This window comes from Cnephaeus nilssonii (assembly GCF_951640355.1).
Source record: "Cnephaeus nilssonii genome assembly, chromosome: 1".
In the NCBI taxonomy this organism is placed as follows: domain Eukaryota; kingdom Metazoa; phylum Chordata; class Mammalia; order Chiroptera; family Vespertilionidae; genus Cnephaeus; species Cnephaeus nilssonii.
This window is the reverse complement of record NC_137072.1, coordinates 38227537-38299625: the sequence shown is the minus strand read 5'-3', so window position 1 is coordinate 38299625 and position 72089 is coordinate 38227537.

The window sequence follows — 72089 nt, the reverse complement described above, 5'->3', positions numbered from 1 at the left end:
CAGTGTGGCTCAGTGGTTGAGTGTCAACCTAGAAACTACAGTTCAATTCCCAGTCAGGGCTCATGCCCAGGTTATGGGTTCAATCCTCGGGGGGCGGGGGTATTGAGTGGGGGAAAGATGGTGAAGGAAGCTAGCCAATCAATGATTCTCTCTTATTATTGACTAGAGGCCCATTGCATGAAGAGATTTGTGCAATAGGCCTTTCTTCCCTTGGCTTCCAGCACCGGTTTTCCTCTGGCACCCGGGACCCATGCCTTTGCTCCAGCCAGAGTCTGCCATCTTCGTCTTCACTGCAGACTGTGGAGTCTGCAGTCTTGTCTTCGCTGAGGCACTCCGCTCCTGTAGATCCCTTCGCCCCACCCCGCCCTCCCTCTCATAGCAGGCGTCCTGCTCTGCCTGGCCTCTCCATGCTTGGAGCAGCTGCGTGGCCACCATCTTTGGCCTTCTAATTTGCATACTCACTCTGATTGGCTGTGGGTATAGCGGAGGTACAGTCAATTTACATGTTTGTCTATTATTAGGTAAGATGTTTCTATCTCTCTTTCACTCTCCCTTCCTGTCTGAAATCAATAAAAAATATTTTTTAAAAATCATGCAAATTATTTTTTTTCACACACAATGAAATTAAACTAGAAGTCAATAAGGGAGAGGAGCTGGCAGATTTTCATATACTTGACAGTTTATAAAAAGACTTCTTAATAACCCATGAATCAAAGCTGAAATCTCAAAAGAAATAAAAAATACAATTTAATCTAAATAAGAATGAAAATAAAACTTATCTAAATTTGTGGTATGTAGTAAAAATGGTGGTTGGAAAGAAATTTATAGCATTGAATGCATATATTATAAAAGTATAAGGGTCTAAAATTAATAACCTAAGCTTTCATCTTGGGAAACTAGGGGAAGAAGAGCAATTTAAGCTTAAAGCAATCAGAACAAAATGTAATAAAACTGAGAACTGAAATCAATAAAATTAAAAATAGAAAAAGCATAAAGAATATCAATGAAAACAAAAGCTGGTTGTTTGAAAAGATCAATGAAATGAATAAACCTCTAACAAGGCTCCCTGGGAAGAAAGGGAGAAAATGTACAAATGCCTACTGTCATAAATAAACAAGGTCACCGCTACTTACTTCATGGACATTAAAAAAATAATAAAGGTAAACTACTAACAGTGTTATGCAACAATGTTGATAACATGCAAATTAAAATAGTTCCTTGAATGACACAAACTGCCAAAACTCACCAAAGAAAAACCAGATAATCCCAAGAAGCTGATATCTATTAACAAATTGAATTGATAACCTTCCAAAAAAGAAATCGCCAGGCCTGGCGGTTTCATTGGTGAATTTTACAAACATTCAAGGTAAAAAAGATACCAATTCTCCACAATTTCTTCCAGAAACTGGAAGCAGAAAGAACACTTCTTAACTCACTCTATGAGGCTAGAATTACCCTAATATCAAAATCAGATAAAGACATTGAAAGAAAAGAAAAATACAAACCAATACCACTTATGAACCAAATTTCTCAAAAAAAAATGTATTATCAAAATAAATCTAACAAAGTATAAAAATAATTACATGCCTTAAACAAGCAGGATTTTTCCAGGCATGTGAGGCAGTTTTGAAATTTGAAAATCAATCAATGTAATCTACCATATCAACCAGCTAAAGAAGAAAAATCCTATTTCTCAGTCACAGAAAGAGAGATACATCTTAAAATCCTCCATGACTATTAAAGTTGAGTTTCAAATTGATTTTGAGTTTCCAAGTTTCTAAAACAAAGGAATATGTACATATTTGATTCAGTATATGGTAGTCTTATGATATAAACAGAGCAGCAATATTTTTATCATTTTCAAAAATATTTTGCAATTAGACAAGGTTTGACATATATGTTTTATCACATTACAATTAGTTAAACTTTTGGTTAATATTATTTTTCAGTTAACTCAATATTACAGTTGATAAATAGAAGTCTGCAGAAGAAGAGACAACTGCAAATACTTTTTCAGGAATAATTATAATGACATTTTTTTTTAAAGCTTGAAGTAGCTTTCTTTATAAAACTATGCAAAAATGATATATAGCCATTATTTTAATTGTTATATATGTATATTAAACAGGGCCTTAGTGCTTGGAAAATAATTACTTATCCTCAGCAAATGGTGTGTCTCTATCTTATGACTAATGTGATCTGTGAGTATGACATTATTTTCTCTTCTTGGTTTCAGTCACTCAAAAACTCTGACTTTGTCCTAGCTGGTTTGGCTCAGTGGACAGAGTGTTGGTCTATGGACTGAAGGGTCCCCGGTTCGATTCTGGCCAAGGGCACATGCCATGGTTTCAGTCTCGATCCCCCCCCCGAGTGGGGGGCGTGCAGGAGGCAGCCAATCAATGATTCTCTCTCATCATTGATGTTTCTCTCTCTCTATCCTTCTCCCTTCCTCTCTGAAATCAATAAAAATACATTAAAAAAATAAAACTCAGACTTTATTTTGAAGTTCAACTTTGATAGCCATGGAAAACCTTGTGAGTTATTTTCATGACCAAACTTGTCCTTGAGTTTAATTTATTTTCTTGATTTTTTTAAGTTGTAGGTTTTTTTTTTAAATTCTTCCTTGTTTTTGGTTGTTGTTGCTTAGTAACAGTACAATATACATTTCTGCTAACATTAATTCATTATGTCATTTTTTTTATCTTCAAACCTTTTATTAGTTTTCCTCCCTTACTTCTCATCTCTCCCCCTGGCTTTTTTTTTTTAAGATTTTTTAGAGAAGTTTAGGTTGACAGAAAAATTAAAAATGTACAGAAATTTCCCATATACCTTCTGACCCTACACATGCACAGCCTCTCTTACTATCAGCATCCCCACCAAATGTTACATGTGTTACTATTGATGAACCTACAAGGACATGTCATCATTACCCAGTTGATAGGGTTTACTCTTGGTGTTCTACGTTCTATGAGTTTGAACAAATGTATAATAACATGTACCCATTATTATAGTGTCATACAGAGTATTTGCACTGCCCTAAAAATCCTCTGTGCCCTGTCACTTCACTATGCCTCCTACACACACACACACACTCATACACACACACACACACACACACACACACACATGCGTTATTTTACAAAGAAAAAAGCTGATGCCAAAAATTATTAAGTATTTTGCCCAAGGCCAAACAGATAATTAGTGGCTAATCTAGGACTATTGATTTCCAGCCTAAGAGGTTTTTTTTTCCTAATCAAATATTAATAATGAATAAAGGAATTACTCTTTACTTTCATATTATTATTGTGCTTAAACAAATTATTTCTCTTCTGATGTAACTAAATAAGTAATGATTTACTTTCAGATATTAAATCTTGGGGACAATTGTCAGTATCTACAATAGCTTCTTGAAATTCACCAACAATTCTTTTGAGCAGATATTGATATTTTGGCTTCATTAGCTCTTTGCCATCTGCTGCTTTGATGACTTGTCCATGGAGACCGAGCTATTTAGAGCATTTTCTGACAATCAAGGATTTCTTTACTATCTTCTTGCTAGTATATTCTGCTACTCCAGTGACACTGGCTCCTCTACTGATGGATCCCCACTTGTCTCACCCAATCAATCAAATCTCTCAGTCAAGGGTTTAGTACTAACCTCATGCATTTTTATTGTATGAGATCTTCCTGATTTTGGTACTCATTGTCTCTCCATTGTACCTCATGTCCCATGCATTTCCATAATGGTTCAGTGGGCACACTCAGGTGACCATTACATTTTGCAAACAGTCATTCTTTAACCTTTCCAGAGCCTGATTTATAGTTTTGTTCTCCATCAAAGTGAACACTGCTTTTCTTATAATGTTGAAGCATTTGCAATAGCCATTTGTTATTGATCTTCTATAATGTAAACACATGCCGCTTCTTGGTCCCAGACTTCCAACCTCCAGAACTGTAAGAAATGAATGTTTGTTTTTGATGCCCCCCAATCTGTGCTGTTCTGTTACAGTAGCCCCAGATGAGTGAGACACCCATCCACCCCCACAAATCCCTGGCTATCTTGTGATAGAAGCTAGAGATCAATGGCGAGGTGATGGTCGCAGGGCCTTGAAGGCCAATTCTTAGGCAGTACTGTCTCTCTTTAGACTATGAAGTCTCTAGTTACATCTTGTCTTCAACTTTGGTGACTAGCTGACATTTTGAAATAATTGGAAGTCACTTGAACACTGGTTATACCATTTTAAAAAGGAAAAAGCACTGACTTATTAGAGATGAAGAATTTGAAATATACTTTCTCCCGTACACAAATAAGAAGTGCTTTGAGAAGGTGCTCACTTGTGTTAGTAATGTTAGTTACCTTTCATGTAACTTTGTGTGGAAACAAATTAATTGAAAACAGAATCTCCTGCTGTTCATTAAACTTGAACCCCAAGTCTAATCCAGAAGAAAGACCAAAAGAAACCTAAGAGAAGAGTTTCATTTCTTTTTTCTATAAGGCTCTTTCCAACAATAGCACCAAAATTCAATGCTCAGTGGCATCGCTCTATAAGGATGAGAACTCTCAGAGCCAGGATGACGCAGAATCTCCTATTGGGTTCAACAAAATTGCAATGTTTCAGGTTTCCAGTTTTATCATTTTCCTCCTCACAGCTTTTCATCCCAGCTCCAATGTTTGACACTTTCATTTCTATAACTCATTAAATATTCAATGATTCATAATAACAATTTTCCATGTAATTTTATTGTCCCCATTCTGGCATCAGCTTCTTAACGAAAGTATAAATATCCACTTGAAATAAGGACATTTCAGCTTTCATTTTCATTGCATTAATATTGTCTAAGGAGCTTGGTGCAAAATACTTCCAAATATTACTGAGATGGCCTCACTATTATAACTCGGTGCAAATGGGGATTATGAAACAAAGAGCCAGAAAGGCAGGGAAAATTCAACCAATATCACACTAACTGGAGAGGAAGCTAAGAGAGTGTGAAATCAAAGAGTAATCAATTTCCTAAAGGAATAAGGTGCTGCTGCGTGTTATTACCGATTATCTCAAGGGCACGAGAAAGACGAAGACAGCTGAAAAGTTTGAACAAGAGTAACTTGGGGTAGCAAGTTAGGATTTTTTGCACTGGAAAAAAAAACAGTTACTGCCTTGCACTTAACATTTATAAAGAATTTCTACATTTTGACAGGATTATGCTGTCAGGCATCAAAAACAAACAAAAAAATAATTCCCACTTACTTCTGTTGGTACTTACTACATGAGGACATGATTTCATAAATAATAAAATAGTGTTTCATGAGGCACACACACATAGAAGACAGTTAGTTAATGTTTTACTCTAATATTTGAATTCTCTTTCAATGGTTTGAAGATCAGGGTTATTTTTTGTCTTCATTTTCTTCTTATCAGCTCAGCATTTAGGAACCCTCATTTCACAAGCAGGGTCTCTGGGTCTTCAAACCTCCTTGCTGCTCATTCTCACCCCCATATTGAGTAGCACACCAGCGAAATGGACCAAGGGTCTTCTCCCTTCCTGATTGCACTCAAGCAGCTCAAACTGTGGGGAGCAGTCTCACGCAGTAGACACCCTCTACCATTAATTCAAGCTCAAGGGCCTCAAATGAAACCCTATTGATGTAATGCTCATGCTGGACAGATGTCGTAGGCTCTCTGTTTATCTTAAAATATAAACTTCCAGCCTGTGCATATCTTGTCTCTATCTATATACACGTCTACCTTCACTGGATCTTGTCTACACAATCCTCTAACCTGGACTCAATTTGCAAATGCAAACCTCTTCTGGAATTATTGTCTGTGTCTTTGCTAGAAAAGCTTAAAACTTCTTGTTCCTCTTAGCATTATAAGAAAAATCCATTTTTTTATTTTAAAAATCGGTTTATTGATTTTTAGAAACAGAAGGAGGAAGAGGGAGAAAGAGAAAAACATTGATGTAAGAGTGAAACATAGATCAGCTGCATCCAGCATGCTCCCTACTGGATGGAGATCAGGCCCACAACCTGGGCATGTGCCCTGACTGGGAATCCAAGTGATAATTTTCCAATACATGGGACAATGCCCAACCAACTGAGCAACACTGGACAAGGCAAAAATCCATGAAATTTTAAACTGTAAAAAAAAAAAAGGCCAAAGTCAACACAACTATTTAAAATTCTAAACAAATATGTTCCTGTAGGGAAACTGAGGAATTAAATTTTTTCTAGTCCATACCTGAGATCTTTCCTGTTGTATGCAGCCTTGTCTACATCCATCTGCAGGCAGCCTTAATGCTTCAGATCTCAAAGATAATTCATTTGACATTATAACCAGGCCTTACAACATCTCCACGGATTCCCCAGTAGCAGGTTCTATAAGAAAATATATTCCTACTGATGTTTTATTTCTTCCATCAATTCCCTTTTGATTATTTTAATAAAAATCTCATCAATTTTACTATGAACATCTACAACAACAATACCCAGTGAACAGCTGTGAACCCAGGAGCACTGGTCCCCAAGCAGCACAAACACGCGCATTTAGAGGAGCTCTGCACCCTCTCATGGAAAGATTAGATTTTGTGGAGCAAAAGGAGAGAGAGAACTACATAACCAGACACCAGGAGAAGAGATATCATGGGGAGACAAAGAAACAGCCCACATATGAAAGAAAAGGAGGCATCAACAGAAAAGGAAGTAAATGAAATGGAGGCAAGCAATATGTCAGAGAAAGAATTCAGAGAAATGGTCATAAGGTGGCTGAAAAGAATGGAAGACAAATTCAACAATATGTGTAAGAACCAAGAGGAAATGAAGAAGAACCAAGAAAAAATGAAAAATGGCATCGCTGCAATAAAGAACTCAATAGAAAGCATCAACAGTAGACTAAAAGAAGCAGAGGACCGCATCAGTGAGCTAGAAGACAAGGTAGGAAAAATACCCAAGCAGAGCAGATTCTAAAAAAAAAAAAAATTAAAAAGCAGGAGGAGAGCCTAAGGGAACTTTGGGACAAAATGAAATGAAAATACATCCGCATAATAGGGGTTCCAGAAGGAGAGGAAACTGAGCAAGAAATAGAAAACATGTTTGAAGAAATAATGACAGAAAACTTCCCTGATATAGGGAAGAAAAAACTCACACAAATCCAAGAAGCTCACAGAGTCCCAAATAAAACAAACCCCAAAAGACCAAACCAAGACACATTATAATTAAATAGGCAAACACCAACGACAAAGTAAGAATCTTAAAAGCAGCCATAGAGAGACATAAACTTACCTACAAAGGATCCCCCATCAGACTATTGACTGTTTTCTCAACAGAAACACATCAGGCAAGAAGGGAATGGAATGAAATATACAAAGTCATGCAAAGGAAGGGTCTCAATCCAAGAATACTATACCCAGCAAGGTTATCAATCAAAATTGAGGGTGAAATCAGGAACTTCACAGACTAAAAAGGACTAAGGGAGTTTATTACCAAAAAACCAGCAATGCAAGAAATGCTAAAGGGTCTGCTGTAAAAAGAAGAAATAGGAAGGGAAGAAGGAACACAGGCATAAAGAATAAAAATGGTGACAAACAAGTACCTATCAATAACTTTAAATGTAAATGGATTAAATGACCCAATCAAAAGACATAGGGTAACTGAGTGGATAAGAAAACATGACCCATATATCTGCTGTCTATAGGAAACCCACCTCAGAAAAAAAGCACGCAGACTGGTGGTGAAGGGATGGAAAAAGGTTTTTCAGGTGAATGGAAATGAAAAAAAAGGCTGTGGTAGCAATACTTATATCTGACAAATTAGATCTCAACGTGAGGGACATAAAAAGAGATAAGAAAGGCCACTTCATAATACTAAAGGGAGCAATTCAACAAGAAGAAATAACTGGTAAACATATACGCACCCAATACAGGAGCACCCAAATACATAAAAAAACTCCTGGAAGATATCAAGGGAGAGATTAACAGCAATACAATCATAGTAAGGGACTTTAATACCCCACTATCACCATTGGACAAATCCTCTAAACAAAAATCAGCAAAGAAACATCAATCCTAAATGACTCACTAGATCAGATGGAATTAATTGATATCTTCAGAACATTTCACCCCAAACCCACAGAATATACATTCTTCTCAAGTACACATTGGTCGTTTTTATAGATAGACCATATGTTGGGTCATAGGTAAAGTCTTTTCAAATTCAAGAAGATAGAAATCATATCAAGCATCTTCTCAGATCACAATGGCATAAAACTGGAAATCAATGACAATAAAAACAATCCAAAAAAGTCAAACATCTGGTGACTAAATAGCATGCTATTAAACAATGACTGGGTTACCAGAGAGATCAAAGATGAAATAAAATACATCATGGCAACAAATAACAATGAAAACACAATAATCCAAAATCTATTGGACACAGCAAAAGCAGTCTTGAGAGGGAAGGTCATAGCTCTACAAGCCTACTGCAAAAAACAAGAAAAAATGGTAATAAATTACCTAACCATACAACTCAAAGAGAGCAATAAGAAAAGCCCAGTGTAAGCAGAAGGAAGGAAATAATAAAGATCAGAGCAGAGATAAATGACATAGATATATATATATATATATATATATATATATATATATATATATCAAGAAGCAAAGAGAGAAGACCCAAATAAACAAAATCAGAAATGAAAGAGGAGAAATAACAACAAACCCAACAGAAATACAAAGGATTGTTAAAAAATACAATAAACAACTCTATTTCAACAAACTGGACAACATGGAGGAAATGGACATATTTCTAGAAAAATACGACTTTCCAAAACTCAATCAGGAAGAATCTAAACATCTCAATAGGCCAATAACTATGGAAGAAATTCAAGCAGTCATCAAAAAGCTTCCAGCAAACAAAAGCCTTGGGCCAAACGGCTTCACAGGGGAGTTTTACCAAACATTCAGGAAAAACTAAAACCTATCCTCTTCAGACTATTCCAAAAAATTCAAGAGGAAGGAACACTTCCAAGCTCCTTCTATGAAGCCAGCATCACCCTAATACCAAAACCAGATAAAGACAACACAATGAAAGAGAATTACAGTTCAATTATCCCTCATGAACATAGATGCCAAAACCCTCAACAAAATTCTAGCAAATAGGATACATCAGTACATTAGAAAGATCATACACCATGACCAAGAAGGATTTATCCCAGGGATGCAAGGATGGTACAATATCCGCAAATCAATAAACGTGATACATCACATAAACAAATTGAGAGATAAAAACCACATAGTCATATCAATTGATGCAGAAAAAGCATTTGACAAAATCCAACACCCTTTCTTGATAAAAACTCTCAGCAAGGTGGGAATAGAAGGATCAAACCTCAACATAATAAAAGCCATATATGACAAACCCACAGCTAACATCATACTCAATGGGCAAAACTAAAACCATTTCCCCTAAGAACAGGAACAAGACAGGGATGCCCACTCTCACCACTCCTATTTGACATAGTACTGGAAGCATTAGCCATTGCGATTAGACAAGAAGAAGAAATAAAAGGCATCGAATTTGGAAAAGAAGGAGTAAAACTGTCCTTATTCGCAGATGACATGACATTGTACATAAAAAACCCTACAGATTCCATAAAAAAACTATTAGACTTAATAAATGAATTTGGCAATATAGCAGGATACAAAATTAATGCGAATAAATTTATGGCATTTATATACAACAATAGTGAACTTACAGAAAGAGAGACTAAAAAAGCAATCCCATTTACCATTGCACCAAAAAAAATTAAGATACCTAGGAATAAACTTAACTAAGGAGGTAAAAGAACTGTACTCGGAAAAATACAGGACACTGAAAAAAGAGATAGAGGAAGATATAAACAGATAGAAGAACATGTCATGGATTGGTAGAATCAACATCATTAAAATGTCCATAATACCCAAAGCAATCTATAAATTCAATGCACTCTCCATCAAAATACCAATGGCATATTACACAGACCTAGAAAGAACTCTCCAAAAATTCATCTGGAATAAAAAAAGACCCCAAATAGCTGCAGCAATCCTGAGAAAGAAGAGCAAAGTAGGTGGGATCTCAATACCAGATATCAAGCTGTATTACAAAACCACTGTTCTCAAAACTGCCTGGTACTGGCACAAGAACAGACAAATAGACCAATGGAATAGAATAGAGAACCCTGAAATCGACCCAAACCACTATGCTCAATTAACATTTGACAAAGGAGGCATGAACATACAATGGAGTCAAGACAGTGACTTCAATAAATAGTGTTGGGAAAATTGAACAAATACTTGAAAAAAAAAAATGAAACTACACCACCAACTTATACCATACACAAAAACAAACTGAAAATAGATAAATGACTTAAATATAAGACAGTAAACCATAAAAATAATGGAGGATCTGCAGGCAACTAAATCTCAGACATATGCCAAATCAATTTCTTCACTGATACTGTTCCTAGGGCAATGGAAACTAAAGAGAAAATAACCAAATGGGAATACATCAAAATAAAAAGCTTTTGCACAGCAAAAGAAACCATCAACAAAACAACAAGAAAGCCCACTGTATGGGAGAATATTTTTGCCAATGTTATCACCAATAAAGGTTTAATCTCCAACATTTACAGGGAACTCATACAACTTAATAAAAGGAAGATAAATGATCTAATAAAAAAAATGGGCAATGGACCTAAATAGATACTTTTCGAAAGAAGACAGAAGGAAGGCCAAGAGACATATGAAAACATGCTCAAAGTTACTAATTATCCAAGAGATGCAAATCAAAACGACATTGCAGTACCATCTCACACCTGTCAGAATGGCTATCATCAACAAATCAACAAAGGACAAGTGCTGGCGAGGATGTGGAGAAAAGGGAATCCTAGTGCACTGCTTGTGGGAATGCAGACTGGTGCAGCCATTGTGGAGAACAGTATGGAGTTTCCTCAAAAAACTGAAAATGGAACTCCCATTTGACCCAGTAATCCCACTTCTAGGAATATATCCCAAGAAACTAGAAACACCAATCAGAAAGGATATATGCACCCCTATGTTCATAGCAGCACAATTCACCATAGCTAAGATTTGGAAACAGCTTAAATGCCATCAGCAGATGAGTGGATTAGAAAACTATGGTACATCTACACAATGGAATACTATGCTCTATGCCGCTATAAAAAAGAAGGAATTCTTACCATTTGCAGCAGCATGGATGGATTTGGAGAGCATTATGTTAAGTGAAATAAGCCAGGCAATGAAAGAAAAATACACATGATCTCACTCATTTATGGAAAATAAAGAACATTATAACCTGATGAACAAAAAGATAGATAGAGAGGCAGTAAAGCACTGAACAGACTGTCAAATTACAGGGGGAAGGCTCGGGAGTGTTGGGGATGGGGGGAAAGAGATCAACCAAAGGACTTGTATGCATGCATATAAGCACAACCAATGGACACAAGACACTGAAGGGGCAGGATGAGGGCATGCGACAGGGGGTAGGGGAGTCTGGGTGAAAGTCAATGGGAAAAAAAAGGAGATATATGTACTACTATTTGTAATACTTTAAACAATAAAATAAAATTTAAAAAATTTTACTATGAAACCTTAGTGCAAATTGTGACTATTTCTTTAATGCAAATGCTTCAACATTGTTCTTATTTGTATCTATTAATTTAGTCCCCTTGAGATGCACCCTTTTGAATCAGCTATATAGTTTCCCCTATTATTCTTAAATAATATGCAAATTAATGTAAATGCTCTGTGAATCTTTTACATTTTCTTTTTTGTTATTATATCAGTAACTAGCATGAATAAGATTTATCCTTTTTTTGCATTTTCCATAATTACATATTATATTTTTAATTTACAGAACACTGAAAAATTTCAGATTATTTTCTTTGATATTTTCACCTTATAAACCCTGCTTTATTTAAACCAGTTAGTAAATTGGTGAACATTCAAATATGATTTTATAGTATTGCAAATATCCAAAGCTAAAATGTTGTTGGCATTAACAATTCATTACCACTAATGCTGGCTGAAAAAGTTGGACTGTATGTTTTGAAAGGAGGAAGGTAAGTAACTCTATATATTCTAGGGTGAGATAAGTGTTATTATAAAAAATTTGACTGTTTAATTTCATACATGCTTTCTAAGTGTATGTTAGTGAAAAATTAAGATCCTCTAGTTAGCAGGCATGACATAATCCTCCCACATACACACACACACTTATTGCAAAGCATGTTCTTTCAGTGAATTCAAACATTAGTTTATGCAAATGTTCAGGTATAATGACAGTCTGTGCTTAAAATCAAAGGAAAGAAACTAAAGAAAATGCATTCATTTTAACCAAATGTTTCTGTATTGATTGAATTCAACCCCATGAACTTGAAAAGACATATCCTATCTAATAATAGAGTAATATGCAAATTAACCATCACTCCGCGACAAAATGGCGGCGCCCATGGCCACAAGATGGCGGCGCCCAGTCCTCTCAGGCCCACCAAAGCCCCCCAGTCCCAGAGAGGGCTACCGCTGAGAGCAGGCAGCATGCGACCTGGGCTGTTGGCCTGGGAGGGTCCCGGATACCCCTGGCTGATCTGCTCCTAGCCACGGCCCTGGCCGTTGGCCTGGAGGGCTGCCGCCACTCCCCCCCCCCCCCCCCCCCATCACTCCTAGCCGTGACCTGGCTGTAGCCTGGGAGACTGTGAACAACCCCCGCCTGATCTGCTCCCAGCCGCCACCGTGACCTGGGTAGTGGCCTGGGAGGCCGCGCGTACCTCCTCCCACCTCCCCCCACACAATCTGCACCCAGCTGCCACCGGGCCATTGGCTTGAGAGGCTGCGCACACCTCTCCCCACCTCCCCCCACCCCCAATCTGCTCCCAGCCGCGACCCGGGCAGTGGCCTGGGAGAAGGCGCACACCCCCGACCCCCCCACCCCCGTGTGATCTTCTCCCAGCCGGGACCTGGGTGGTGGCCTGGGAGGCCACGCGCACCTCCCCCCACCTCCCCCTCCCACCCAATCTGCTCCCAGCCACGACCCAAGCAGTGGCCTGGGAGATGGCGCACACACCCCCCCCACCCCCGGCGTGATCTCCCAGCCGCGACCCGGGCAGTGGCCTGGGAGAAGGCGTACACCCACCCCACCCCACCCCTACCCCCCATGTGATCTTCTCCCAGCTGCAACCTGGGTAGTGGCCTGGGAGGTCAAGCGTACCTCTCCCCACCTCCCCCCGCACAATCTGTACCCAGCTGCCACTGGGGCATTGGCTTGGGAGTCTGCGCGCACCTCCCCCCACCTCCCTCTCCTACCCAATCTGCTCCCAGCCGCGACCCGGGCAGTGGCCTGGGAGAAGGCACACATCCCCTGGTGTGATCTTCTCCCAGCTGCAACCTGGGCAGTGGCCTGGGAGAAGGAACACACACCCCCGCGTGATCTCCCAGCCGAGACCCGAGCAGTGGCCTGGGATATGGCGGGGTGCGGATCTGCTTCCAGCTGAGACCCGGGCAGTGGCCTGGGAGATGGCGCACACCCCCACATGATCTGCTCCCAGCTGAGACACAGATCCCATCTGGGAGCAGATCGTGGGGGTGGGGGAGGTGCACACAGTCTCCCAGGCCACTGTCCAGGTTGAGGCTGGGAGCAGGAGAGCGCATTTGGGGGTGACCGGGTTTTCAGGGGAGGACAGTTGGGGATGATCAGGCTGGCAGGGGAACAGTTAGACATAGATCAGGCTGGCAGGGGAGTGGTTAGGGGGTGATCAGGCTGGCAGGCAGAAGCAGTTAGGGGTAATCAGGCAGGCAGGCGAGCAGTTGGGAGCCAGCAGTCCCGGATTGTGAAAGGGATGTCCGACTGCCTGTTTTTAAACAGGCAGTCGGACATCCCCTGAGGGGTCCCAGATTGGAGAGGGTGCAGGTTGAGCTGAGGGACACCCCCCACCAGTGCATGAATTTCATGCACCGGACCTCTAGTTTTTACATAAAAAGATAAGTGCTCATAAAATATTTTATTGGAAAGTTTGAGTCCTTTATAACCCTTTGCCAGTGAAGTCTGCCACATTTTGTCTCTGATAAAGAGCATTTTTATTTTTGATAGCTAAGTTTTCAAAAAAGTATTATTAAAATATGTTTAAAAGTTGTCCTCCTCTTCCCTCTAAATTTTCATGGACTCATCCAAACTCGTTTGCTTCCAGTCACATTTATAAGCATGTATATATTTATATATAACATATATATGTTACAGAGTTTTGTTGGAGAGAGATGGCTCTTTGATTCAGACAGAGAGGTGGCCTGCATGCCCCATGATCATAAAGAACACACTTCATAGCGATGAACCCCTTTGTCCTTTATTTTATACCTATTCTCTCAATTTTATAAAATCTAACCCATGTTCTCTTATATCTGTTTACCAGAGACTTCTTCATGAATCTTGGATTTTTCAGTAATATCTGGGCAAAGTGAAATTATTGAGTCATTCATTCACTTATCACTGAAAACCTTAAAACTATGTTAAATGGGGGAATATAAAAATAAACAGGATTCTCCCTGCTTTGGTTTAAAGGAGCTTATATGACAGAAAGTGTTCCAAAATAAAAACAAATAGATTTAGAGAACAAACTGATGGTCACTAGATAGAAGGAAGTTTGGGAGTCTGGGGAAAAAAGGTGAAGGGATTAAGAAGTACAAATTCCACTCTGGCCATTGTGGCTCAGTTGGTTGAGCACCATCCCATGCACCAAAAGGTTGCTAGTTTGATTCCTGGTCAATGCATATACTGAGGTTGTAGGTTTGAGCCTTAGTTGGGGTATGTGTGGGAGGCGATGGATTAATGCTTCTCTCTCACCTCAATGTCTCTCTCTCTCTTCCCTCCCTTCCTCTCTCTCTAAAATCAATAAAAACATACTTTATAAAAAGAAGTACAATTCACCAGTTATTAAAATAGCTATCGTATGTAAAGTACAGCATAGGGAATATATTCAATAATATTACAATAACTATGTATGGTGTCAGGTGATTTCTAGACTTACCAGGGGATCACTCTGTAAATAATATAAATGTCTAACCATCATAGTATACACCTAAAACTAATATAATAGTTTATGTCAATTGTAATTGAAAAATATAAAGTATAAATAAAAAAAATAATTTTGCTTTAATAAGTGCTGGGAAACAAACCAATAGGAATTGATAAAAAGGAGTGAGGGCAATGTGCCTTTAGTTCAGGTGCCTTTGGTCCATCTGCCACATTCCTGGAATAAAGAAGGACAAATGATGGTTCCTAGGGGCCATAGGACTAGAGAAGAGGGAGGGCTGGATCACCAGTACCTGGAAAGATGGGTCCAGGACTCTCTTTTGTCTTCAATGCAAGACAGAAATGACGGTTTTTAATCAGGGCAGGGCCTTCCTCAGACATGTGAAAACAGGTCTGATAAAGACAGACAGGGAATCCATACCTTAACACAATAAACGTATTGGCAGTATTAGAAAAATAACAATTTTCTGATGAGAGTGAACTGATTTCTTAGTTGAGTTATGTTTTAAGTCCCTGAAATTGCTATTAAATTTTTAAGCCTTTAAACAATATATAATAAAATTATGCCCAAATGTAGATATCAATGTTTCAATTTTTGGGAACTTCAATGTAAACATAAGGCAGACAATTAGATATATCAAAGATGGTGGGAGAAACACAGTGTTGTTACTGCATGTTTGTAGGAAGACATACTTCCTGCGGCCATATTCGATTTTGCATAGTGGCTATTCCATGTACCTTTTCTTCCACTAAACCTCAACTTATTGCTTCTGACTAGGTTCACTTGGTTCCAATTGAAATTGTATTATCATCTATTTCACACAGTAGATTTTTCACACAACTTAGCTGCACTGTCAAGTACTGTGTCCACCAGGCACACTCATGGTCACTTAAATGTAATTAATTGAAATGAAATAAAATTTGAAATTCAGTCACTCTAGCCATATTTCAGGTATTGAGTTGCCACATGCTCCTATTAGACAGAGCAGGTAAGAATGCTTCTGTTATTGAAAAAAGTTCTGTTGAACAGCACTTGATCACAGCTTTTTCTGTTACAATATGCATGAGGAGTCTTTGATGTAGCAAAGAAAATTGGGCTCAATGGAAAGTACACCTGTTGGCTCCAGGCAACATAGGTTAAAAGTCTCCTAGAGAAAGACCTGTCTGTGTGCTGGAACTCCAAACTATGGCCCCGCTGCTAACTCAGCAAGAGGAATGTGAGCCTCCTCCCTTAACAGATACTCATTTAGCTTAGGAAGAGAGCCAAACAATAATAGCAATTGTAATAGTAATAGCAGTGATAATTATAGCTAATGTTATGCAAATTGCTGGGAAACTGATGCTATAAAAAGACTAACTTCATAATGTCGCACATATATTTCAACTAAGGGCTTCTACAAAATTGCAGACCCATTTAAGATCCTTTCTGCATCTGCCCTTTCTGTTCTATTCTCTCTCTATGGCAGTAGCCTCCTAGTTTCATTTCTTTCTTCATCTGTAACATAACATCTGCAAAATTATGATCATAATAACAGCCAACAGTCATTGAGTATGCACCATGTTCTGGGAACTATGATTGCTTAACATATCTTGATCCATTTACTTCTCCAACCTCTATGTGAAGATGATATCACTATTAACTCCACTTTGCAAATGCGAAATGGGTATTTAAAGAGAAAGGTAACTTGATCAAAGTCACACAACTAGAGAGAAACAGAGCTGGGACCTAAACCCCATCAGGGCAGTTCCCAGCTCCCAGCCTTTATCACTAGTTCCCATTCTAAACACCTAATAGGATCATTAATTAAGACTTTTAAATTCTAAAGAAAACTATGGGCAATCTCCCAGAAGAAAAAAAAAAATGTCCTATCCTCAAAAGTAAAATTTAATTTCAAGACTGCTTTATGGACCTCAGCTTACAAAACAACGCTCTATTATATTTCTTTCTAGGTATCATAGCTCGACACTTAAAGCATCGACATATTGTTTAGATTCTGCCTCTTGCCCCATGCCTCTAAAACCTTATTCTGCAGCCCAAATTACTCTATTTAGGACTCAAAACCAACCAACCAAGGAAATGCTCCGAGCTTTTGCTTGTGTAATTACTTCTCATTGGAAAAGCTCTCCCAAGTCCCTCTTGGCAGAGATAACTGCCTACCAATATTTCTACTTCTCCTCCATAGTCAAGAGCTGCTTCTGAGAAGAAACCGTGCATCGCATCGGGAACTGCATCTCCCTGCACCTGCCCATCTATATGGCTGCTATGAGTAGTTCTCACTCATGAAATATGAATGAACGTGATGTCTGCCTCCTCCAGCTCAGAAGCCTACAAAGCGGCCCCCCTTCTCCACTCACTCACCAGCCTTTGCTGACTTGCTAAGAGTAGATCTGCAAGCCTGGACGCTACTTGTTAACAATGGCAAGCCCACAGGATGAAAGGCACTGTGTCCCTGAATCACTTCTTGGAGAAACATCACCCACAGCCAGGAACCTTTATTTTCAAGTTCAGTGGAGGAAGATTTAAGTTTCTTTTACTAGAAACCCTTGGGGTTTGGGAACTTATGTATGAACATCCGCTATCACTTCAACTAACATATAAAATTGAATGATGAATGTTGCCACAACAAGACACCTGAAACAAGCGAGATTAACTTCCAGTCGGGCAATGGACTACAAAAACATCTGATATTGGAGTCAGGAAGCTATGCAGTAGCAAAACATTTAGTAAAACCATCACTTACATAAACTAGGAAAACAGACCACATAACCGTGGAGTCGCAGTGGTCAGCCAAGCAGCTGGAAATGACCAGTTTTCTTGTGCCTTGACTATTATTAGGTTTCTTCTGTAATATATTACAAAAACATTACCTCAAGCAAGAACTGGCAGATATTCAAAAAGAGATCAAAAGCAACTGAGTCCAGCGCACATGGGTCTAAAGGATTGGAAATACTGAAACTCCTGGACCCCAGATAGTAAGAAATATGTTTGAAAAGATTTAAAGTAAAAAACACCCAGAAATACTCCTGAGAGGAACAAAAATAACCAAATCCTGATTAACGTGTAGTCCCTCCTACCAACTGTTTCAAATGGTTTCAAGGTGACATCTCAGTTGCAATGACAAAGAAATAAACCAGGAGTTAGAATCACATCTGAAAGACCAGGGAAGGCATTCTGATAATGGGACTGGCTGGATACAAATGGATCTGAAACTTCTTAAATTCTGGAGGGGACTGGATACCAAAGCAAATGTAAGTACAGAATAAAAAGCCTTTGACAAGTGTCAGACCTAGACTGCATGGTCAGAAAGCAAACTTTGAGGTAGGGTCTAAGGTAAGGTGACCAGATGTCCCGCTTTTGGCGGGACAGTCCCAATTTTTAACAATTTGTCCTGCGTCCCGCAGCGTTTTAAAAAAGTCCCGATTTTTGGAAAGAATGCACGACAAGCTAGGGAACAGCGGGAGAACGGGAAGGGAATATACGGTTTTCGGCGGCCATGTGGCTATTTAGCCAGGATATGAGTTTTATATTATTTTTGTTAATTTTATAATGTTAAACTTTAATAATAACAAATAATTGTTGAGAACTGATTATCAAGAACTGCTTATCAAAGTTCGCATCATTGATCAGTTGTTAGAATTCGACCACCATTGTTTGGACTTGATGAACAATGGCATTTTTTGGGGATTGGCAACGACGAAAACATTTTGTAACTGTCTCTCAGATGATTGATACACATCGTACTGCGTGCTAGTAAGCTAGTTAACCAAGTGATGTCATTACAAATCAGCTATTCAGATAATTTAGGTAAGTAATTTATTTATTTATTTCATAAATACATAAATTTTCTTGAATTTAGCAGACAGTACTCATATTATTTATATTTTATAGTGGCGGCAAAAAGTCTAGCGCCGGCCTTGAAAGTGACATGACTTACATTATGGCAAATTCAGAGGAAAAATAATACAAGTTAGTATTGTTATTATTTAGAAAGAAATATAGGATTAAAATAATTTTTAAAATATAGTTACTTTATAACAATCAAATTAATTTAATTTATAAACTAACAATAAAATATGTTCATGTAATTATGTACCTACTTACTGTGTTTTTAAGCAATATGTATATAATAATTTATAATATAATTTTAAATTATTTTTTTTAGATTTTTAACATAATGAGTAAGAAAAGAGGATGCAAATTCAACGATGATCTAAGAAGTGAATTTCCTTTTATTAAAAAAACCAAAAGCAATTACAATATAGACCAAATTTTTAATCAAGAACTCCCCCACCCCCCGGGCCGAAACCGGTTTGGCTCAGTGGATAGAGTGTCGGCCTGCGGACTCAAGGGTCCCAGGTTCGATTCCGGTCAAGGGCATGTCCCTTGGTTGCAGGCACATCCCCAGTAGGGGGTGTGCAAGAGGCAGCTGATTGATGTTTCTCTCTCATCGGTATTTCTAACTCTATCCCTCTCTCTTCCTCTCTGTAAAAAATCAATAAAATATACTAAAAAAAAAAAAAGAACGCCCCCCCCCCCCCCTGGTCAATGGTGTCCTGCTTTACCAATGTTAAAATCTGGTCACCTTAGTCTAAGGTAATCCTCATCCTATACATGAAGGGACTAAGGTACAGAGGAGACATTTCTTACTCAAAGAGGCAACAAGTAAATGAAATTTAGGGTTTGCAGTATGGCAGATGACCTCCCCTATTTTTCTCTCAAAATAAGAGCTGAGCCCTGGCCAGTTTTGCTCAGGGGATAGAGCATTGGCCTGTGGACTGAAGGGTCACAGTTCAATTTTGGTCAAGGACACTTACCTCTGGTGCAGGAGACAACCAACTAAAGCGTCTATCTCATATAGATGTTTTTCTCTCTATCTCTCTCTCTGTCCCCCTCCTTTTCACTCTCTCTAAAAAAAAAAAAAAAATTTGGAAAAAATATCCTTGGGTGGAGATTAACAAAAAAATAAAATAAATAAATAAAACAGGAGATGAAACTCTATGTAAAAGATACTCTTCCATCACCAAGAGAGAAAAACATTATTTTCTGCAGAGATGGGGAGTCCGGAGGAGAGAATTCTTTACAAACAGACCTTTAAATAACTCTTATCTCTCTTTACCCTCCCCACATCACACGTTTAGTTACTTTTCCACAACTGCCCCTCTTTGTTCCACTCACTGGATAACACTTAGGCCTGGCCATTTCTTTGGGTCTCATTTCCTTAAGAGCTTCAGTGTCATGTAAAACTTCTATTAAATGAATCTGTATGTTTTTCTCCTGCTGATCTGTCCTGTCAAGTTAATTCCCAGTCCCCATTGGAGACCTTAGAGAATGGAGGTAAAGGGTAGCGCCCCCTGCAGGCTGCACAAAACCTGAACCACCAAATTAAAAGTTTCCTAAACCTTAATGTACAGGATATCATGTGTGGAGCATGTTATATGCAAACTAGAAGAAAACACACCCCCCCCCAAATTAAATTGGATCTGAGAATGGGAATCACTGTTTGTAAAAATCATTCCAGGTGATTCTGATGGAAGCCCCACTCATTACAAACATTGTGCAATCTTAGGAAATGGGAAATAAGTGGTTTCTATTAAAATTGTATAATTAACTTTATAATTAAAATAAAGTAGAAGGTATCTCCTGACCAGAGATATGAATGTATTCCTTCAGTTTTTTTAATCATCATGCTCATTATCACTAACACCATAATACTAATATATAAGTATTTTGTATTTTAAATGCTAACTAACACTGAGGTTTTTTAAAAGCGTCTGTGACTTTCAGGCAAGAATATATTCATAAAAAGGCTTTCGAAGGAAAAAGAGGAAAATTATGCTAACTTTAAAGATGAATCATATCACTTTGTAGATTCTAGTCCAATGAAGCATTGAAATAGCACAGACTGAAATAAAGCCAGATGAGGTGTTATTTAGGAATGTCCTTCTGAATTAGACTTCTGCAGAGCAGAAAATGGTATCTATTTCCTAAAAGACTATGTGCTTTTGAAGATAATGTGTATATGTTGTTTGAAGTTTGTAAGAAATCCATTTTCCCATAATAACGAATGAGTAATTTATGCCTGACAAAATGACTTTGTAATCGCTGAATGAAGATAAAAAGAGGAATTTGATTATCCTAATTAAGGGTGATACTACAAAGGTGGCTCTGAACAGCGTGGGGTGTGCACAGGATTACTAACTACGATCTGATTATTTGCAAAACTGCTGTTGATTGTGCTGAATTAGTAGCAGATATGTTGATGTCTCTGCAATTGCAGCCAAGTTGCCTGGTGACTGTGGCCAAGGCACAAGTGGCCATAGAATGTGGACAGCAACCTTGCTCCTGAATGTAGGACTATCTTGGGAAGTAGGGCCCACTAGCTTTTCTGAGAGAAGTTCATTCAAGATAAAACAGTTAAGTACCCTGACTCTAAAATGGTTTAGAGTCATTTGTTACAACTCTAATTCATGCAAAACAAATGGAAACACACCGCAGGTTTTAGAATGTACTTGGGCCAATCTGGAGTTATGTCTGAGCATTTTCTCATGAATTAGAAATGGTGCTGGAAAAGCACACCGGGCGAGGAGAGAAGATTGCGCTCTGGTTGTAAACATGACAGAAGTGCAGATGTCCTTCTGTTTCACTCTTAATTAGAAAAGGTACCGGTTTTCACAGAGCTGTGGCCGCTGCAGCTGCAAGTGCTTCCCTGGGACCTGAGATGGAGATGGTCCCCAACACACTCACTGAGCGTGTCCTTGGCACTACCCACTTGGAAGGAATGAGGAGGAAAGGGGCCAAGCCTGGGGCTCTGGTCTGGAGGGTGCTGCACTGAAACACCTGCAACGGGCCGCTGCAAAGTGAGGCGTGATGAACTGCAGTTCCAGCTGTGGGCCCACTAGGTCTGGACACCAACTCTCACGGGAAACTAAACGTACTGACTACAAATACATATTAAAATGTATTTATGGCACCAATTATTTGTCAATACCATGAAGATTCTGCAGAGGTCAAAATTAAGTAAAACACACACACAAAAACAAACAAACAAACAAACAAACAAACAAAAAAACGGAAGACAAGAGATGAGCAAAGTGCTAAACTGGCTATCACTGGAGGCCATTTTCAAGCCCCTGTGAATTTAGCATCAGATTTTTCAGAGCTTTTAGGAAAGCTGGAGTAGGAGCCACAGGCTGAGGTCCCCAAACAGGGATATCTGAGAGGATCTCAGAATAACCTGGGCTCCCTTGGACACCCTTAAGAGTAAAGGCAACGGAGAAGTTGCTCCCTCCAGGAAAAAGAGGGAAGAAAAAATGTTGTCATCACCTTGTGTCATTGGGCGGAAGGGAGCAGTCCTCACACTCAGAACTCCTACAACTTGTGCTCCTCATGTGGGAATACCGCCCGCATTCTCAGTTCTTGCGTGGTCAAAATCAAACCTCAGCCGTGAACTTCATTTAGAAACCCCAAGTGGCAATAAGTACAGTGAACTTGCATCATTAACTGCCAATTTTCTCCATGAGACCCCACATTTAACCTCAGCAACATCTCACAGGAAAACTCATGTAATAGAAGTTCATAGTTAACAAGCAATCACAACTTGGTTTTCAGGTGGTGATAAAAAGTTATTACTTGTACTTTGTCTTGTGGTTTTCTGGTTGTTAATGTGGGAATAATGCTCATCTCAGCTTTCTACACTCCAGGCAGAATCAGAACTTCCCACATCTACTTCACAAGGTTGGATAGAAAGATCTCCAACGTCTGAGGCAGCCTTCTTTGTACATGTGCAAACTTGCCTATTTTCTCATCAAACATAAGAACATTTATTGCACTGTTCCTACACCCTGACATGTAGCATTCAGTATTTCAGTTCTCCACAGTACAGTGATCAGATTATTGATCATGGCATAAAATTTGAAGTAGGCAAAGAAAAATGTAATTAGCCTTGAAAAAACTGGACAAGAAATGTTTTTATTTCTTCTGTTAACTTGGTTGCAGTAGTGTTGTGAGGGGTGACCAATTTGGGACTAAGAGTTAAGACTGTATGATTGATATTTAATAAATATTTTGTGTCATTTCCCATTAATATTCCATAGGGCATAGTGGAAGATATATAGTAAGTGAAATATCCTTTAAAATGTTTTGGCCCAATTATCTTTGAATTCCTTTAAATATCCCAGGAATCCAAATGGCCATAGCTACTTGAACAGCAAGCATGAGTACTGGTTCAGGGGACAAATAATCTTTATGATTTAAAAATTAACTTGTCCTGCTACAACTGCCTTATTTCAGAGTTGAATGACCAATTTGTAGATCATTATAAGAACCTATGAGAAAGAGAGAGAGAGAGAGAGTGAGAGAGAGTGCCAATCTTCTATTTCAGACCTTTCACTGGCTTCCCACTGCCTCCATAATAAAATCTGTTCAAATATATTCTTACTAGAGACCCAGTGCATGAAATTTGTGCACTTGGGAGGGGCGTCCCTCAGCCTGGCCTGCCTGTGCCCTCTCATGGTCTGGGAGCCCTCTAGGGATGTCTGCCTGATGGCTTAGGCCTGCTCCTCGCTCAGTCCCTATTGGTCAGACCCCAGCAGCAAGCTAACCTACTGTTTGGAGAATCTGCCCCTGGTGGTCAATGCACATCATAGCGAGTGGTTGAGTGGCCTTAGCATATCGTTAGCATAATATGCTTTGATTGGTTGAACAGGTGACCGGACGACTGGACACTTAGCATATTAGGCTTTTATTATATAAGATTAGAATGGTGTGCAGTCTCTGCTCCTGCAGGAATATGTTGCTGCCACATATTCTAACTTATATGGATATTTTGCCTTTGCTTGGCTTTATAAATGAAGAATTTGAGGAAAATGCTCTTTTTTATAACCCTTGAATAGAATATACCAAAACCCCATTTACTTCTTTTCTATGGTTTCATATATTAAGTCAGTTAGATATGCCAGACTTGTATTTCTCTTTTTAGACCTATGAAATATATTGTCCTTTGCATTTCCCTGTTTAAAGTTTTTATAAAACATAGTTTTCTTGGTATTATACTTTTCAGGGTATGGAATGACAGTTACTTTAGAAGAAATTTTAAATAATGGTTGGAGAAATTTTCAAAACAATACATACATGAGAAGTGGTGTGAAATATAACTTAATAAGCTTATATTATTGAGTTATATTGAGTTATATTAATACAAGTTATTTGAAATGCCCTAGAACCGTGGTCGGCAAACTGCAGCTCGCGAGCCACATGCGGCTCTTTGGCCCTTGAGTGTGGCTCTTCCACAAAATACCACAGCCTGGGCAAGTCTATTTTGAAGAAGTGGTGTTAGAAGAAGTTTAAGTTTAAAAAATTTGGCTCTCAAAAGAAATTTCAATCATTGTACTGTTGATATTTGGCTCTGTTGACTAATGAGTTTGCTGACCACTGCCCTAGAATAATTGGATAATTAACTGTCCCTACTGCTAAGGGAGTCTATTTAAGTCAATCACTGTGTACAACTTCATGATGAAATCACTTGCATGGTCTTTCCATGCTGAGGGCAGTGTAACTTCATTTCTCAGTTTCCCACTGATCTTGTTCCATAACTATACCAAATTACAGATGGAACCTTATAGCCAAACTAGAGGCCTGGTGCATGAATTTCGTGCATGGGGGTGGGGGGGTGTTCCTCAGCCCAGCCTGCATCCTCTTCAATCTGGGACCCCTCTCACAATCCAGGACTGCTGGCTCCCAACCACTGCCTGCCTGCCTTCCTGATTGCCGCTAACTGCTTCTGCCTGCCAGCCTGATCACCCCCTAACCACTCTGCTGCCAGCCTGATTGATGCCTAACTGCTCCCCTGCCAGCCTGATTGCCCCTAACTGCCCTCCCCTGCTACCTGGTCACCCCTAACTGCCCTCCCCTGAAGGCCTGGTCCCCCCCCAAACTTCTCTCCCTTGCAGGCCTGGGTCCCCCACAACTGCCCTTCCCTGCAGGCCTGGTCACCCCTAACTGCCCTCCCTTGCAGGCCTGGGTCCCCCACAACTGCCCTTGCCTGCAGGCCTGGTTGCCCCCAACTGCCCTCCCCTGCAGGCTTGATCACCCCCAAATGCCCTCCCTTGCAGGCCTGGTCCCTCCAAACTGCCCTCCCTAGCTGACCATCTTGTGGCGGCCATCTTTTGTCCACATGGGGGCAGTCATCTTTGACCACATGGGGGCAGCCATCTTGTGTTGGAGTGATGGTCAATTTGCATATTACTCTTTTATTAGATAAGATAGTTTCATATACTTTCTCTTTTAATTCTTTTTTTGTTGATACCCATGTCTCATAAACTCACTACAGTGCTGGAGTTGCAGAACGTCTCTATGTTTCATTGCTGCAAGGGTGTTGGTATTCTTCCAGAAGTTAAAAAGAGTATAATGGAGTGATAGTTGTCACATCTTACATTAAAGATAGAGGCAAGGAGTATGTGGTGGCTAAAGTAGCCACGCATTTATCTCAATGACCTTTATGGATGTGTGTGTGGAGGAGGGATGTACTGTTATTACCTGTCACATTTCAGAAGAGAAAAATGTCAGGTAGCATGCTCAATCCAGTCAGGTTGCTGTAACAAATTATCACAGACTGAATGACTTCAACAACAGACACTTATCTCTCACAGTCTGGAGGCTGGAAATCCAAGATCAAAATGCCAGCAAATCTGGTAGCTGGTGAAGACTAGCTTCCTGTTTCATAGATGGCATCTTACACTGTGTCCTCACATGGAAGAAGGAGAGAGGGAGCTCTCTAGGGTCTCTTTTATAAGGGCTAATCTCATGATAGGGGCTGCATCCTCCTCACCTAATCACCTCCCTTGGACCCCACCTCCTAATATCATCATATTGGCAATTAGGTGTCAATATTTAAATTTAGTGAATGGGGGACCACAAACATTCAGTAAAACCATAATATGTTCCCAAGATCAAATATTCCAAGTCACCTGATTAAGGATCCCTATCTTTAAACATTGAGATGCACTATTCTTATTTTACCTATAAAGACATGCTTTACTTTATTATTATATGTAAATATCCTCACTGAATCCTAGACTGGTGTATTTCATATATATTTTATTTTATGTATCTCAAAGAGATGAATGAGTATTCACCTTATCACATTGTATCTAACTGTCATTTTAGTTGTCTGTTTGCCCAAAGATTCTTAAAATACTTCAAGGCCAAAACTACTTTGTATTTAGTGATCTGTCCCAAAAATTCATAATAGCACTTGGCCCGAGGTGATAGCTTAACAGTTTGAAGAATGAATTAATAATATCAGATTCTGTGATGCAACTGGAGTTTAAGCAAAGAAAAGCCATTGATGCACTATCAAAAGACCTTATAGAATACAGTCTTGCGGATCAAGAAGACTGAGGTAAATTAGATTGAAGCCTTCATATTATTCTTAGGTTTACCCAGGTTCGGATGTTTTTGCCACCTTTTCATCTGAAATATTTTGACAAATTGTGCCTTCTATTGAAGCTTTTCTAACCACCTATGTTCTATCTCCCCATAAATTACAGCCACACCTTTCCAGGAGAAGAAAGAAGTCACAGAAAAAAAATTAATTGTGATATAAAATGACCCATAATTTATTATATTTAAGCAAGTATATTTGTTTTCTCCATTATACTGTAAAAATCTTTTAAGGTTTGAAAGAGTCTTAAAATATTTTAGTACCCAGTACTAGTTTGCTTCCTGGCACATAGTTGCTACTCAGTGACTTTCTTGAAATAAAATGTTCAATAAATCTTTAGAAACAAAGATTGTGAAAAAGTAAAAAGTATATTTTAATAGGGATTTAAGTAGATATCATAATGGAATCTGAATGAAAAAGGAAAATGTAACCTTCAGTCTAGAGAAGAATAGCCTATATAAATTCTATAGAATAGGTCTTAGAAAATGTAATAAAAAAGGTCCATTGATTAAAAGAAATTGGATCTATTGCTCATAATAACATCTCATTGATTGGAAAACACTCCTTATAATAGCTTCCTCCAATGCAGCATCTGTCAAGCATTAACCTTTCAGCCTCATGATCATGTGAAAGGAATTTCTTGCTTATATTACTGGTCATATGACCCCATCCTGACATTTAATTAATTGCATCTATTGAACATAGATTTGGGGTTTTCTAAAAATAGAGAGACAGACATTAGAAAAACAAGACATTTCCCCATGTATCGTATAAGAGAATTAACCCTATGATCTGTATACCTGGAGATAGTTTAGCAAACTTGACTATTTCTGGTAAATGATTTATACAAGTAGATAACTAAGTTTTACATTTCTGAACATACATGTTTTGATATATATTTAGGAGCTATCATAATATGTTCATCTACTCTAAGAATGAATTTTCAAATACAATGTATTAGTAATCTCACTCTAAAAGATGAATTAAAATTATACCAAATTCTTTAAATATGAAAATGAACACTACAAAATAGTTAACAATGTTTTATTAACACTAGGCAATCAATAGGCACATTTTAACAAATAAATAACAAAGTATATAAACATTTTAACAAAACGTAATCTTTTATTTTCAGTTTTGAACTTGTGTTATTTTTATGAGCAATAAAAAAGAGGAGATAAAATATTTTTAAAATAAAATAAATGTACTTGCATTTCTAGCAAAATACAAACACAATTTTATCATTCACTTAACAACTAAAATCTATGAAATCAGTGGTTATATAAAACAAAATTTCATACCCTTTTATGCCATGTCCCAAAAGAATAAATGACCTTTCTTATTAATTGTCTATATTTTTCATGTAATTACTTTAATCCTGGTAGAAGTAAAATTAATGATTAGCATTTTAATTTAGGTTACAATTTGAATCTGCAACTAACTGAAATATATTTTATTGAAATTTCGCACAAGGAGTTTAGAAGCACTCAAGTTCCATCACACTCTACTCTTGCCAGTGTCTTTGCATTAATATAACCACTCTCTTCCAAAATAGATTTTAATGAATTCACAAGTTTGCAAATGATTGCTGATCTTAATGGAAAAAAATAATTTCAAAGAAGATTCTCAGCTATTCAAATGTCACTCATAAATACAGCAGAAAGAATTACAATAGAGAAGATAAACAGAGAGTTGTGGTCAGAAAGTTTATCTGCACTGGATAAGAATGAATCCTTTAGAACTGTAGAGGATTTTGATTATGGGCCTGCTCTGCATGTGGTAAAATGCTGGAGCAGATAATGCTTTTTCTGGCACTCCTGTAATTGGTGGCCATAACTGTTCCTATCATGCCTAAACAGAAGCAGTGTCTAGATAACAGCAAACTGGTTGTTGAAAATTGAAATAATCAGAAATAGTATTTTGACTGCACAATTAAAAAATGTTTTTAACTAACAATGTTTAATTTCAGTTTTTATTTAAATGAGAATCAGAAAATTTCTGATTCAATTAATACAATAACATTTCTGGTTTGCTTTGAAATAAACTAAACATTTTAACTCACAACCAATAAGTAGGAAGAAATCAAATGGCCAATGAACTCAGATTTTTGTTTACAATATCCCTCAATCCATGGAAGGGAAGATTGAGTGAATTAGAGGTAACTTGATCAACTAGCTCATTGCCATTTTATCAGATGGCTCAGAACTTTGCCTGAATAGACCAGATGGAATGAGGGCAGAGGGACTGATGGCTTCTGCTTGGTGACCACTGACTCAGGAATGCCAAATTGAAAAGAGAAAGAGAGAGAGAGAGAGAGAGAGAGAGAGAGAGAGAGAGAGAGAGTCTTCAGGTGATTCCTGGAATACCAAATACAGGGGAATCAATGCAATATCCACTGGTTCAAATAAACCAACAAAAAAATCCCAGGAACACGTGACTTCATGGGAATTCCTCAGTTGTTTATTCAATAATTCAGCATTTTTACTGTATGCCTGCTTTGGGCCAAGTACTAGTACTAATGTCATTTGCATTTGTTGATGTTCATCCAGCATAAGGTATATTTCAGTTCTTCTCCTTTTTACTGCTATTGTCTTCAACAGGAATGTAACTCTATGAGAGCATGGATTGTAGGTTGTTTGGCTCAGTGCTTTTTCTTCGTGACCCGGAACAGTGCCTGGAAGATAGTAATCACCAATAAATATTTGGTAATTAAAGGAATAAACAAATTAATGACCTATTGTTTATCAATCAATCAATAAATACCATGAAAGAAATAAAAGATGCAAAAAAAACAAGAGGTGACATGCAAAGGATTTCACTGACAAGTGGACAAAAGTGATGAGGAATTTTTTATAGGAAAAGAAGGCACTTAAACATTCTATTAGTATATGAAAGAGGCTCAAACTAAGTAGAAATCAGGTATATGTAAATTGAAATTCAAAAGTGATTCCATTTCACACTCACTGAATTGACAATATTTAAGAAATATGATAATATAAATTACTGGTGAGGAAATGGATCAATGAAGCTTTAGTGCACTGTTGGTCAGATTTCAAATTGGCAAAACCACTTCAGGAAACAATTTGACATTATCTGGTAAAGTTAAATATCTATATATCCTACAGCCCAGCAATCGCGCTCAGAGGTGTGTGCCTTGGGAATATATTGCACAGGAGTACATGGAAATATTCATAAGAATGGTCATAGCTGTACTGCTTATAAAAGAAAAAACTAGAAACAAAGTAGGTGTTTATCAACAGAGAGTGAATAAATAAGTTGTAACAAAGATTTCTACTAGTCAATTTTATACAGCAACGAAAATGACATATTCATAATGGGCATATCCTATATAATAAAAGCCTAATATGCAAATCAACTGAACAGCAGAATGACCAGTTGGCAGGGGCAGGGCCAGCGAGCGGGTGGTGCCAGGCCAGCCAAGGCAGGTACCAGTGGGCAGAGGAAGGGACTGCGATCCAGGGGCAGTGACCAGCAGTGGCTGAGGGGTGATCGGGGGATGGCGCCAGCTGCTCACCAGCTGGCGCCATCCCCCTATTGGCCCATCGGTTGTCTCCCACAGAGGGAAGCCATCAGTCGGACATCCCCTGAGGGCTCCTAGATTGCCAGAGGGTGCAGGCTGGACTGAGGGACACCCCCTACCCGCCCCCCCCCCCCCGCCCAGAGTACATGAATTTTTGTGCAACGGGCCTCTAGTTATTACATATAGATATTACTTTTTATATCTATTTACATCTGGGGTTGAATCCCCTGTCTCTTGCCTTAGGACATTCAATGAATTACCAAACTATCACCATTCTTCTTCCCATATAGTTCTCCTAGTTTGCTGTGATAAAGCACGTGAACTGCCAAAACAGACTCATCACTTTGTCCTAACTTCATTTTGAATGTTTTAAAAACAAACTCTCACCTGACCAATACAATTCAACATCTACAGCAATACAATTCAACCACTTCAAAAAGCATCCAATAATCTCATACTCCCAAAGGATCAAATACAAACATTTTGCATGGCGTATCCAGATCCACCAGACATGATCCCTTCATACATTTTTGAGCTTCATTTCTCTGATCTCTTCCACGTAGCTTTGCTGCAGCTGTACCTAAGTAGGTACAGGTTGGCACATGCTCTTTGACATTGCCATTCCCTAAGGCTTATGTCCTTGCGCATACTGTCTCCAAGATGGGCAGCAAGCATAGAGGATGGGACATGGACTGTAGAACCCTCCTGCCTAGGCTCAAGTTCTTCTCCTTCCCCATTTAGGCAAGTTACTAACCTCTCTGTACCTTAGTTTATTTTCTGTCAAATGCTGTTAATAGTATTCCTTATCTCATAGGATTTTATGAGGACTAATGATTCATTATTTTTACAGTGCTTAGAACACTTTCTTGGCACTGTGTGAGCTCTATGTAAATAGTATTAAAATAGCTGGAGTGACTCCTATGTCTGCTCAGAAATCCCTCACTCAAGTTCTCTTCAAGCCTTTCCTCCTCTGCAAAGTTCTCCATGAATGCTCACGGTTCTTCTGAGTCCCCTGAAGGTGCTTAACTTCTGCAGCAGGTAACAAACACTGGCTCCTCATTGTCTGTTTCCTGCACCAAGTCCATAACCTCTCTGAAAAAAGGAATCTATTTTTGTCCCTGTTTTTCTTTAATTTATTGAGGTGACATTCGTAAATAAAATTATATGTTTGATGTGTACAATTATATAATGCATCATCATTGTATTATATTGTGTGTTCACCACTCAAAGTCAAGACTCCTTCCATTGACTTTTATATCTACTATACCCTCTTCTACCCCACCTGCACCCCCTTTCCTTCTGTAACCAATTTATCGTTGTCTGTGTCTAATTAATTTTAGTATTAATTTTTTTTTGCTTAATCCCTTCACCTTTTTCACCCTGCCCCCAACCCCTTTCCTCTCTAAATAGCTGTCAGTCAGTTCTCTGTATCTATGAGTCTGTTTTTATTTTGTTTGTTAGCTTATTTTGTTTATTGGATTCCACACACAAGTAAAACCATGTGATACTTGACTCTAACTGGTTTATTTCACTTAGCATAATACTCTCCAGGTCCATCCATGCTGCCACAAAGGTAAGATTTTCTTCTTTTTTACAGCTGAGTTATATTCCATTGTGTATACATACCACTCATCTATTGATGGGAACTTGGGCTGCTTCCAAATATTGGCCAATGAAATAATGTTGCTATGAGCATAGGGGTGCATCTATTCTTTCAAATAAGGCAGATCCATTTTTATTTTCTTTAGGTAACTTCACACTGCTTTCTACAGTGGCTGCCCTAATCTGCATTCTCACCAACAGTTCCAAGGGTTCCCTATTCTTCACATCCCCTGCTCCATTGTATGCTCTTGACTCCTTTGTGGCATATCAATTGACCATAAAGGTGTGGATTTATTTCTGGGATCCCTATTCTGTTCCATTGATCTATATGTCTGTCTTTATGACAGTACCATGTTGTTTTGATTACTATAGCCTTATAGTATAGTTGGATATCAGAGAAACTAAGGTATAGAAATATTTATGTAATCTGCCCAAAACATACTGTAAGGAGTGGAGACAGGATTCAAAGCCAGTCTTTAATTTCTCTGAGCTCATGCCTTAAATCTCTCATTATAAATGTTCAAAAATATTCTTCCAACATATGATGTAAGGTGGGAGAGGAACAGTAGGGAGAATCTTTGGAGGGGTCATGTATAGTTGAGTTGCACCCTCTACAAAAGCCTGTGAGAATCTAAGGCTGGGGTTGGGGAATGACAATATCACTGAAATGGATGAAACTGAAGGCTAAGCCACATATGAAAAACTACAATAGTACACAGTCCATTCAATCTCTAGGTTTTACTGGGGCAAGTGTAGAATAGGAATAAACTCAGAATTAGAGCTATAATTTTATGCTATAAATACTCAAACTAGAGCAAGAGATGGATAAAGCAAGTGTCAACAGGAAACTTCCACGTTAGAATCCAGACAAGAATAAAGATCCATTACTAATGTGTTCCTTTAACTGAAGGCCTTCTGTCCTCTAGCAAGACAGACAATATGAAAAAACTCCAGAGCTAACCCAGGGAATTACAAGAATTAACTGGGTATAATGCACATTTAAAATCATGTAGTGCTTCATAGGTACAAAGTAGGTTCTCACCCAGATCACCTAAACAAATAGGCTGTTAGAATATTTTTCCAACTGTTACATAATAAACAAAAGAGCCTTCAGATGAGCTGTGCACCCTCAGCACTGTAGTTTAGTGTTCTTTCAGTATAAACTTCTTCCCTAAATAATAATATAAATGGACTCAGCCTTGTTAAGTCATGAGGAGTCACCTTCCTTACATAGGGACCATGCTCCCACATTTTTCTCCAGCCCCAGAACACAGTAAAATTGGAATCACCTTGAGATGAGGAAGATAGGGGGCAAGTTACCTAGTGAATATGTTTTGGCACAAATAAATTTATTGTTAGGAAATGTCTTCTTCATAGGGACCAGACATGACTGCTCAAGAAATCTTGATTGATGAAAATGGCAACACACAGAGTGAGAAAAAGTAATATTTTTCTGCTCTGAATGGCCATGGACTCTCTGAATATAAATGCTCTTCAGTTGGCTTCTTTTGCTTTTATGCTACAATCACTAGCATTTTCCTATAATTCAACAATAAATGAAGATGAATGAAGTGGATAAACTCTACCAGACCTTGTACTGCCTTGGTTTTTTGAGTGAACCAGGCCTCACCCTTCTGTCTTCACCATGCCTATGGATTTGGGAGGATTTCTGGCTAACCTTGATAGATATAAGGAGGAATAGCTATAAGGAAATGGAATTGGAAAACAATTTGCTTAGTTTGAATGCTGTGGTGGTCCTGGGCTGAGGGAGAAATGAAGAGAGGACAGAGGGACAGAGATTGAGTGAACTACAAATAGACATTTTTATTCTGGATATGTCCATGACAAGAATAGATGAGTACCAGCCTCTGACTGTGCTCCTACGGGAAAGTGCCGTGCTTCAAGAAGCTGGCTGACTTCGTCTTGTCCTTGGTCAGTTAATGAGTTTGCTGGGTCTTCTTGTGTATCAGGAATCTTCAAACTTTATGCAAATCAAAGAGAATTCACTCTCACATCCAGAGATCAGCTAAAAGCAGGACATGTGTTTAACTTTTCTAGGAGTAATGTCTGGTTAAAAGGAGACTAGTACTTCTCCAGTCTTCTTAAAATTGCTTTCTCCTAGGATCTCCACACTGGTTTTCTAAATTTCAGTTGCTATAGAACCTAACAGTTAATGGACAAAATTAGTAATGCAGTCATTAGAGTCATGTTAACTAATACTACTGATAAATTAACATTATTTGTCAGTTACAAAAGGTCAACTTCGACAGAGTATACTTTTATTATTGTTTGAAAAAATATAAAGAAATATTCAGACATGCTTTGCTCAGCAGAACTATTGTCACTGCAGAAGCTTTACAACACAATAGAAAGGCTCCACTACAAAAAGTACTTGAATAAAACATAGATGTAAAAGAAATTTGAGAGTTATGATTAATTTTAAAAATTACTAAATGGCTCATACATGAAGTCATATGCTTCTCCTGACCAAAATACATTTTTTTTCAGCCCAAGGGTAAAGGGAATGAACACGGCTCAGTATTATTGCCTCTGCCAGTGGATAGTGAATTATTTTTATATTACCATGAATATGTTGGTACTACAGTAATTTTGTTTTATAAGCCCTTGGCTCATATTACCAAGCACTGCGTTAGCCATTTAATACACAGGAGACTACAGCAATGCCAAAAATGCCATATCAATATACTTGCATTAAAAAAAAGTCAGTAAAGAAACTTCTGCAAACCTCTCTGGTGACTTAACTATTAGATTTATTTTTATGTTGCTTTATTATGGATTATATAACATATATTAATTCTGCTAAAGAATGTGGTATATGTTTAATTAGACCAAGCAATAGAACCTTGAATAACACAGAGAAATGCCACTCAGAATACACAACACACTCTAACTTTCTAAAGAAGAAGAAGAAAAAAAAAAGGAAAAGCTATTTCGTGGCCTTGAAGAATTAGGGTCATAAACTGATAAAATTATCCAGAAAAGCCTTAGAGACATCAGAATATTCCCCATTTAAGCAGCAATATGTTAAGGAATAAATTTCCATTTTGAGTAGCTCAGTTCTACTCTCTATAACCCCTAAAGGGGAGTGCTGTTCAATGCATCTTTGTAAGGACAAAACTGTGGCTGTTTATTGTGCTTATTTAACCAGCTAATGTTGATCTCCACATCTGCCTCTTAAACACACTGATATTGTATTGAATGCAGTGCTTTTTGTTATTTATTCCTATAGAGAATTTTGGTAAGTATAGAGGAAAATGATATACTATAGAATTTTTTGGCTTTTTATCTTCACAAATTCATATATTGGTAGATATAACTAATTACAATATTATAAATGAAATGGAGAGCAAAAAGGAGTATTTAGTAATTTTATAGCACAACTACCAGTTACATTGCACAAAATATTACCCTCAAAACAAGAAATTATGTCAGTTTATTAACTTACTGAGATATAAGTGCATCTGGTGACTATCATGTTGTTGTTGTTTTTAGTAGTAGTAGTATTTAATCTTCACCGGAGGATAGTTCCATTGATTTTAGAGAAAGAGGAAGGGAAAGAGAGAGAGAGAGAAAGAGAGAGAGAGAGAGAGAGAGAGAGAGAGAGAGAGAGGTGAGAGAAACATTGATCAGTTGTCTCCTGTATGTGCTCTGACCAGGGATTGAGCCTGCAACTTTTTGGTATAAAGGATGACACTCACCCAATGGAGCTACTGGTCAAGCATGTTATATTTTAAATCAATTTCATAAATAACTTATTGCATAAAGCCTAACTTCTGATCTAAGTTATAAACTCATAAGAGCTTATTAATATCACATAACATAATAATCACCTCAAAGAGCAAAGTTCTTAAGTAATTATTTGTTCATTTTTATAATTTTGGCTAAATGATAGAGGCATACTTTCTTACCTATAATTTCAGTAAATGCACTTGGGAAAACAGAATCAAAGAAAATAAATATACTGTTTAGATAAAACAACATTCTGTTTTAATCTTACAATAATATAGCATATAATATTTTATTTTAATATTGTGCCTTATTTGGGAGGGATTAGACAAAAAGCAGTCACCTACATGAAAGAAAGCGTATCTTTAAAAAAATACATATGGGCCCTGGCTGGTGTTGCTCAGTTGGTTGGGCATCGTCCTGTGCACCAAAAGGTTACTGGTTTGATTCCTGGTCAGGGTATGTGCCCAGGTTGCAGGCTCAATCCCAGGAAGGGGGTGTGCACTGATGATTCTCTCTCTCTCTCTCTCTCTCTCTCTCTCTCTCTCTCTCTCTCATCTCCTTTCTATTCTTGCTAAAAATCAATAAAAATATATTTTAAAAAATACATATGGTAAGAGCGATGGATGAATAGGCAAAGGGAAGAGGGCTTTTAGGGCAGTGATACTATAATGGTAGATACATGTCATTATACATTTGTCTAAACCCATTGAAAGTGAACACCAAATGTAAACCCTAATGTCAACTATGATCTCTAGGTAATGACGACGTGTTGATGTTGGTTCATTATTCGCAACAAATTTGTCATCTGGTAGGAATGTTGACAGTGTGGGAGGCTGTCAGGCAAGTAGGGAGTACATGGGGAATCTCTGTTATTTTCCACACAATTTTTCAGTGAACCTAAAACTACACTAAAAAGTAAAGTCTAATAAAGTATTTCTTTTGAGAAATCAAACTCATGTTTCTATATATTTCTTTCTATTGAATTTTTAAGTCAAACAATTATATAATGAACATTCTTATTACAGAAAGAAATATAGGAATAATGTCAAGTACACTCTAATAAAAACAATAATAGTCTATCAATATTGGTTCATTCCTTATATCAAAGTATCATACTAATGTAAGATAATAGAGCAAATAAAATGTTGGTACAAGGGACTACTGTACTATTTTTGCATGTTTTCTATAATTATTCTAAAGTAAAAAGTTTATATAGAACAAAAAGCACACATAAAGAAAACACAGAAAACAAAATAAAGAAAAAAATTAATATATTAGAAGATGTCAAGTTAAAATTATAATAAAATATATACCTGAAAATGATGGTGCTCTAAAAAATCTAATCAGAAAAATATTGGATACATTCAAGAAACCTGCAAATAAAATAAGTAGAAAAAAGAAATATGGAAGATGCGTACATTTAATTATAAAAGATGGTGAAGGGATTTGCCAAAGAACATATATGCATAACCCATAGACAGACAAGAGTGTAGTGGTGGCCAGAAGGAAGAGAGGGCAGCAGAGGCTGGCTAGAGGCGAGCAAAGATGGGAGGAGGGGAACGAGGACATCTGTAATAGTGTCAACAATAAAAATAAACATATTTAATTTGGTATAAGCATTTTAGTTTTTATAAAATATATACCTGAAATATATAAAATACTATAGTCAGCTCCACCAAAATATTATTCTTACAACATATATATAAAGGGAGAAAAACAAGTATTTTTCTTGCTATCTCTGTGCTTACTCTTATTTCTTCCTAAGTAGTTAATGAGAAAAACACCTTTTTAAACCTAAATTCCAGTTAATAATTACAGAATAAATGACAGAATTAAGGCATAACAATATTACAACTCATAAAAACTCTTCCTTTTTCACAAAATTATTAATTAGCTATTAAAACCATGAAGAAAACATTCGATAGTGAATTTTCTGATCAGGCTGAACATACGCATTAATCTTAGCGTCAGAAAAATGGGACAATCAGAGGCTATAGGACAAGCAATGCGATGGAATAGAGAGCGCATAGCACCACCTATGAATCCTCTTGTCAGAATAATTAAACCTGCATCTAATCAAGACATTCGCTCTAAGAATTAGTGTATAAAAAGGGGACAAATTAAACCGTACCAGCCAAGTCATAAATGTGAAATTGGACAGATGTCCTGGTTTCTCCAGTTTTGATGAATAGGACAACAAACCAGTGTCACCAATAAGTCAGTGGCATAGAAAGAAAGAAGGAAAGGAACAGTTAGAGAAGATGAGATCTGTTGATGTGGGGTGAGGTTTATGAGAAGCATGGAGTTTACACTTCTGTGAGGGGGTCTGTCTTTCAGGGAACCTGTGCCCCTGGACTTGACCCTCACCTGTCTTCTGGGCTATTTTCACCCTTAGGTGGGACAGGATGGTGGCAGTGGGCAGCAGTGGGTAATTCCCATCCCCCAGGTACATGAAGAGTGAAATAATACTCTTACTTTATCATGTATATGCTTGGACAATTGTAGAAATGGACTTGTTTAAATAGCCTTTTCCACACTGAATATAATTTTCATGGTTAAACAAATTTATAAATATGTATGTGTGTTCATGCTCTAGCACCAAACTTGTTTAAATTATAATCTCTTAATAATATGTTTATTCATTAGTTCCTACACCTATACCTATTTATTTGTCACAAATTTCCTGAATAATTCTATTTTATTTTTTATATATTAGTTTTAGGGATGGTTTGTCCAGGTTAACAAAACAGAAAGCATCAATATTTTTCTAGGTTGAATTAAATTAAAGGATTATTCATGTAAAAATAAGACATTCACTTTGAGATTTCTACCTACATTAAAATTTATCTCTTTTTTGATCCAGTTTTTAACAGTTATCATTTTGGCAAGCAATGAGTTAAACAATAATCAAGTGATATTTTGTTATGTTTTAATTAAATATGACTTACAGAATGAGAGTCAATATAAGTCATATGACAGTGGGGCTCCATCTGGGAAAATTTTGGAGATAGAAACGTCTTAGTCCAAAAACTGCAAAAATGCACGGACATCAAGTATTTTCTGTCATGTTTCTGCTCTGGGGAACACCTGCTCTGGAGAAGCCTGCACCAGGAAGCTGGGCCAGGGTTGTGCAGTTGACGAGCTGCTGACAAGCTCACCATCAAGATGGAGGAAGGTCTTCTGGAATCCAGAATATTTACTGACAAATTCAAAAAAGAAAATGTCCTGAGTTGGGCAGTGTTGCTAACAGCAGCTACTGCTGTGGAAAGAGAAGGATTGGACACAGAAAGACCAGCTGACTCCTCAGAGATTGGTAAAGTTTTTATTCTTCCTCTCTTCTTATGGACTCTGTGTTTGTGTCCCTTCAAAATGCATGTGTTGAAACCTAAACCCAGTGTGATGGTGTTAGGAGGTGGGCCGTGGGGAGGTGATGAGAGCATGGGGGTGGAGCCCCATAGTGGGATTAGGGTTCTTACAAAAGAGACCTCAAGGAGCTTCCACCGTGTGAGGACACGGCAAGAAGATGCTGTCTATGAATCAGGGAGTGGTCCTCACCAGACAATGAATCTTGGTCTTGAAATTCCAGCCTCCAGACTGTGAGAAATGATGTCTGTTGTTTGTAAGTCCTCAGTCTGTGGTGTTCTGTTATGGCAGCCAGAGTGGACTAAGATGAAACTCAATACCAAAGCCATAAATAGCAGATTAGTGTCATTTTTCATCAGTATATCAATTATAAAAATCCAGTAATTGTCCCATTCTGAGAATCATTTTCTCGGTTCTTATATGGAGCAGCAAGTGCTAATCCTATTTTTTTTATTACAATAAACACTGTCTTTTAAAAGATGGAAATGGAAACTACATAGCAGTCAGTGGTCCATAGCAGTTCTAAAATCCAGTTGGCATGTGACCACCTCTGGGCTCATGGGACATTCCATGATAAAGACTCAGTCTGCTTCTTGAGGTTGTTCTTCAGCTTTGGCTGTGTCCTCTGGGATCTGGACTATGCTAAGATAACCTTTTATTTTCCTTCAGGAAATGGTCTGAATTTTCAGTTGCATAGCATTCTTAGACTTCTTTATGTTCATAGAAGTTTTATGTGTACTCTTTCTGTGCATTTTAGTCCAAATTTGTGGTGCTTTTCTTAGTAACATTTTCTTTAAAAATTTTTATAAGTGTTCTATGACTCTTACTTGGAATTTATTCCATTATACAAAGCCACATCTACAAATCACTTTGAAAGAGGCCATTTTCTACTGTGAGCTACAAGTTGGGGTGCTTTGATACAATGCCTGAGAAATCCTAGAATATTCTCCTCCTTCTGCTGCTGCTTTCTTTTTTTCTTTTTTTTTAATTACTTTATTGATTAAGGTATCACATATTTGTCATCACCCCCCCCATTCCCATCCCAAACCCCCCCCACACGCATGCCTCCATCCCCCTGTTGTCCGTGATCACTGGTTAGGCTCATATGCAAGCACACAAGTCCTTTGGTTGATCTATCTCCCTTGTCCCCACCCTCCTCTACCTTCCCTCTGAGGTCTGATAGTCTGATCAATGCTGTTCTTGTTCTTCAGTCTATGTTGTTCATCTTTCCCCCTAGATGAGTGAGCTCATGTGATACTAGGAATACACTTATAGGAACCGAAAATGAGACAAGCAATAATGGTTATGCTGAGAGGCAAATGAATCAGTCTATAGTGAGTTTCTTTCTGGGCCAACAGTTCTTTTGAGTCCCGATTTCTATGTCCAACAGTTGTTTATGTGTACATAACAGCAATGATATTTCTCATCTGGAACCAGATTTATGTGATGTAACTACATTGAAGTTTCTCAATAAAGGTCAATAATCCCCAAAATATACATAAAATATGACAACTGCTTTAATATGAGATGTAAACCTTTAGTTATGGGATAATTATTTAATTAATAGTTGGAGGAAGAGTGTTGGGTCCCATGTGGTACCGAAGGCATATGGAGGGCAGCTGGGCAGACAGATGACGTTAGACTTGTGTTATGAACAGGACTGCACAACGCTACCTGGAAACCATGTGCAAAAATGTCATAGTGGAACCTGATACCTAGAAAATCATTGTACCTTCACCTCTACAATACTCATCTATGATCTAGATGGAATAATTTGACTCTGAATTACTATCCAAGGAATAAGGTATTTAACTGGCATGTTCATTGTACATTTAATTGGGTTTAATTCATGTTGTGTTACTGATAACATGGCACTTTCAGCAAATGGCACTCATGGGTGAGAAATTCTTCCCTAGCTTAAAAAAAGGACAGCCCTGGCCAGGTGACTCAGTTGGTTGGCGCATCTTCCTGTACACCAAAAGCTTTCAGGTACAATTCCCGGGTTGCTCCCCAATTGGGGTGCATATGGGAGACAATGGATTGATGTTTCTCTTTCTGTATGTCTCCCTTCCTCTTTCTAAAAATCAATATATGAGTAAGGATTTAAAAAATAAAAATAAAAATTGAAAATGGGTCCCCATCTCACTCTCTTGCTGATAACAGAAGATGAAATTGTTTGAAAATGGGGTTTCTAAAAAAATATCATCCAAATACTGACAATTCACCAGCAGAAGTGAGCAGTAGACCTGACTTTTGTTGAATAAGAAGTCTCACTGCCTATGCCAGTCTGCGATTTCATTTAGTTAACAGTTTGGAGGATTAACTCAAATAGGAAATTTAGTTTATCAATTCTTTGAAAGATGTAGGCCTAAGGAGACTTTACTGAGGAGTCATATTATTTTAAATTTAGTTAGTCTTTTTGCTTTTTATTTTTCTCCTCTTTTTAAATGAAAAGGAGAACTATAAACACATTTAGAAAAATGTAGTATGATACTTCATTTTCCCCCTTCTTTTTCCATCCTTTAGCTTTGCCAAAACAGACTTGAAGTGCCTTCCAAAATGGGAACATAGCATTTCTCCTGAGAATATGATGCTGTAAAATATCAAAAGAGAAGATGGCAATTTAATGTGCTTCATGAGTTCCTATCCATGCACATCTTTGTGCTTAATCATGTGTGAAACCCTCTTAGCTAATCATACACAGGGAGTCAGGTCTGACTTTTTGAATGCTTAAAACACTGTCTAGACAGGTCTGTTTTTTTTAAACTCATCTGCATAAAACACTGCACAGGCTTCCCTATAGACTGTGTGCTCTTGTCCATAGGTTCATTAACTAATGGAATTATTATGTTAGCAGCTCTGGTTGGTATAAATGTATTTACTCTTTATTATGCTACTCTTTACTTTTATGTTATTATATTTGTGTCAGTGATGCTGTATAGTATCATTTCAAATTCTGGTGGTTTAAACAATGAGCATTCACTTAGTGCACATAGGGAGGATCAACAGATTAGGCTGGGCAAGGCTGGGTGTCCTTCTAATCTGGGCTGATGTCACTCACACATCTGGGGCTTTGGATGGCTGTTGGCCGATCCGGACTGACCTTGATGACAATGACTTGGGCAACTAAATTCTGCTTCAAATATATGTCTCTTCTACTCCAGGATGTTCCCATGACAAGGATAACACACAAGGCAATTGAGGTCACACAGCTGGATGTTATTGGCCCAAGCAAGCCACTCCACGGGACCAAAACCCCAGTTTATCTCAGTTACCGTCTGAGGATGTTAATTCAACTAAATAGCCAAGTAAATTATAAAAAGGATGCTGCATCATTTAGTCAGGAATATTGTGTTGTTGTCATAAAAAGCCACTGAAAACAACAGAGTTGAAAGTATTAAGTTGAAAGCCAGGTTCAATATATGTATGAAAAATATCATATTCAATATATATCTCTGTTTTCTCCTATAATTATAATCAATATTTATGTAACATTTGCAACCAGCATTGTTCCAAGACATGGATAACATATATTAACTCATTTAATCTTTATAGAAAGCCCATTATTGTTACCATCTCCACTTTCCAGATAAAGAAACAGGCACAAAAGTGACATGCTCCATGTTACTGTAACCACAGCACCAGCTCAAACTGGCTCTAGCCTGTTTTTAACAAGGTAATGCATTGCTTTTCAGAGACAACAGACACAAACTGCAAGTCTTGCAGCCAACACATGCCCAGAGGAGAGAACTTTGACCTTTAGCTGAACCAAGGGACCGGACATGACCGGAACTTGAACAATGGAACCTTTCAGAAGCTAAGGGTCATTGTCCAGGAAGATCCAGTGTGGACACTTCTTTGCCATAAAGGCCAACCTCCAAATCTCTCCAATAAAACCTGCCCCACCAGGGCTTCCACATACCAGCCAGTTTCCCTAACCCCCTTAAAACTCCCCCAGGTACCTGGATCAGGGACACAGGTGTGAGTCTTGCCTCCTGTCTCCTTGCCAGTGGACTTCACTATAAAGCCTTTTCTTTTCTCAAAATCTGGTTCCAGAGTATTGGCTTCTATGTGCACCAGGCAGTGCGCCCTTACGCAGTAACACTATGTAGCTCTTAAATATCAAAGTCAGAATCTGAACTCAGGTAATGGCTTGATAAGGCCCATGCTTTTAATCACTATGCTATGCTATCTCTTAATTGCCTTCCTCCTGAATAAATAAAAGCATAAATAATATAAATTTAAAAATCCAACAGAGAATCCTAGTACTATAGAATATTAGAATGAAAATTTTTTTTTAATTACGCAATTGGACAGCTTCATTTTTTGGTTGAGAAAACAAGCCATGAGAAGTTAAATGAATGTCCATGGCTACAATGCAGGCAAGTGACCAGCCAGATCCCAACCTTCCATCTCAGTCAGTGCCCTTACAATTACAACACAGGTGGCAGGAAATCAACAGTAACCAAAACACTAGAACATCCAGAAAAGAAAGGCAAACTTAGAATAATGAATGAAAATTTGAAGACGCCTACAAGCTTCGACAACACTTGCTAAGACATAGACCATTTCTAGAAAACATTGGGAACTTTTAAATCTGAAACACTAGTATGAGATTTCACTTGTTGTGAAGTTTATTCAATAAAGTTGATTGTGTGTCTTTATAATCAATCTCAAAGTGAACGTCTATCCACTTAACATTATCCAAATGATATCTAAATTGGGAAGTTTAAGGATTTATTCGTTAAACAGGAATTATGGGTGGATAAGGGACAGTGTAGAAAAGAAATGCCTACAACTCCGGGAGTTTATCAACCAGCTTGTGATTGCTTCGAAAAGAAACACCATTTTGTAACACACAGGGCATGTGGAGGCGTGGGCTGCAGTGAGTGTAGCTGGACTGGAAGTCAGGAGAATAGCACTGGGGTTTCTTCCTCTACTGCTAACCTGCACCTGAGTCAACAGAGCAGTCTCAGCTTTATCTGCCTCACCTATAAGATAAGAGTAATAAAATCACATAGAGAGAAAATAGAATGCCATGTATCTTATTTTTATACATGTTTACTTTATAAATACACATTTTATGAACTTTAAAGTACTATAGGAATATAAAGTATTATAATTGGATGTCATTCACAAACATATCTCACACCTCCTTTGCCTTCTGTCTCTCCCATTTATTTATTTTTTCTATTTTTGGTTGAGCTCTATTTATTTGGCTTAATTGTTTGAGTAATGTAATAGATATCAATAGTTCTTTTTCATTTCCTCAGGTCTTAGATTGCTGTCCAGGGACCTAGTGCTACTGATAGACATGCTCTGGGGTCCGATGGCAGAAGAGGCGTGGCTCCTGACGGCATGCCAGGCCCCAGCCAAAGTGCCAGCCAACCCCAGACCATGGTGTTGGGAGAGATACCCAGGTCTGGAAAGTGGATTGGGAAACTTCCAGAGCGTAGTGGTCACCTGCTTCAGAATTCTGTTCTCTTTATCTAAAAGCTTATCTCCTGCTTTTATTTAGAATCTATGAAGTAGCTTAGGTCAATTCCCCATAGCCACTTGGCCCTCCTCCATCACCTACACATTTTTCCCGTGTGCTAGGATCAGAGCAAATTCTCTACCCACATCACAGACACATGAGATTCCAGTTCAGATGTCATCCTCATGTGTCATCAGCCTTTTCATTGTTTTGAACCAATGGACTGACCTTACAGTTACTTGTCCAAAGAAGTAAGGTCATTTTATAAGCACTTTCATCCCAATTTCCTAGATGTCTTTTCTGATTAGAAAACCCTATAAACTATGTGGCTTCAAATTTTCAGAATCATAATTTCTGAAGGTTTTGCTGTCCTTCATGCTCAGAGATGACATCCGTGACCCAGGGATGGTGGAGCATGTTCTCTGGGTTGTAGAGGCAATCAATTCATTCTGTCCTGCCACACCGTGCCATGCCATTCCTGTCATCAAGCAAGTGATGTGTGTGGCAATACCTACTAGGTGAATAGGGTTCATTCTATTTAGTTGTCACCATCCTTTTTACCATGATCAAGAGCATAAAGTATATGTTACTTAGCAATTCAGGATATATGTGCACATGCACACATTACAAACACACACATACTGGCAACACACATGCATATATATATATATATATATATATATATATATATATATATATGTTTTTTTTGCTATAGTAACAATGCTTTCTATTTTATTTTTATCCCTGTTTTGGGTTTTTTTTTTTTTTTTTTTGCATTCACAGGAAGTATTGATATGAATTAAATTAATTATTATTCATGGTTTGAAAAACAATATTTATCTGGTGTGTGGTAATAAAATCTGCAGAGTGTTGGCCATCCCACAATAGTTATGCTAAAAAAACATCACAAAACAGCCCTGACTGGCATGCTAAGTGGTTAGAGCATCAGCCTTTCACACCCAAGGGTCAATGTTTGGTTCCTGGTCAGGGCATATACCTGCGTTGTAGGTTCAGTGCATGTGGATGTTTCTCTCTCCCTCTCTCTCTCTCTGTCCTCTGCCCCCTCCCTTCTACTCTCTCTAAAAAAAAAAAATCAATGGGAAAAATTTCCTCACTCCTTGAGTGAGGATTTTTAAAAAATCGCAAAACATTCATGGCACACTAAATGAACTATGAGTGAGTGTGGGGTCCCAGCTGCAACTTGGGCTAGACTGAGCCCTCTGGGCTCACTATGGTCTCGGTCCAGCCAGTGGTTCTGGAGTAGCTGGCTGTGGGACAGTCTGGATTGGCCTCAGCTGGGATGACTGGAGAAAAGTGACTCTGTTCCACATAGAACATCTTCCAACAAGCTAACTGGAGCGTGTTCTCGGTGTCGCATGGGAGGCCAAGAGTGAGAAGCTGGAATCTGCAGGTGCTTTTCCAGCCAGACTGGGCAGATGGGGCGTGAGTGAAATCTCAAGGGCATTATTGTCAACTACTATCAGAGAGACCCTGTGTGGAAATGTTGTGCGTTTTATCACTCCAAGCCAACCGGGCTAAAGCCAGACCACAGGGAGTGTCCAAAGGCCACAGGTTCCAATGGCAGCACCTATGTGAAGTCGTGCATGCACGCCAACCTAAGTTACGCAAGGATTGGACACTTGGCAGAGGAAATGAGATCCTGAATGTGTTAACTATTGAATCAAAAGCATGTACAATAACCAAGTTATGGTTTGAAAATAAAGAAATTATTTTAATGTACACACTGGATATGTGAAGACACTTCTAAAGCACAAATAGCCATGTTTAGCAGAAGCAGTAGATAGAGAAACCAATTTCACACAATGAGTTAAAGATATTTTTCCTCCCCAGCAAACAAAGCAATTGCAGAGCGCTCTCTCTCTCTCTCTCTCTCTCTCTCTCTCTCTCTCTCTCTCTTTCTCTCTCTCTCTCATATTCTTTCCAACAGAAAATAGCCACAAACAAGCCAAAGTAGCTCTATGTTAAGATTTTTCTGATGAAAGCTTAGCAATGGAGAACACATCAATTTTTACCAATATTCATCTTTTTTTAAAGCAGTCAACCAATCACTGACAAATGGTGATTGGCATAGCAAAATTCTATTCAATTTTTTTTCAAAAATATCTCTGTTACCTAAAATTTATATAGTAATGTGTCCTTATGTTTGCATTCCTTTCCTGTTATGGTCTATTTCCATTACCTGCAGTTTTCATCAAATGAGATTATTTTTGTATACACGGGAAGTAACAGTGGAGAACACAATACAAAAGAGTCTAGTGCTCTGTGAACTCAATGTATTCTTCATATGAGTTACTTTAAGCAATAAAGCAAAGCTGTGGACAGTGAAATAAATACAATTTCTTTATGTAAAAATGTATGTCAAGTTTCTTTTAGGTCAAATGTTAATTTTCCTGGAAGATAAGTTTGGGATATTTCATATTCATATATCTTTTAGAAAAATTCTATACTGCAAATGTCTGCAACTTTCTTTATTAAGTCTCCATATGTCTTTTGTTGTTTGTGATCTTTGTGCTGCTAAGTGTGTGTGTTATATAGCTTTTGCCTTGGATCTCCCTGACTTCAATCCTTGAAACCTGTCAAGAATAACTTAACCTATTTTATTGTGCCCATAAATTCATATGTAACTGCTAGCTAAATCCAATTTGTGTCAATCTGTCTTTCTTTGTAGCCTATTCTAAATCTCCCAGCATGTTTCACAAAAGTAGAATCCTATTAGTACCAAATAACCAGCTCTGTATTTTATTCAGTAGTTATTATAGTCATTCCCAATGTGGCAATGCATAAAGATCCTGGTATCACTACTAATGTATATATATATATATAGTCTCTAAAATGGGATACTAGTCCCATTTCTTTTTTCTCTTTATTGATTAAGATATTACATATGTGTCCTTATTCTCCCATGCCCCCCCTCCACTCACATTCATACTAATATATTATAGCAAAATTTTTTAAATTTATTTTTCTGTGTGTATGTGTGTTCCAAGGGTCAGTAGGTTTTTATAGATGTTGGGATTATCCAATATTGTTTTTGTTTTCAATTTCCGTTATGCCCAATACAAGTTTAAATACCTTAATAGGGAACTTCCAAATATTACTGAGTATAAATAGCTTCACATTATAAAAATAAATAACTTAGTATTTTAAAATTTAATCGTAAGTGAGTTACAAAATAATTAAAAAATTGAAAACATATTTAATCATTGTGTAAGATTTAATTGATTTTATTCACATTACTGTATAGTAACCTCAAGAGATATTTGAAGTATAGTGTACATGGAAGCAGTTCCTTGGGGTTATCCCATTTATAATATTAAAGAAATTTCAAATGGACACTCTAATATTCTGAGCTCTGCTCTGCACATTGTCTAATATGCTTGCTAATTTTTATTCAACAGGAGATTTTCATCCTGAATTAGTCAATACCTGTAACTCTAAAATGCTATCTCTTAACAGTGTCATCTCTCATCATGGCTTAACCTCACACATCAATGCTGCTGTTTCTATATCATATGAACAGCTTCAACTCTTTTCTGAGGTACAGAATCACATATCTTTCTGCCTACTGGGTATTAACAACGAAATTATTTCACATTCAATATAGCCAAATATGAACTTTCATTTCCATGTACCATATTTAAAAAAACATTCCAAAACTGAAATCACATTTTCTCTTGTAAACCATGTTTGTGAAAGCAAGAAAAAACACTGAACTATGATATTTTTTATTTCTACCCTTTTATTTTTATTTATCTGCCTTACACTAACTAAAACTTTATTACCTTATTCTGTACTAGCTTCTGATATGAAATTATTTTTTTTGTTTTTCCCCAAATAATGGTTTGTGTGATTTTGTTTCCAAATTAAATCTCATATGGAGTATCAATATGCATAGTATGTAACATCATATTTATTTGGAAATTTAGAACACTTTTATTTAAAACATTAAAACAGTTATTGAAATTTAAAACATTTTCTTATTACAACATTCATCAAGGAAACAAAGACTTTTTTTGAACATTTTCAAAAAGTTTATAAATTTTCATTACATCTCAAGATATAGTAATCTCACTTTTATTTCTACTTATGTCTGTATTTAGGGGTTTATCATTGAAATTTTACTAATTCTTATAATTTCAGAATGCTTTTCAAACAAAAATTTTAGATACCTAAATAAGTAGTGATAATACAGTTTTGTTTTAAAGTGTCTAACTACAGGGTACATTCTTAATTAGCCAGTGTTCCATATGTAGAGTGAGGAACAAGGATAAAAATTATGGTGGCTTCTCATCAGAAGTCATGCAAACAAGAAGACAGTGAAGTGAAATATTTAAGATATTAGAAGAATGAGCTCACCAAACTGGAATTTTATATCCAGCAAACTTATCTTCAAATTTGAAGGAGAAATGAGATATTTGAGGAGAAAAAGAAAATGATGGAACTCCTCAATAGCATTATATATTTTCATCTAACTGACATTTGTAGAATATTCCATCCAACAACAGTAAAATATACATTTTTCTCAAGCTCACATGGTATATTTTGGACCAAAATATTTTGAATCATAAAGTTAAATTACAGAATGATACCTGTAAATTCCTAAATATTAAGAAATTAAACAATACATTACTAAATAACATGGCTTAAAAATGTCTCAAGAAAAATTTAAAAGTATTTGACTAAGGAAAAATGAAAATGCAATGCGTAAACATTTGTGGTGTTCAACAAAAGCAGTGCTTAGAGGGAAATGCATATATAGGAAGAGAAGAAAACTCTAAAGTCAGTAAACCAAGCTTACATATTATGAAACTTGAGAAGAAAATTTTAATTTCAAATCTAGCTGAAGAAAATAAATAAAACCTTCTCAGACAAGTAGAAATAGAAGAGGAACATCCTTAAATAGAAGAATGTCTAAAAAAAATACCTTACAACTATATTTAAAAGTAATGGTGAGACATTGGATACTTCTGCTAATATCAGGAAAAAGCCAAAAATATCTTCTTGTACATTCCTATTCAGCAATGTGCTGGGCATTCCATCTTGTGTAATAGGATAAGAAAATACAGGTATCCTATCTAATAAAAGAGTAATATACAAATTGACCATCATTCCAAGACACAAGATGTCCACCCCCATGTGGTCAAAGACGGCTGCCCCCATGTGGACACAAGATGGCTGGCAGGGGAGGACAGTTGTGGGCAGTTGGGGGTGACCAGGCCAGCAAGGGAGGGCAGTTGGGGGGACCCAGGCCTGCAGGGGAGAGCAATTGGGGGGACCAGGCCTGCAGAGGAGGGCAGTTAGGGGTGACTGGGCCAGCAGGAGAGGGCAGTTAGGGGCGACCAGACTGGCAGAGGAGGGCAGTTAGGGTTGACCAGGCCGCCAGGGGCGGGCAGTTAGGGGCAATCAGGCCAGCCGGGGAGCAGTTAGGCGTCGATCAGGCTGGCAGTGGAGTGGTTAGGGGGTGATCAGGCTGGCAGGCAGAAGTGGTTAGGAGCAATCAGGCAGAGGCAGGCAAGTGGTTGGGAGCCAGCAGTCCTGGATTGTGAGAGGGATCGGGATCGGGCCTAAACGGACGGTCGGACATCCCTCAAGGGGTCCCAGATTGGAGAGGGTGCAGGCTGGGATGAGGGACACCCCCCCGTGCATGAATTTTGTGCACTGGGTATCTAGTCTATACTAATAAAAGGGTAATATGCTAATTAGACCAGGTTGACCTGACATCTTCCAGATGTCAGACTTCCTTCAGACAGTTAGGGGGCGACCAGGCCAGCAGGGGGGACAGATAAAGGGCAACCAAGCAAGCAGGGGAGTAGTTGGGGGGGACCAGGCCAGCAGGGGACAGTTAGGGGGTGACCAGGCTGACAGGGAGCAATTAGGGGGTAAACAGGCTGGCAGGGGGGCAGTTAGGGGGCGACCAGGCTGACAAGGGACCAGTCAGGCAGGCAGAGTGGTTAGGGGCAATCAAGCAGGCAGGCAGGTGAGCGGTTAGGAGCTAGCAGTCCCGGATTGCAAGAGGGATGTCCGACTGCCAGTTTAGGCCCCATCCCTGTGGGCTGTCGGACATCACCCGAGGGGTCCCATATTGGAGAGGGTGCAGGCCAGGCTGAGTGACCCCACCCCCGTGCACAAATCTCGTGCACTGGGCCTCTAGTACATATTATAAAGGAAGAAATTAAACTGGCTTTATTCACAGATGACACGATTTCTTATGTAGAAAATACCACTAATAATCAAAAAACTTCTGGTAGTATAGGAAGTTGCAAGATGCATGATTAATATGTAAAATTCAATTGCTTTCATATTTACTGGCAATGAACAATTGTAATTTGAAATTTAAAAAAAGAAATTTTATTTACAATAACATCACACAAAAATAGTTGAGTATAATTCTAACAAAATACTCACCGGGTTTATATTCGGAAAACCATAGCAGCCTGTTTTATTTTTTCTTTTTATTTTTTCTTTATTGATTAAGGTATTACATATGTGTCCTTATCCCCCTTGTTCCTCCAACCCCCCACTCATGCCCTCAACCCCCTGGTGTCTATGTCCATTGGTTAGTTAGGCCTATATGCATGCATATAAGCCCTTTGGTTGATCTCTCCCCCTTACCCCCACCCTCCTCTACCTTCCATCTGAGGTTTGATGGTCTGATAGATGCTTCTCTGTCTCTTAATCTGTTTTTATTCATCAGTTTATGTTGTTCATTATATTCCACAAATGAGTGAGATCATGTGATATTTATCTTTCTCTGACTGGCTTATTTCGCTTAGCATAATGCTCTCCAGTTCCATCAGCCTGTTTTAAGCAATAAAAAAAATGACCTAAATAAATTGAGTCATTTTCTACTTCCATGGATTGAAAAACTCAATACTATTAAGGTGTTAATTCTTCCCAAATTGATCTATAAATTCAATGTAATCCTAATCAAAATTCAAGCAAGCTATTGTGTAGATATTGACAAACTGACTCTAAAGTTTATTGAAAAAGTCAAAAACATAAAGTAGCCAACATAACACTGAGGAGAAAGAATGTTGGAGACCTCACTACCTGATTTCAAGACAGCAAAATGCTACACCAATGAGGACAGCAATGGTACTGGTGAAAGAACAGAGCACAGACATAGACGTGATTAAATGGAGTCAGTTTACCTTGACCTGAAGAACGGAAAGTCTGGCCTTCTCTAGTGGCTGTGCTGTGGCCACAGTGAGAGCCTATCTGTCATGATAAAGAGAAAGAAAAACCAGTCAGGGGTTGCAAAACATCTACCCCTGATTGAGCCATGCCCAATGCCAGCTTTATTCTTTCTTTTTTCCCCTCTAACTACAGGTGGGAAAAAGTAGGTTTATAGTTGTTCATATGAAAAATAATACAAAAATTAGTAAGCAATAATATAAGAATAAACTCCGTGTTTTGAGTAATCACAACTGTAAACCTACTTTTGCCCACCCTGCATAACAGCCAATGAATTTCCTTTTACCTTAATTCAGTTTGGGGCATGTTTTCTTTAATTTTCAGTGGAAAGAACCTGCTTGCTAGAATCAACATTGGATTTTCAAGATGCATCACTGTCTTTTAGCTTTGACCACCTTAATATAATGTATTTATAGATCTAAACGTATCTGAAGGGAGACTGGATGTTCTTTTGTTATTGTAATTATGTAGTTATTGATATTAATAATAGGAGGAGAGCAAAGGGGAGGCCAGACATTATAAGCATGGTCATCTGGGCAGCTTCACCAGGAAGCTACAGCTTCACATTTCCCAGGAAACCAGCAGTCCCTTCCCTGCAGATCACTGGGTGAAGGGATCAAACAAAAGGGGAAAAGGGCGCATAGGCAGTGAAGTCAGAGTGATGTAGAAAAGGTTCTTGTCTGTCAGTCTAGCCTGGGAACAAAGGTCATTGGCTAGGAGAGTGGACCCCCATTCAAGCCAATGAAAATTTGGGAATCGATAGTCCCTACACAGAGTTTTCTTGTTCTCTTGCTTCTCTCTTGCTCTTGCCCACTTGCTCCTCTCCTGCTCAGAGACCCACACTCACCCATCCTCTCATTATAGCCACGTGGCCTCAGGCAGCCATATACCCATGGCCATGCAGACCCCACAAGCAATGGACTACAGCTGGGAACACAAGCTAAGCTAGCCAGATGTTGGACTAGACTTTAATATGGAACAAAGTCTCTGGGCAGTGGCATTAATCCTAGCCCTGCTGATGATGACACAGCTGGACTTTTTTCTTGGTAGGATGAAGGAAAATTGGACATTGGAAACCCAGGGGTTTAATTCCACAGAAATAAAAATCACTCATCCTTCCATGAGAATCTCAAGAAATTCCTTTCCTCAGGATATCACAAGAATTCCATTTCCACCAGCAACAGGTGGGGATGCAGAGGGCACCCCACCCATAACACTTTCCTCTACAGGGGTCTGGTTAAAGTTGTTCTTTAAGGTGTACCCATATCTCTTTATGTCTAAGTCTTCATCAATTTAATAAACATATTAAACATCTATGATGTGTGAGAAAATAGGAAATTGAGAGTAACCAGAACAAAGTCCTTGTACCCATAACTGTGAAATCTCAAGTATTTGAAACCTGAGCCATTCTGAATGTGAGAGATTTCCCCCAGCTTAATTGCTCTGTGGTTACAATAGTATGTGTGCTAATGACTTTAGAGGGAATCTTTATCAATGTATCAGAAGTGTCCTTACCTTCTTAAACCATGTATTGGGAATATAACTTGATTTTTCTTGATTTGCCAGGTCACCATCATGCCAACTAGGGGCTGGGGAGAGCATTTTACAGGTGAGGATGAGGAAGGATGTGGGGTATCTGCAGTCCTTCCCCAGTGTTCAGCCCCGTGATCCTACTCCTTCTATGCTGCCTAGCATTTCTGAGACGTGGACACCTCCAGGTTCCTGTACGTGAGAGGTTCCTCTTCTTGTTTTCAGTCCCCATCCACAAGGACCCTAAGCCAGTGATGCTCAGATGAGGCACACAGAGGATGTGGGTTCACAGACCACAAGTTATCTCTCTCCAGGGAGATCCAGGCAACACAGTTGACCACTGGGAACATTTTAGAGCCACGTGACAAAGTAATTTTATGTCTCTTGGATATAAGACTAAAAATGTTGGTCCTGAATGTTTATGTCTTTTTATTTTTCTAGTATTTCCTTTTTATTGTATCATACAAAAGTATTGATCTGCAAGGGATTGGAAGTAAAAAAAAAAAAAAAAAGAAAGAAAGAAAAAAAAAGATAAAAACACCAGAAATGGTCCATCGTATGAATGCTCGGACAGGCATTGCTCTGGGCGGTACTTTCCATCACTAGCTCCTTCAGTCACCTTCTCTTCACTGACCACAAGCTGGTCTGTGTCTTAGATATGCTTTTAACACTTATCTTTTTCCCCCGGTGTTAGGTTTGCATGTATACACATTAGTTCAATCTGCCATTTTTAACCAGAGACTCTTGTCTATTTGTATGTGTTTGTGGCCAGGAGTTTTGGAAACAGTTACTCTTACTCTCACTGTCTGACAATAGTAATATTTGTATTATTTAATAATTAGAAAGCACTTGGAACCCACATAGTAATAGCACAGACATATGTGTAAAGTAATAGTAAATAGGTTTGAAGTGGTGAACTAAAATTCCTTCTGTATGAAAGAACAGGAGTCTGAGTGTGAAATTTAGACCTGTGTGAATGGTTGGGTCCTAACTGTAACACAATCGCTGATGAATCTTTAATATTTCCTTTTCCCAACTCCTGAATCTATAGTCCCATTCCCCTTACTTCCTCACTGGTCAGTATAACCACATCAGTAAGCATCTTCCCATCATCTTGCTGAAATCATCAATAATCATCCTTGGCCACAAAGATTGTAGCAAATATCCTATCTAATAAAAGAGTAATATGCAAATTAACCATCACCCCATTACACCCACAAGCCACTCCCAGCAGCCAATCAGGAGCGAGTATGCGAATTAACCCAATCAAGATGGCTGCAACCACAGAGAGAGCAGGATGGAGGCTTGGGTTTCCCCAGCAATGGAGGAAGCCAAGCTTTCCACACAACCTGGCCAGCCCAGGTCTCCACTCCAGGCTACAAAGTTTCAATTTTAGAAGATAAATAAATCCCAACAGAAATGGCTGCTGCCACGGAGCAAGCAGAAGGCTTGGCTCTGCTCCAGGCTACAAAGTTTCAATTGTAGAAGATAAATAAATCCCAGACCAGGGCCTCCACTTGGGTGGCCGGGGAGCATGGCTGGACTGCAAACCACCATAGGCCCCTCGCCCAGGCCGCTCCACGCCCCAAGGGAACCCCCACCCTGATCTGGGACACCCTTTAGGGCAAACCAGCTGGCCCCCACCCATGCACCAGGCCTCTATCCTATCTAATAAAAGAGTAATATGCAGATTGACCATCACTCCAACACACAAGATGGCTTCGCCCATGTGGTCAAAGATCCTGCCACCATGTGAACATAAGATGGCCACCACAAGATGGCCAGCAGGGGAGGGCAGTTGGGAGGGACCAGGCCTACAAGGGAGCACAGTTGGGGGCGATCAAGCCTGCAGGGGAGGTCATATAGGGGTGACTGGGCCTGCAGGGAAGGGCCATGGGGGGGGGGGGTCCCAGGCCTGCAAGGGAGAGCAGTTGGGGGGGACCAGGCCTTCAGGGGAGGGCAGGTATGGGGTGACCAAGCCTTCAGGGCAGGGCAGTTAGGGGCAAACAGGCTAACAGGCAGGCGAGCAGTTGGGAGCCAGCAGTCCTGGATTGTGAGAGGGATGTCTGACTGCCCGTTTAGGCCCAATCCTAAACGGGCCTAAACAGGAGGTTGGGCATCCCTAGAGAGGTCCCAGATTGGAGAGGGTTCAGGCTGGGCTGAGGGACAACCCCCTCCCCTGTGCACGAATATCGTGTACCGGGCCTCTAGTAGATTTATATCAATCATTATTTTATGTAAATATGTTGTGGCTAGAATTTAAGTATTTGAGAAGGGAGCTGCCTCTCTGTGTGTGTTTGTGTATGTGTGTGATTCTCATTTCTTTAATGGCTTTATTGAATGATTCCTGAATCAGGCAGCATCCCATCTACTAAGTAGAGAGAAGGTTTGAGAAGTTGTACAAAATAAAAGGGCAGAAGGGAGACAGATAAGCACAGACAGAATTAGCTCATCTCCCCCTGAAAGAATGACAGAGTCTATGTGGCAGGTGACTTCGTTGGTGCTGACCAGTTAATTCCAGACTGACTGCTTAAGACTACATTGCTGGGGAAGGTCAAAACTGCAATAGGTCAGATATTAAGTTACTAGAGGCCTGGTGCATGAAATTCATGCACAGGGGGGGGCGGTGTCCCTCAGCCCAGCCTGCACCCTCTCCAATCTGGGACCCCTCAAGGGATGTCTGACTGCCCTCTCACAATCCAGGATTGCTGGATCCCAACTGCTCACCTTCCTGCCTTCCTGATTGCCCCTAACCGCTTCTGTCTGCCAGCCTGATCACCCCCTAACCACTCCCCTGCCAGCCTAATTGATGCCTAACAGCTCCCCTGCCAGCCTGTTTGCCCCTAACTGCCCTCCCCTGCAGGCCTGGTCCCCCCAATTGCTCTCCCCTGCATGCCTGGGTCCCCCCCAACTTCTCTACCCTGCAGGCCTGGTCCTCCCAACTGCTCTCTCCTGTAGGCCTGGGTCCCCCCCCCCCCAACTGCCCTTCCCTGCAGGCCTGGTCACTCCCAACTTCCCTCCTCTGTCGGCCTGGTCCCTCCCAACTGCCCTCCCCTGCTGGCCATCTTGTGGCAGCCATCTTGTGTCAACATGGGGACAGGATCTTTGACCAAATGGGGGCAGCCATCTTGTGTGTTGGAGTGATGGTCAATTTGCATATTACTCTTTTATTAGATAGGATGGTTTGGTGTCCTGGGCTTAGCCCAAGTGACTCCATTTTTGGGCCCTCAGTTTCTTTTTAACAACCCAACACTATAAATCAATGATTACTTAATTTCACAAAATTCTCTAGTCCACTGAATGGATGTTTTAAAATAGTAATTGGCATTATTAAATTTGAGACCGTCTTTTGCAACCAATAAGAATCTTAATCATACACTTGAGTTGTAAGGGGGATAGAGGCAGCCATGGTTTTCATTTTACCAATAATAACGTCACTTTATCAATGAGTAAGTGAGCAGAGACTGCTAGGTGCAAACCAGGCCACATTTTGAAGCTCGACCTTGGACAAACTTTATCTTTGCAGGCGAAGCAGAACTGCAGCATGGTCAGTCTTTTTAAAGTGACAGCAAGAAGCAGAGGCACCTCAGAACCTTGGCATCGCCATTTCCATATCAATACTGAGGCTCTTTCAATGATAAGGAACTTCAAATTACTGCTGGGGTCAGGGATCTGGAGTCCTATAGAAATGTCTGCACAAGTCCTCTTTTACCCAATCAATATTACATAATATCAAAATTTAAAAAGTTAGTTAATGGCTTTCTGAAATGTCCCCAACTGAATTTAGGGAGATAAGGGGGTGAGAAAGGACAGGAAGTAGAGAGAGAGAGAGTTAGGAGAAGGAAGGGTATCTCAAGGATAATGTGGTTTGTGATTCAAATATTTCTTTTAAAATATAATCCATGACAGGAAAAAAATTTTTTTCTCACTATATTACTAAGATTCTGCATTTTAATTTGCTCATGATAGTCACCTATGAATTCAGACTAATTAGAGAAGAGAATAGGGAGAATCATTGACAACAGGGGGGTGGGGGCATGCGTGTGGGGGCATGCGTGTGGAGGGGTTTAGGATGGGAATGGGGGGGTTGAGGACAAATATGTGATACCTTAATCAATAAAGTAATTTAAAAAAAGACAAATTTAGGCTGAATAATTTCTTAAAGACCTGTAATGTTATTATATTTAAAAATCAGGATTTAGTAAAAATTAAATATTCTTCTGACTTCTAATTCCTTTAGATAAGCTCCAATAAAGAGATAAAAATGATTAGTCACTAGCATACCACTATTTTTATGTAAATGTTCCTCCTAAATGCTCTGCAAACAGTTGTTGTCTTGATTTAGTTAAATATATCCCTATAGTCTTGTTTATATGATTACTTCACAGATTAAACCCTTTATTCACATGTAGAAGAATATCAACATTATGTTTTCATCTCTGGATTAACCCCGTATCTGAAATATAAAATTCAAATCAGTAAGATTTTGTTATATTGTTGCAAATTGCATCACATATGCTCATTTTTAATTTAAAATATGCTTATGTCAATATGATTGCAAAAAAATATCATGGTTTCAAGATCCTGCATATGGCATATGAAGTTAACATAAAATTTTCCTGTGGGTTTTGAAACCCACAATAAAATATTTTTTAATGCAGAAATCAGTTCAAAAGACAGTTCCTGATTTTGATTTTTCTATTTTTTTAAAAAGAAGACCCCACACATTGTGTAAATATCCTCTTTATAAATTCCGAATACACTCCGGTAAGGCTCATCTGAAGGCCTGTAGCATTTGCTGCAGGACCTAATAATATCTGAATGATTTTCTCCAGAGTGTTAATAGCATGACAATTCACTGTTTAAAGCCTACCTCACCACTGAGATGATCACAAACATTAATCTTATTCTTTTTCTGCCATTAGCTCTCCTCTCTACCCCCTAATTTATTTTATTCTCTACCTCCCTGGAATTTCTTTTCCCTGAATGCCAGGTTCTTAGCTTTCTCCTCTGACTGCTCTTATTTGAATTTCCCTTATTTGTTAAACTCTGCCAACATAAAATAAAACCTCTTTGGATTCGGTGGGGGGGGGGAGGGGGGAGGAGGGAAACAGAAAAATAAATCTATAACATTTCAAAAATAAAGTTACCATTTAAACCAGAGATTTAAGCTTTTAAGCTGATGCTATGGATGCTCTGAGAGGGTAAAGAGTTGCCTGAAAGTACTGGGACAGACTTTTAGAAATGCAAACTCAAGGGTTGATATTTATTGTCTAAGAAATAAAAGTAGCTGAGCCTTGGGGCCAGAGGGAAACCAGCATAGGGTACCCATTCAATAAATATTTCTGAGTATTTCACGTGGGGAAATTTCACTGACACCCAAAACTCTACATTAATCCAGACTGTGGAAGGCTATATAGTTTCAATGAAATGGTAAGTGAGAAAAAACCATCCTCATACTAATACAGGAGGTAAACAAGACCTTAAGTTGATAAATTAAATAAAAATGAGTAGTGAACATTGTATCTGGCACACATCACTGCAAAACCTCTCTGGGTGAACATTCCCATGGAATCTATATGGAAAAGGTACCCAAACCCCTAAAGATGAGTCCTGTAAAAACAATTACAAAGTTCACAATGGCTCCTCTCCACACAAGAATTGGCATCAGAACAGACAATAAAGTTAGACTCAAGACTTTCAGTTACTATAAGAATGATCAGGGCCTTAAGTAGTTTGGCTCAGTGGATAGAGCATCTGCCTGCAGACTGAAGGGTCCCAGGTTCGATTCTGGTCAAGGGCATGTGCCTTGGTTGCGGGCACATTCCCAGTAGGGGGTGTGCAGGAGGCAGCTGATAGATGTTTCTCTCTCATCGATGTTTCTAACTCTCTATTTCTTTCCCTTCCTCTCTGTAAAAATATCAATTTATATATATAATTTTGTTTTTAATAATGATCAGGAAGTGGGGGATGAGGAGTTGGCAGGATTGTCCTGTGTTCCCAGAATTGTAGACCAGATGCAAATCAGAGAATAAAAAGTCATTCTGTAAAGAAGTCTAGTGTACTAACAGCTTTCAGTAATGGTCGGCTGAACATCAGACCTATACCCCAAACCAGGGCGGCTATGGAAGCAGAACGGAGAGAAGGGGACTGTCATCAGAGGTGTACTCGCTCTGGCAGTGGAGAGAGCGGTGTCTCTATTTCCCTTCCTCTTTGGAGGGAGTAAAAAAGGTGCTTTGTGTGGCCCTTCTCTCCAAGCCATTTGACCCAATTCTAGGAAAATCAATGTACCTGCAACATGAGGAACCTGGAATCTTATTTCATTTTCAACATCTTACTTCAGCATGTTGCTGATCATGTGACCCCATTGGCCCACAGAGAAGAGATTTGGAGCAAAGTCATCAGGTGGAAATGGGACCTCGATGAAGGACTCCACACTGTTACCATATAGCCAAGCATAGGTATCTGTGTTCCCCACACATCATGTAGCATGAACCATGTTGCCAGAACCAGAACAGTAAAATGTGAGCCTCTCATGGGTGGACCTCCAGTAACAGGCAGTGACTAGGAGCGGGGTTGGGGGGGATACCTGAAGACAGCGCACTAGGGTAGAAACACCTGTTGGGGAACTGTGCAGTGAGAAGGCTCCCAGGATCCTCCAGAACTCACCAGGGTGCCCTGAGGGTCAGTATTTGCACCCTTGCCACACAAGACATACCACCAATGGAGACTTCAGTAGCAGAAAAATAAGAGACATTTGCCACTCTCCTCCACTTATCTCCTTTTCAACTCAGCACAAGAAAGGAAGAAAAAGAAAAAAAAAGACAGAGACAAATGAAAGCAGGAATGAAAGAGCATGCTACTTCGAAATAAAAGTATTTTAGGTTGTAATATTATAAAATAAATTAAAATGATTAAAGACATTAAAATAAAATATTTTGAAAAAGAAAAGGTTAAATTTGAAAATAATGAAGTAGAGTTTCCAAAAATAAATAATAATTGGTGAGTTTAAAAACTCATTGAATGTAAGTAATCAGAGCAGAAAATAGAAACCAAGATTTCAAGCAAAAAAGCAATGAATACAGGGAATTGGACACTTACAATGTGAAGTTGGAGGGTCACCACAATTTATTAACTCCAAGTTCCTTCCATGTTCCTGGGACCGAAGATCAGGAACATGATGTCATGTTCACTCCATACAGTCCTTGATTATTATACTACTGCAACAACCACAGTTCCTTCTCAACTATACAAAGCTGGTGGCTAAGCATGAGCAGTTTAGTACAACCAAGAAATAATAATTCTACTTGTATCGCCAAACTTCCTCTCCAGTAGTAATAAGAACAGTTGGCATCCACATCACTGCCTGTTGCTAATTCTAATATTATAATTTCAAATGGGTACAATTGAAATCTAGAACTGTTTGCAAAACTGTGTGGATAATATAGTATCTAACTTTCCACCACTTCAGTGGAGAAAATTCCACATTTAATTTGTTATATATAACTTAGAAAGGGATTATTAGTATAATCATAATTGTTAATTATACTTAGAATTTGTTAAAGGTGTGTTTTTTTTCCTATTCTTTGTTACTTCTTTTTTTTCTTCTTCAAATGCAATACAAATGCTCAAGAAAAAACTTCCTGCCCTGGCCAGTGTTGCTCAATTGCTTGAGCATAGTCCCATGAACCAAAACGTCGCCAGCTCGATTCCTGTTTGGGGCATATGCCTGGGTAATGGGCTCAATCACCATTGGAGGGCTTGCAGGGGGCAGCGGTCAATGTTTCTCTCACACATTGATGTTTCTCTCCCCCTCTCTCTCCCTCTCCTTTCATCACTCTAAAAAAATAAAAACATCTTTAAAAAAAAGAAAAAAAACTTCCTATGAAACACATGTTTTTATTCTTGAGTTCAATTCTACTGTTAAAATACATAAAAGGCAAGATGATGAAGGAAGATTAAAGGACTCACGATGACTTTTGATTTTATAACCAGAAATTATTCTAATGAGAAAGATAAGAAAAATCTCAAGTCACTTTCTCAATAAAAGTGAATGCATCAGATTACCACAGAGCTCAAATTTTAGAAGAAAAAGTCAAAAAGTTGGAGAAGGTTACGCACTCAAGGGCGATTTCAAGGAGTGGTGCAACCTTGTGAGTTATGTCAGGAAGAATAATGAGTTATATCAAATTAAAGCCTACAAAGAGCTGATGCCTGCAAAAAGCATTGATAATGGCAAAAGTGTGATTATAAAAAAAGGAAACTAAAGCTTTTCTAGTTACATTAAAAAGCAAGAAGAAAAAGGAAAAGTGATTCCATTTCTTGGGTCAGCTATAATGTGAGTGGATGCAATAAGTTTGCTTGGCCTAATAGAATATGAAGCAAAGGTTATTCATCTTTGTACAATCAATAATTACTTACCACCCAAACCATACTTTGAGAAGGACAACATAACTGGATTTGAACCCTTGCTGTATGGTTCTAAGCTTTATATTATACGAGAGGCCCGATGCATGAAATTCATGAAAGAGTAGGCCTTCCTTCTCTAGCACCCGGGACCCGGGTTTCCCTCACAGCCCCGGCTTCGTCTGGAAGGTCGTCTGGAAGGATGTCCAGTCTAATTAGCATATTATGCTTTTATTATTACAGATTAATGTATCTGATTCACTTCTAAAGCTCAGGTTTTTATTGCATATGTTTGTTGTGGTTGTTGGTGGTGGTATGCCAGGCTATTTCATGAAGTTGTTATAAAAACGGTAAAAATGAAAAGTGAAAAATTATCAATATTATTTCTCCTACTTTTATCTTTATCAAGAAATATTTTGATTCTGCAGAGTAGAATTTACATTATTAAAATGAAACTAAATCCAAACTTAGATGAGGAGATAGAGGAAGAATTTATTTTAGTTAATTCAGATTTTACATATTTATCAAGTTTTTTCCTTAACACTAAAAAATTATAGCTATTATTAGAAAAATAGTTTTAGTAATCAGGGGATAAGGACACATATGTAATAACTTAATCAATAAAGACAAAAAATAAAATAAAATAAAATAAAATAAAATAAAATAAAAAAGGAAGGGAAAACACCAAGCCGTGAATTTTGATTTTCAAAGGGCAGAAATTATAGAATCTACCACATCCAAGTAGATAAACTGAAAATGATCTCAGAATCTCTTTGGTACTTTTCATTAAAAGGATGACAAAGAAAGCAATACCTAATCAGTACTGAATCATTGGAACATTATCACTCCAAACTAAAATCACATTGCTTTTTAGGAAACTGTCTAGACTAAAGATTGGGGTGGAGGTTATATAAATTATTTTATTCCTATGAACCAGTGAGAATTAAGTCAAGAAATATTTTACCTTCTCTTATTATTGTGGTGTAGGTTTTTAATATCTACATTGCTTTTGTTCTTCCATAATCTATCTAGTGGTTCCTTATTTTCTAAGCATGAAAAGAGTGTGGGCTTTATAGTTGAAACTCCATGGTTGGAATCCCAGACACAGCATATCATAGTTACAAGACTAGGTAGTTAACTAGGACCACACTTCTCAGATGGATTAAATAACAAATAAATCAAGTGATTATTACTATTTTTTATCCGCATCTGAGAATATGTTTATTGATTTGAGAGAGAGAGAATCATTGGTCAACCTGAGATGGAACGTGCAACCTTTTGGTGAGTGGGATGATGGATGCTCGAACCAACTGAGCCGCTCAGCCAGGGCAGGTGATCATTTTGAGAAGACATTTGAAATACTTAACTCATAATATGAACTCTGTAACGTCAGCTTGTACAAGTTATTTATTAGTATCTTTAGTTATTTTAATATCCTATGTCGTATTTTGAGGCCTGCTTGTACTCAGTAAAGCCCTTTGTTTAATTATAATCCAGAACTCTCCAATTAAAAGAAAAGAAACTCTTATTTTCAATACTTTTATTGTAATTATCCTGTCATCATTCATCTTGATTCTATTTTATAAAAGTTTATAAGTGATACTAAAGTCCTAAATCTGAATTATCTTACAGTTTCATCTAAAAGTAATTGTCATATATTATACACGTATTATCTATTTAGCATCTATCCATCTCTGTAAGACTTAAAATGATGACTTTTGTAAAGTCTGAGAGCCCACCAAAATTAAGGACATGCATGATTACATGAAGTCAAGTATCACATTTCACTTTTGATGGCATCGTGATCAATAAGCAAGATGGAAGTTAGAAATTTCACAAACCACACAGTTTTAGCATTGAAAAGAATTATTTCATTCCCATTATACACTTTTGATGCTATTTGTCAAGTTGCTTCAGCTAACCTGGGAAACACCTGAAATGCAGAAATGATTGGTGTCATAAAAAATACATTCTTATCCTACAAAGACTGATGCAAAGAATAAAATAAAGCCCAAGATAGATTTCAGAAATATGCCACTCACAAAACATAACAATTTTCTTGTAAAACTACTCCACCTCTACTTGCCTGAATCTTTTTAGACAAATTCTATTAACATTGACCAGAACAAAATGATTTTTCAAATCACAAAATGGCATTATGGTATAATTTTAAATGAAAACTTGTACTGGAAGTTCAAAAAAAGAGAAAAGTTTCTTATATGACTTTTTTTTTAAAAAATCACATATTTAAATCAAACAGTGCTCTATAGGACATTGTAGGAATACCAGAGAAGAGCATTTACTTTGAGGATGCTTTTGGTATTAGCAAACATGTTATCTTTAAAGATAAAATTTTAATTCCATAAATAACTAGCTGTTAAGTGAAAAACAATACAGGCATACAAAGCAAATCCCCAAAAAGGCTGACTACATTAAGCAAATACTTCCTTGAAATGCAGCTTTATCTTTTGTCATTTTTTACCCTCTTATCAATGCCTATTTTCATGTTTATGCTGCCTTTTTATGCATTGTCCCCTTGCATTACTTTCCTGAGCTCTCATCTGCAAATGGATTTTATTCTTTCCAGTTCAGGGTTTAAAGAAATGCATTGTATGCACTTCACTATTAAAAACAAAGTGAGACCTTTGTTACTCAATTTGTTCTGAAAACATTCAGAAAGCTCAGAAAAATAACTCTTTTTAAATAAAAGGTTATATATTTTTTGTCTCCCTTACAGTATAAAGTACAAGTTTTATGCAGTTTTTATCTAGAACATAGTTATTTCTTTGTTAGAAACTTATTATCATTTTGAAGTGATGCTTCATTATTTATCTCTTAGGGTTTTGCTTTTATACAGCTAGCAAGTATTTTTTCCTCAAAAGGAAAAGTAAGCATGTCAATATCTTTCTGTTTCCCTGTGTTTTAAAGCTTAATTTAAAATGATGTGTCTTCAAAAATGTATTTTTAAAAGATTTGACTTAATTCAAAACCTTGATGTTAAATTCACACAGTATATTTGGAATATTATTGTTTTTTTAATCACCCTGCCTGCAGTGAATACTGTATATTTTCCACTTTCTTGGATATTATATTCATATTAAAACTTCTAGTCTTGGGATGTTCATGTTATGCACAGAATTAAGAAGATAATGTTCATGATTTGAGGTCTATGAGGCAAAGAATAGTTTTCTCACTTGATTAAATGCTGAAGAAAAACGAAGGTACTTAATAAGCTGTAAGCACCATTTATTTCTTTACATACTGCTGGTGTGAACAGTGTTACAAAAAGAAAATACAATGAAATAATTTCAAATACTTTGGGTTCCATTCTACACTAAGGTAGATTGGCGGGGGGGGGGGGGTGGGGGGGTGGGGGCGGTGTCTGGGAAGGTGAGGGTGAGATGAGGCAAAATGGAGAACATTTGTTCTTGGGAGAAATTTTTCTTTCCAGTAATTTATCTGGAAATCTCCTTCTCCCATAGCAATCTCTTCATTTCTGGAAGACATTTACATAACTTTGTAACAAGTTAATACCAAGGACTGAGTTCTACATTTCTATTCGGTTGAGCATACTCTATGTTGCTATTGGTGGATGTTAAAGGAGAAACCAGGTTTGTATAGCCTTCTCATTATAGCATTCAATGGTTGATAGTCACCAAGGCAACATAGTTGTCAAATTGCTAAAACTTTCAAAACTAAAACAAGGTGCCTCACAAAGCCATGGTCATAAAGGGGTGGTTTCTTATGGGTGGTGTAGATATTTCTCAAATAACTGAGACAATTGGCCCCTATCCTCATGGGTTGATACTTTCCAACAATATTCTACATATTATAAATTATTTGATAAAAATAATCCTGGGAATCATCACTACGTGGTGAATAAAGTCATTCTGTTTGAACTGTTTACTCAGTTGATTCAAGACCAAACTGGTGTGCTTCATAATCACAAAAAAAAACTTTGCATGCACAGACATTATTAGCAATGGTGGATAAACAGGACCCATTGAGAAGCATGTCAATGATCAGAATACAAATCATGAGTAAAAATGTGAAGTGACCCAAAGCAAAATTTTTCTCAAACCTGAAAACAATTCTAAGTGCAGTGATATGATAAGAGTAGTAAATAAGAGCAAATGTTACCAGTAAAATAACCATATTGAGTTGGTTTCATTTCCATATTCATTTAGATTTTATAGCAACCTGGGTTGTATTTGATTTACACAATTAAAACTGTAAGGAAAATTTATCTTGAGGTTATCTTATTTTATATAAAATGTAACAGCTATTTTATAAAAGCTATACATTTATGATGAATTAGAATTCTAAAAATTTTTCAGGTTGAGGCTAAACATTTAAAGATAAGAAAACAGGCCCTAACCGGTTTGGCTCACTGGATAGAGCGTCGGCCTGTGGACTGAAGGGTCCCAGGTTCGATTCCGGTCAAGGGCATGTACCTTGGTTGCGGGCACATCCCCAGTAAGGGGTATGCAGGAGGCAGCAGATCGATGTTTCTAACTCTCTATCCCTCTCTCTTCCTCTCTATAAAAAATCAATAAAATATATTTTAAAAAATAAATAAAGATAAGAAAACATTTTTTGTGTCTGTGTGCACATGTGTGTATAACCTGACTACTATAGACAAAGATCTTCACTAAATAAAACCTTAGACATGAGATACATCAAGACCAGTCCAAGAAACATCATTTGAAGTGTCAAGATAATTAAAATAGTTTTCTAATGATATGTACCTAAATTCATGTCATTTAACTTTCTAATAAAATCTCTAACAAAAAATGTCCATATGAATGAATAAACCTAAAGGTAAACTGAGCCTCATTAATGAAGTTCATCTTAAGAATGTCACCGTCTTGGCCTCTGTCATGAATTTAGAGACCCTAGAAGGAATACAGTTTAACTCCCATCTAAAGCTCCCTAGGCAGTCTCCAGTCCAGGGGGAGACACAAGAGTGCATTCCCTGTCTTAGTAAAAGTACCACCAACCAAGTTGTTGCACACGTGAGAAGCCAGATCCCCTCTTCTGGGACTCTCAAAGCCCACAACCTTCCAGCATCCCAACATTCCTCAACCATTTTCCTATTTCTGTTCTCACTGCCAATGTCCTACTTCAGGTCCTCACCTTTTCTCACCTGGACAGCTGACCAGGCCCCTCTCCTCTAGTCTTTACTATCCACAGTTCATCTACCTCGCTGCAGCCAGTGCTTTCCATCCCATTTCCCTGCTAAATGCATTTTGCATGTTCATGCACTGGACAGATATAAGGGCATTTAGGATCTCATCAACAGATAAAGCTGGTTTCCTTTACCCTATGTATCCTGACCCACCATGAGGATCTTCTATAGCTCCTCTATTTCACCTTAATGCTATGTCTGTCTGACTAAAAATGAGTATTCTTATTAGTTCAACTTGTTTCTTTATGGAAGGCAGTTTTCAAAGATCTTTTCCATAATTTTAAGGGCTGAAACCTTTCCTATGATCCTACACCCCATGACTAGCTCTTACTACCAATGGGTACAGAAATAAAAGATGATCAAGACATTGTTAAAACCCAGTTACTGGGAATGCTTAAATACTGGTAAAAATATAACTAAAAGCCTGCCATAAATTGATACACTTTTAGAACATTATTCCTACTGAACTTACTTAACTCAAAATTATAGTCTGCATTTCCTTAACACAGTGGAAGATCACACAAAAATAATTGGTCCTTCTGCATTATCAAAATACCATGCTAAAAATAAGCCTCTAATCAAAAAGGTAATTAAGACCTAAATCTAAGTATATTCAATTACCTCTCAACACTGCTTTTGTAATTCTTGGAATTCTGCCCTAAGAATGAGCTAAAGTTCAGTTCATATTTCCTCTGAAACACTGATACAGGAGACAGGGAAGTTGCTATCAGTATGCATGCTCCCACTTCCTTCCAAAGCCTTCAGCTGTGCATTGCTGCAGCCAGATCTTCACAGCTCCTGGTGGAGGAAGAGGGGTGAGGCGCATGCTCGAGTGTAGGCGTGTAGACAGGCAGATGTACACAAGCAGCCCCTTCCAGGCTCTGCTCAGTTGATGACTGTGCTAAGTGGAAAACAATTACAGTGTCTACATCCTTAATGTGGAAAACTAATGACAAGGAAAGACAGCAGGCATTTGGGGATTATGTTTGTTGGAAGGGACAGACAGATTGTCCTGTGATTCTTAAATCATAACAAAATTGATGAGGGGTAAACCTCCTAAGAGTTGGCACAATGAAGCTGAAAGTTAGGAAATCTAAATCTCATTTTAAATTATGCCTCCAATGATTGTACTTTCAAATCTATAACCATCAAGTAGAGAGAAAAGGCACTACAGTGCCTTAAAGAAGTTCTGTGAAACACAAAATTTTTCAAGATGGCTTCCAATACTTCATTAATCTAAATTTCAGCCATTCTGTTACATTGAGTAGAGAGACAGCAGAAATTCCATTTAAGAATGCAAACACATAAACTATATTAAAACTAAGTTAAAATAATAATAATAATAATAAAGAAATAAAAAGAATGCAAACATTTTCCTGAGAGGAAGTTATGGATACATGCTTTGTCATCACTAACAAACGATGAAGACTTAAATGACATTAGCTCACTTGAAAGTTCATAATGGAAGGACACAAAAATTGTGAGTAAACACAGGCCTTATGCTTTGTGACCACTGTCTCTCCACGTTCACTCCAGTGCAAAGGAATCACACAAATTCTCAATCCAAACTTTGATACATTTGGGGTCTTTCTCCTGCACTCCCTTCTAGTTTGATTACATTAATTAACACCTCCCCTTATCCCAATCCCACTCATCCTTCCCAGCCTAGCTCAATTTTAAATTCTTTCCAAAAGTTCTGTCCCTAATACTTCCATAGATTTCTGACAGCAAACCACAGTGTTGTATCCCTCACAATGATCTATCTCTGCTCAGCAAATATTTGCTGAAGTGAATTGCTCAGTATCCCTGATGAACAGGACAAGACTGAACAGAAAACAAAGAATAACAATGAAAACAACAAGTGTTCCTAAATGTGAAAGGCTAGAGTCCAAACACAGAACAGACCAAAGAAACAAATGAAACACTGATTGTTTCACATTCTCATTAACTAAAATCCTTTAGTTCAGAACATATTCTGAATTCAAAGGAAAAGAATGTCCTCCCTTTGAATTACTTGAGAAAATATGTCAAAGTTGCTTTTTACTCCAAAAGCTTTTTTAAAAGTTGACAAAAAACAGTATATCAAGTAGTGAGTTTCAATTCTAAATTGGAGAAGGTTGTTAATCTAAAAAATAAAACGTTATCAGTAGCATAACATAATTTATTGGAAAATTATATTTGTGTGATAGAAGAACTATTTCTGTGAAAATATATTATTTTTATTGGATTGATTATAACACACTATCTTTTTTAGGATTATCACAATAAATCTCTTTTTCTAAAAGGTAGAAGAGAATTGTCATTATTTAATGGAGGAAAAAAAAACAACCAAAGCTATTTCTATATTATCAATGTTTGAAGTGGGATTTTACATAAATTGTTTTCTCCAGCCATCAAAAATGGGCTGTTTGTCTACTTTAGTCCCGATGTGCATTTTTAAGTTGAAAGCTCTTCCTATGTACTTCATTCTTCAAGAACAACTATTTGAAAGGAATTCAGAAATAATCACAACATGCATTATTCTTTCCAACCCGAATTGGTGATCTGCAGCTCAGATTACTCTGAATTACAGTGACACCAACCACATTTTTTAATGTTGACCTATTTGCATGATTTCCAGGTAAAATGTCACCACAGCTACAGTGGTAACCTCTCCAGGGATATGTGGTCCACACAGTGAGAATCAGGACCGTCCAATAGCACCACTGTTGTAATGAGGATGAGATGACATCCCCATGGAATATGCAATTGATATCTTTGCATCTATATCCACCCTCTTCGCTTACAGTATCTCAGAGACTGTATATATGTTAAAGTTAAACAGTTAAACTAATTAGGGTTACTTGATGGTCTGTGATTATCTTTCAAGCTTTAAATTGCTGCTGCAATTTAATGTGTTGAAATATAAGGAAATATGATTTTCACAGAATGAGACACTAGGATTCAAAATTATGACATTGCTAAAATAATGAAAAAATCAAGATGGCAGCCGAAACCGGTTTGGCTCAGTGGATAGAGCGTCAGTCTGCAGACTGAAGGGTCCCAGGTTCGATTCCAGTCAAGGGCATGTACATTGGTTGTGGGCACATCCCCGGTGGGGGCTGTGCAGGAGGCAGCTGGTCGATGTTTCTCTCTCATAGATGTTTCTAGCTCTCTATCCCTCTCCTTTCCTCTCTGTAAAAAATCAATAAAATATATTTTTTAAAAAAAATCAAGATGGCATTTTGAAAGGAACCCAGTTGCATGTAGGGTCATCTGTAAACCCTCTTTCAACCCTGTCCAACACCAACTACACAGCACAATGTTTCTAATGGGGCATTTTTTATTGCAATTTTATAATTGGAGGCCAGAGATAATTTTTTTTTTTACTTTGGTTCCAGCTAAGATGGAGCAGCCTCACTCCTCTCAGCTCTCCTTATAACAAATCAAAATCAAGTGATGAAGCTATGGGAGGTCTGTTTTATGCCTATGGCAATGTACCATTTTTTTCCCTGTGAAAACTGACCAAAAGTGTTCTCTATGACTTATTAAGAGGCCTAACTCAGTTCCCAGCCATTTTCATTTTACTAATTTTCTGATCATCTCTGTACAATTTGCAAGATACGACCTTAAACTGGAATGCAAGTTCTGACTGTCCTTCGCATATCTTTGTTTTCAAACTTGATTGTTATGCCTAAAGATAACCTCTTCTTCTACCTTAAAATTCACTCCTCTTCTAACAGATACTAGTGAATTATTCTGTGCAACTTATATTTATTGATTATGTCAAAGATTGGAAAAAAACTGTAAACTAGCATTGATAAATTTTAGCGTGCAATAATCTATTTAAGGAGGATAAAATATTAAGGCAGTACTAGCTGAATAAAAATTATTGTGCAGACCAGGCGACCTCAAACTATGGCCCGCAGGCCACATGTGGGTTTTTTGTCTTTTTATTTTTTTACTTCAAAATAAGATATGTGCAGTGTGCATAGGAATTTGTTCATAGTTTTTTTTTAAAGTATAGTCCGGCCCTCCAACAGTCTGAGGGACAGTGAACTGGCCCCCTGTTTAAAAAGTTTGAGGACCCCTGGTGCAGACAATAATTATTGTACCTACTGTATTATGATGTTTATTCAGAGGTTATTTGATAAATCTTTATAAAATAAACTTAAAATACAGTAAGTTTCACATTCATTGCAGATTAATGTTTGATTTAAAAGCCAATGAGATGTATTATATATTTCATGAACTCTTCAAGGATAACAGAATAATAGAACATGGCTAAATGTTTTAACATATAATTACAAAAATTAGGAAAATCTTAGATTATTAAATATCAGTGGGAAAAATCCTGAAATCACTTTAAATCCTCACTCAAGAATATGTTTTTATTGATTTGAGAGGGAGAGAGAAACATCAATGTGAGAGAGAAACATTGATTGGCTGCCACACAGGGATTGAACCCACAACCTACATAGGTGCCCTGACTGGGAATCCAAACCACAACCTTTTGGTGTACCAGATGACACTCCAACAAACTGAACATCATGACCAGGGTTGAAATCACTTGAAAATAGTTATCAAACATATAAAGATTTGTATCACTTTTGAATGTTATGTGTAATACAGAAATTATGGGTTAATTTTTAAAATATGGATTAATAAATGTATTTTATGTTTCATTCTTTGGTGTTACATCATCATTTTAGTTTATGCCCCAACAAAAATAGCCCTTTTTTAATCTGAAATAAATCTGAAAACCTTAAAAATTATAGATAGTGTTGGTTTCCAATTATTAGTAACTTTGTGCTCAAAAACCTTTATGTAAATAAAATATAACAAATTAATTTCTATGGATTTCACTATTAAAAAACACGTTTTTATTCTGCAATAATTTTCAGTAATGTAATGTGGTTAGGTAATTATATAGTCAAATTTTCTTCTAAGTTTTATTATTTCAGCACCCTACACTGTAATATATATATATATATATATATATATATATATATATATATATATATATATATATCCTATCTAATAAAAGAGTAATATGCAAATTGACCATACCTCCGCTACACCCACAAGTCACGCCCACCAGCCAATCAGGAGCGAGTATGAAAATTAACCCAACCAAGATGGTTGCGGCCATGGAAGAGCAGGAGGCTTGGGTTTCCCCGGCAATGGAGGAAGCCAACCTTTTTGCCTGCCCTGGTGGGGCCAAGCCTCTGCTTAAGGCTACAAAGTTTCAATTATAGAAGATAAATAAATCCCAACAAAAATGGTGGCAGCCACGGAGCTGGAGAGAGCAGGAGGCTTGAGTTGCTCCCAGCAATGGAGGAAGCCAAGCGTCTGCAACCCTGGCCTGCCTTGGCCTCCGCTCAAGGCTACAAAGTTTCAATTATAGAAGATAAATAAATCCCAACAAAAATGGTTGCCACCAGGGAGTGAACAGGAGGCTTGGCTCCGCTTAGGGCTACAAAGTTTCAATTATAGAAGATAAATAAATCCCAGATACCAGGGACTCTGCT